Source organism: Taudactylus pleione, unplaced genomic scaffold (genome assembly GCF_031769625.1).
Source record: "Taudactylus pleione unplaced genomic scaffold, aTauple2 ptg001676l, whole genome shotgun sequence".
In the NCBI taxonomy this organism is placed as follows: Eukaryota; Metazoa; Chordata; class Amphibia; order Anura; family Myobatrachidae; genus Taudactylus; species Taudactylus pleione.
The window spans coordinates 45,586-117,674 of record NW_028286073.1 but is presented as its reverse complement, the minus strand read 5'-3'; the positions used below and the strand labels follow the sequence as shown (position 1 = coordinate 117,674).

The window sequence follows — 72,089 nt, the reverse complement described above, 5'->3', positions numbered from 1 at the left end:
AGACCATGTCTGCACTCTGTTACACATACTGAGATGGAGATATGGAGAGTGTGAGGACACAGCAGGATACAGCTAGTATGTCCTGTGTGTGATATAATGTATAGACCATGTCTGCACTCTGTTACACATACTGAGATGGAGATATGGAGAGTGTGAGGACACAGCAGGATACAGCTAGTATGACCTGTGTGTGATATATAATGTATAGACCATGCCTGCACTCTGTTACACATACTGAGATGGAGATATGGAGAGTGTGAGGACACAGCAGGATATAGCTAGTATGACCTGTGTGTGATATAATGTATAGACCATGCCTGCACTCTGTTACACATACTGAGATGGAGATATGGAGAGTGTGAGGACACAGCAGGATACAGCTAGTATGATCTGTGTGTGATCTAATGTATAGACCATGCCTGCACTCTGTTACACATACTGAGATGGAGATATGGAGAGTGTGAGGACACAGCAGGATACAGCTAGTATGTCCTGTGTGTGATATAATGTATAGACCATGCCTGCACTCTGTTACACATACTGAGATGGAGATATGGAGAGTGTGAGGACACAGCAGGGTGCAGCTAGTATGTCCTGTGTGTGATATAATGTATAGACCATGCCTGCACTCTGTTACACATACTGAGATGGAGATACGGAGAGTGTGAGGACACAGCAGGATACAGCTAGTATGTCCTGTGTGTGATATAATGTATAGACCATGTCTGCACTCTGTTACACATACTGAGATGGAGATATGGAGAGTGTGAGGACACAGCAGGATATAGCTAGTATGTCCTGTGGGTGATATAATGTATAGACCATGCCTGCACTCTGTTACACATACTGAGATGGAGATATGGAGAGTGTGAGGACACAGCAGGATACAGCTAGTATGACCTGTGTGTGATATAATGTATAGACCATGTCTGCACTCTGTTACACATACTAAGATGGAGATATGGAGAGTGTGAGGACACAGCAGGGTGCAGCTAGTATGACCTGTGTGTGATATAATGTATAGACCATGCCTGCACTCTGTTACACATACTGAGATGGAGATATGGAGAGTGTGAGGACACAGCAGGATACAGCTAGTATGTCCTGTGTGTGATATAATGTATAGACCATGCCTGCACTCTGTTACACATACTGAGATGGAGATATGGAGAGTGTGAGGACACAGCAGGGTGCAGCTAGTATGTCCTGTGTGTGATATAATGTATAGACCATGCCTGCGCTCTGTTACACATACTGAGATGGAGATATGGAGAGTGTGAGGACACAGCAGGATACAGCTAGTATGACCTGTGTGTGATATATAATGTATAGACCATGCCTGCACTCTGTTACACATACTGAGATGGAGATATGGAGAGTGTGAGGACACAGCAGGATACAGCTAGTATGATCTGTGTGTGATCTAATGTATAGACCATGCCTGCACTCTGTTACACATACTGAGATGGAGATACGGAGAGTGTGAGGACACAGTAGGATACAGCTAGTATGTCCTGTGTGTGATATAATGTATAGACCATGCCTGCGCTCTGTTACACATACTGAGATGGAGATATGGAGAGTGTGAGGACACAGCAGGGTGCAGCTAGTATGTCCTGTGTGTGATATAATGTATAGACCATGCCTGCACTCTGTTACACATACTGAGATGGAGATATGGAGAGTGTGAGGACACAGTAGAATACAGCTAGTATGTCCTGTGTGTGATATAATGTATAGACCATGCCTGCGCTCTGTTACACATACTGAGATGGAGATACGGAGAGTGTGAGGTCACAGCAGGATACAGCTAGTATGTCCTGTGTGTGATATAATGTATAGACCATGCCTGCACTCTGTTACACATACTGAGATGGAGATCCAGAGAGTGTGAGGACACAGCAGGATGCAGCTAGTATGTCCTGTGTGTGATATAGTGTATAGACCATGCCTGCACTCTGTTACACATACTGAGATGGAGATCCAGAGAGTGTGAGGACACAGCAGGATACAGCTAGTATGTCCTGTGTGTGATATAATGTATAGGCCATGCCTGCACTCTATTACACATACTGAGATGGAGATATGGAGAGTGTGAGGACACAGCAGGATACAGCTAGTATGTCCTATGTGTGATATAATGTATAGACCATGCCTGCACTCTGTTACACATACTGAGATGGAGATACGGAGAGTGTGAGGACACAGCAGGATGCAGCTAGTATGACCTGTGTGTGATATAATGTATAGACCATGCCTGCACTCTGTTACACATACTGAGATGGAGATATGGAAAGTGTGAGGACACAGCAGGATGCAGCTAGTATGTCCTGTGTGTGATATCATGTATAGACCATGCCTGCACTCTGTTACACATACTGAGATGGAGATATGGAGAGTGTGAGGACACAGCAGGATACAGCTAGTATTTCCTGTGTGTGATATAATGTATAGACCATACCTGCACTCTGTTACACATACTGAGATGGAGATATGGAGAGTGTGAGGACACAGCAGGGTGCAGCTAGTATGTCCTGTGTGTGATATAATGTATAGACCATACCTGCACTCTGTTACACATACTGAGATGGAGATATGGAGAGTGTGAGGACACAGCAGGATACAGCTAGTATAACCTATGTGTGATATAATGTATAGACCATTCCTGCACTCTGTTACACATACTGAGATGGAGATATGGAGAGTGTGAGGACACAGCAGGATACAGCTAGTATGTCCTGTGTGTGATATAATGTATAGACCATGCCTGCACTCTGTTACACATACTGAGATGGAGATATGGAGAGTGTGAGGACACAGCAGGGTGCAGCTAGTATGACCTGTGTGTGATATAATGTTTAGACCATGCCTGCACTCTGTTACACATACTGAGATGGAGATATGGAGAGTGTGAGGACACAGCAGGGTGCAGCTAGTATGTCCTGTGTGTGATATAATGTATAGACCATGCCTGCACTCTGTTACACATACTGAGATGGAGATCCGGAGAGTGTGAGGACACAGCAGGGTGCAGCTAGTATGTCCTGTGTGTGATATAATGTATAGACCATGCCTGCACTCTGTTACACATACTGAGATGGAGATATGGAGAGTGTGAGGACACAGCAGGATACAGCTAGTATGACCTGTGTGTGATATAATGTATAGACCATGTCTGCACTCTGTTACACATACTGAGATGGAGATATGGAGAGTGTGAGGACACAGCAGGATGCAGCTAGTATGTCCTGTGTGTGATATAATGTATAGACCATGCCTGCACTCTGTTACACATACTCTAATGGAGATATGGAGAGTGTGAGGATACAGCTAGTATGACCTGTGTGTGATATAATGTATAGACCATGTCTGCACTCTGTTACACATACTGAGATGGAGATATGGAGAGTGTGAAGACACAGCAGGGTGCAGCTAGTATGTCCTGTGTGTGATATAATGTATAGACCATGCCTGCACTCTGTTACACATACTGAGATGGAGATATGGAGAGTGTGAGGACACAGCAGGATACAGCTAGTATGTCCTGTGTGTGATATAAGGTATAGACCATGCCTGCACTCTGTTACACATACTGAGATGGAGATATGGAGAGTGTGAGGACACAGCAGGATACAGCTAGTATGACCTGTGTGTGATATAATGTATAGACCATGTCTGCACTCTGTTACACATACTGAGATGGAGATACGGAGAGTGTGAGGACACAGCAGGGTGCAGCTAGTATGACCTGTGTGTGATATAATGTATAGACCATGCCTGCACTCTGTTACACATACTGACATGGAGATACGGAGAGTGTGAGGACACAGCAGGGTGCAGCTAGTATGTCCTGTGTGTGATATAATGTATAGACCATGCCTGCACTCTGTTACACATACTGAGATGGAGATCAGGAGAGTGTGAGGACACAGCAGGGTGCAGCTAGTATGTCCTGTGTGTGATATAATGTAAAGACCATGCCTGCACTCTGTTACACATACTGAGATGGAGATATGGAGAGTGTGAGGACACAGCAGGGTACAGCTAGTATGTCCTGTGTGTGATATAATGTATAGACCATGCCTGCACTATGTTACACATACTGAGATGGAGATATGGAGAGTGTGAGGACACAGCAGGATACAGCTAGTATGACCTGTGTGTGATATAATGTATAGACCATGCCTGCACTCTGTTACACATACTGAGATGGAGATCAGGAGAGTGTGAGGACACAGCAGGGTGCAGCTAGTATGTCCTGTGTGTGATATAATGTATAGAGCATGCATGTGTTATAGTTACACAGTATGGGGATTTTGGGGGTACAGCCGGGCACGTCTTATTATAGTTACACAGTATGGAGATGTTGGGTGTACAGCCGGGCACATCTTATTATAGTTACACAGAATGGAGATGTTGGGGTACAGCCGGGCACGTCTTATTATAGTTACACAGTATGAGATGTTGGGGTACAACCGGGCACATCTTATTATAGTTACACAGTATGGAGATGTTTGGGTACAGCCGGGCACGTCTTATTATAGTTACACAGTATGGAGATATTGGGGTACAGCCGGGCACGTCTTATTATAGTTACACAGTATGGAGATGTTGAGGTACAGCCGGGCACGTCTTATTATAGTTACACAGTATGGAGATGTTTGGGTACAGCCGGGCACGTCTTATTATAGTTACACAGTATGGAGATGTTGGGGTTCAGCCGGGCACGTCTTATTATAGGTACACAGTATGGAGATGTTGGGGTACAGCCGGGCACGTCTTATAGTTACACAGTATGAGATGTTGGGGTACAGCCGGACACGTCTTATAGTTACACAGTATGGAGATGTTGGGGTACAGCTGGGCACGTCTTATTATAGTTACACAGGATGGAGATGTTGGGGTACAGCCGGGCACGTCTTATAGTTACACAGTATGGAGATGTTGGGGTACAGCTGGGCACGTCTTATTATAGTTACACAGGATGGAGATGTTGGGGTACAGCCGGGCACGTCTTATAGTTACACAGGATGGAGATGTTGGGGTACAGCCGGGCACGTCTTATAGTTACACAGTATGGAGGTGTTGGGGTACAGCCGGGCACGTCTTATAGTTACACAGTATGGAGATGTTGGGGTACAGCCGGGCACGTCTTATAGTTACACAGTATGAGATGTAGGGGTACAGTCAGGCACGTCTTATTATAGTTACACAGTATGGAGATTTTGGGGTACAGCCAGGCACATCTTATTATAGTTACACAGTATGAGATGTTGGGGTACAGCCGGGCACGTCTTATTACAGTTACACAGTATGGAGATGTTAGGGTACAGCCGGGCACATCTTATTATAGTTACACACTATGGAGATGTTGGGGTATAGCCGGGCACGTCTTATTATAGTTACACAGTATGGAGATGTTGGTGTACAGCCGGGCACGTCTTATAGTTACACAGTATGGAGATGTTGGGGTACAGCTGGGCACGTCTTATTTATAGTTACACAGTATGGAGATGTTGGGGTACAGCCGGGCACGTCTTATTATAGTTACACAGTATGGAGATGTTGGGGTACAGCCGGGCACGTCTTATTATAGTTACACAGTATGGAGATGTTGGGGTATAGCCGGGCACGTCTTATTATAGTTACACAGTATGGAGATGTTGGTGTACAGCCGGGCACGTCTTATTATAGTTACACAGTATGGAGATGTTGGGGTACAGCCGGGCACGTCTTATAGTTACACAGTATGGAGATGTTGGGGTACAGCCGGGCACGTCTTATTATAGTTACACAGTATGGAGATGTTGGGGTATAGCCGGGCACGTCTTATAGTTACACAGTAGGAGATGTTGGGGTACAGCCGGGCACGTCTTATAGTTACACAGTATGGAGATGTTGGGGTACAGCCGGGCACGTCTTATTATAGTTACACAGTATGGAGATGTAGGAGTACAGCCGGGCACGTATTATAGTTACACAGTATGGAGATGTTGGGGTACAGTCAAGCACGTCTTATTATAGTTACACAGTATGGAGATGTTGGGGTACAGTCAAGCACGTCTTATTATAGTTACACAGTATGGAGATGTTGGTGTACAGCCGGACATGTCTTATTATAGTTACACAGTATGGAGATGTTGGGGTACAGCCGGGCACGTCTTATAGTTACACAGTATGGAGATGTTGGGGTACAGTCAGGCACGTCTTATTATAGTTACACAGTATGGAGATGTTGGGGTACAGCCGGGCACGTCTTATTATAGTTACACAGTATGAGATGTTGGGTACAGCCGGGCACGTCTTATTATAGTTACACAGTATGGAGATGTTGGGGTACAGCCGGGCAAGTCTTATTATAGTTACACAGTATCGACATGTTGGGGTATAGCCTGGCACGTCTTATAGTTACACAGTATGGAGATGTTGGGGTACAGCCGGGCACGTCTTATAGTTACACAGTATGAGATGTAGGGGTACAGCCGGGCACGTCTTATAGTTACACAGTATGGAGATGTTGGGGTACAGCCGGGCACGTCTTATAGTTACACAGTATGGAGATGTTGGGGTACAGCCGGGCACGTCTTATAGTTACACAGTATGGAGATGTTGGGGTACAGCCGGGCACGTCTTATAGTTACACAGTATGGAGATGTTGGGGTACAGCCGGGCACGTCTTATAGTTACACAGTATGGAGATGTTGGGGTACAGCCGGGCACGTCTTATAGTTACACAGTATGGTATAGCTCTGCAGTGATGGTAATTCCCATATAATTATTCTGTTCCCAGCAGATGGACACAGCAGCAGGAATAATTTGAGGAGACGTCTCATATTATCTACAGATTGTGACCTAGACAATAACTTCTCACAGGACTCTCCAGGAGAAAAACCCATTATCCCCAGTATACATCCAGCATCTCACAGTGCTTATCTATCCTCTGATCCCTCTAACCATGAGGAATGTTCTCCTGATAATCCCAGTAGTGTTACACACAGCTCAGATCACACAGGTGATAATCCATTCTCATGTTCTGATTGTGGGAAAAGTTTTACCAAGCAGATCAGTCTTTCTATACATCAGAAGAAAGTTCACGCAGCTGAGAGGCCTTTTCTATGTTCTGAGTGTGGGAAATGTTTTACTCTGAAAAGTTATCTTAGTAGACATACAAAGATTCACACAGGTGAGAGACCATATTCATGTTCTGAGTGTGGGAAATGTTTTCTAGAGCAGGGAGCACTTGATGTACATCAGAGAAGTCACACAGGTGAGAGGCCATTTCCATGTTCTGAGTGTGGGAAATGTTTTACACAGAAATCATCTCTTGTTATACATCAGAGACGTCACACAGGTGAGAGACCATATGCATGTTCTGAGTGTGGAAAATGTTTTAAACAGCAGGGAGCACTTGCTGTACATGAGAGAAGTCATACAGGTGAGAGGCCATTTCCATGTTCTGAGTGTGGGAAATGTTTTACACAGAAATCAGAACTTGTTACACATCAGCGAAGTCACACAGGTGAGAACCCATTTTCATGTTCTGAATGTGGAAAATGTTTTACACACAAATCAGTTCTTGTTAAACATCAGAGAAGTCACACAGGTGAGACACCATTTTCATGTTCTGAATGTGGGATATGTTTTACACACAAATCAGTTCTTGTTATACATCAGAGAATTCACACAGGTGAGAAACCATTTTCATGTTCTGAATGTGGGAAATGTTTTACACACAAATCAGTTCTTGTTTCACATCAGAGACGTCACACAGGTGAGAAACCATTTTCATGTCCTGAGTGTGGGAAATGCTTTAAAGAGAAATCAGATCTTGTTATACATCAGAGACGTCACACAGGTGAGAGGCCATTTCCATGTCCTGAGTGCGGGAAATGTTTTACAGACAAATCACATTTTGTTACACATCAGAAAAGTCACACAGGTGAGAAACCATTTCCATGTCCTGAGTGTGGGAAATGTTTTACAAAGAAATCAGATCTTGTTATACATCAGAGATGTCACACAGGTGAGAGGCCATTTCCATGTCCTGAGTGTGGGAAATGTTTCACAAAGAAATTCACTCTTGTTACACATCAGAGAAGTCACACAGGTGAGAAACCATATTCATGTCCTGAGTGTGGGAAATGTTTTACACAGAAATCACATTTTGTAGTACATCGTAGAAGTCACACAGGTGAGAAACCATTTTCATGTCCTGAGTGTGGGAAATGTTTTACACAGAAATCATATCTAGTTACACATCAGCGACGTCACACAGGAGAAAAACAATGTGTATGAGCGTCTAGAAATATATAGAAATTGCAGCGGTATTTACAGTACTGTAATATTGAGAATTATCAGAACAAGCATAAATACAATGTTAGCCTAGATTGCTGTCCCTGCTTGATGAAGAATAAATTACATTTGCATTATCACACTATGGGTCTGATTCAGCAGCGGAAGCAAATGCAGCTGCAGTCTCTTACAGATCGCAGGTGATAATATATGCTAATGCCGAGGCACAGCCGCCATAACCACGCCCACTGCTGCATTCTCATTATTATCCAATGTCACCCTCCTGTGTAATCATCGGTACCATCGCCGCACATCAAGCAGGCACACAACATTTACATCAGGTCTGACCAGCCACAAACACTGCAGCTCTCCTGACACACAGAGAGGTCTCATGCTGCAGCTGCCATCTCTATGGCTAATTTATACACGCCCATGACATGGCGACCACACGGACAAACACGCCCATGACATGATGATCACACAGACACACGCCCATGACATGGCGATCACACGGACAGACACACCTGTAGAATTCTGTCCACCCCCATTACCTCCCCCAAACGGTCACCCTGCCACTCACTATGTGATGTATTCCTCTTTGCTTCTGTAATCGCAGTGTGATCGCTGTGTGACTTATACGCAGGTGTGATGGCAAACATTCGCTCTATCTGTGTAACTATCGTCATTGTGTCCTCTGGTGAATCAGCCCCTATATACTAATATATTACACTTGATTATATATCCACACGGATGTCACCAACATAGGGCTCCAACAGGTTCCTCATGTAATGGCTTTCACTTTCCTTATTCTATCAGATCAGAGGTTCCCAAACTCCACTATTACAGGCCAGACTTAAAGGAATTTCATGCTTGAGCACAGGTTACTCAATTAGTGCCTCAGTCAGTTTGATTTAACCATATGGATTCAAGCATGGATATCCTTAAACCATGGCCTGTAATGGCGGAATTTGGAAAACTCTCTGTATTAGATTATTATAGTACTATTGGCCTATTTGTGCAATAACAAGACCACATGATGTAATATGGGAACATAACTAATCTGTCATCATGACTATTTACAGATTGTCCTCAGTATGTCCTGCACTGTCACCTCCCACAGTGGTGACACCACCAGTAATGTGTTTCCAGCTCCCGATATCCCCAGCAGAATACAGATGTGATCAGGGTACGTAGTAATGGAGGAATAATACAGGGACATCACAGGATAAGTAGGATCAGTACAGATTGTCCTCAGTATGTCCTGCACTGTCACCTCCCACAGTGGTGACACCACCAGTAATGTGCATCAGGCTCCCGATATCCCCAGCAGAATACAGATGTGAGCAGGGTACGTAGTAATGGAGGAATAATACAGGGACATCACAGGATAAGTAGGATCAGTACAGATTGTCCTCAGTATGTCCTGCACTGTCACCTCCCACAGTGGTGACACCACCAGTAATGTGCATCCAGCTCCCGATATCCCCAGCAGAATACAGATGTGAGCACGGTACGTAGTAATGGGGGAATAATACAGGGACATCACAGGATAAGTAGGATCAGTACAGATTGTCCTCAGTATGTCCTGCACTGTCACCTCCCACAGTGGTGACACCACCAGTAATGTGCATCCAGCTCCTGATATCCCCAGCAGAATACAGATGTGAGCAGGGTACGTAGTAATGGAGGAATAATACAGGGACATCACAGGATAAGTAGGATCAGCACAGATTGTCCTCAGTATGTCCTGCACTGTCTCACCTCCCACAGTGGTGACACCACCAGTAATGTGCATCCAGCTCCTGATATCCCCAGCAGAATACAGATGTGAGCAGGGTACGTAGTAATGGAGGAATAATACAGGGACATCACAGGATAAGTAGGATCAGTACAGATTGTCCTCAGTATGTCCTGCACTGTCACCTCCCACAGTGGTGACACCACCAGTAATGTGCATCCAGCTCCCGATATCCCCAGCAGAATACATATGTGAGCAGGGTACGTAGTAATGGAGGAATAATACAGGGACATCACAGGATAAGTAGGATCAGTACAGATTGTCCTCAGTATGTCCTGCACTGTCTCACCTCCCACAGTGGTGACACCACCAGTAATGTGCATCCAGCTCCCGATATCCCCAGCAGAATACAGATGTGAGCAGGGTATGTAGTAATGGATGAATAATACAGGGACATCACAGGATAAGTAGGATCAGTACAGATTGTCCTCAGTATGTCCTGCACTGTCACCTCCCACAGTGGGTGACACCACCAGTAATGTGCATCCAGCTCCCGATATCCCCAGCAGAATACATATGTGAGCAGGGTACGTAGTAATGGAGGAATAATACAGGGACATCACAGGATAAGTAGGATCAGTACAGATTGTCCTCAGTATGTCCTGCACTGTCTCACCTCCCACAGTGGTGACACCACCAGTAATGTGCATCCAGCTCCCGATATCCCCAGCAGAATACAGATGTGAGCAGGGTACGTAGTAATGGAGGAATAATACAGGGACATCACAGGATAAGTAGGATCAGTACAGATTGTCCTCAGTATGTCCTGCACTGTGACCTCCCACAGTGGTGACACCACCAGTAATGTGCATCCAGCTCCCGATATCCCCAGCAGAATACAGATGTGAGCAGGGTATGTAGTAATGGAGGAATAATACAGGGACATCACAGGATAAGTAGGATCAGTACAGATTGTCCTCAGTATGTCCTGCACTGTCACCTCCCACAGTGGGTGACACCACCAGTAATATGCATCCAGCTCCCGATATCCACAGCAGAATACAGATGTGAGCAGGGTACGTAGTAATGGGGGAATAATACAGGGACATCACAGGATAAGTAGGATCAGTACAGATTGTCCTCAGTATGTCCTGCACTGTCACCTCCCACAGTGGTGACACCACCAGTAATGTGCATCCAGCTCCCGATATCCCCAGCAGAATACAGATGTGAGCAGGGTACGTAGTAATGGGGGAATAATACAGGGACATCACAGGATAAGTAGGATCAGCACAGATTGTCCTCAGTATGTCCTGCACTGTCTCACCTCCCACAGTGGTGACACCACCAGTAATGTGCATCCAGCTCCTGATATCCCCAGCAGAATACAGATGTGAGCAGGGTACGTAGTAATGGAGGAATAATGCAGGGCCATCACAGGATAAGTAGGATCAGTACAGATTGTCCTCAGTATGTCCTGCACTGTCACCTCCCACAGTGGTGACACCACCAGTAATGTGCATCAGGCTCCCGATATCCCCAGCAGAATACAGATGTGAGCAGGGTACGTAGTAATGGAGAAATAATACAGGGCCATCACAGGATAAGTAGGATCAGTACAGATTGTCCTCAGTATGTCCTGCACTGTCACCTCCCACAGTGGTGACACCACCAGTAATGTGCATCCAGCTCCCGATATCCCCAGCAGAATACAGATGTGAGCACGGTACGTAGTAATGGGGGAATAATACAGGGACATCACAGGATAAATAGGATCAGTACAAATTGTCCTCAGTTTGTCCTGCACTGTGACCTCCCACAGTGGTGACACCACCAGTAATGTGCATCAGGCTCCCGATATCCCCAGCAGAATACAGATGTGAGCAGGGTACGTAGTAATGGGGGAATAATACAGGGACATCACAGGATAAATAGGATCAGTACAAATTGTCCTCAGTTTGTCCTGCACTGTGACCTCCCACAGTGGTGACACCACCAGTAATGTGCATCCAGCTCCTGATATCCCCAGCAGAATACAGATGTGAGCAGGGTACGTAGTAATGGAGGAATAATACAGGGACATCACAGGATAAGTAGGATCAGTACAGATTGTCCTCAGTATGTCCTGCACTGTCACCTCCCACAGTGGTGACACCACCAGTAATGTGCATCCAGCTCCCGATATCCCCAGCAGAATACAGATGTGAGCAGGGTACATAGTAATGGAGGAATACAGGGACATCACAGGATAAGTAGGATCAGTACAGATTGTCCTCAGTATGTCCTGCACTGTCACCTCCCACAGTGGGTGACACCACCAGTAATGTGCATCCAGCTCCCGATATCCCCAGCAGAATACAGATGTGAGCAGGGTACGTAGTAATGGGGGAATAATACAGGGACATCACAGGATAAGTAGGAGCAGTACAGATTGTCCTCAGTATGTCCTGCACTGTCTCACCTCCCACAGTGGTGACACCACCAGTAATGTGCATCCAGCTCCCGATATCCCCAGCAGAATACAGATGTGAGCAGGGTACGTAGTAATGGAGGAATAATACAGGGACATCACAGGATAAGTAGGATCAGTACAGATTGTCCTCAGTATGTCCTGTACTGTCACCTCCCACAGTGGTGATACCACCAGTAATGTGCATCCAGCTCCCGATATCCCCAGCAGAATACAGATGTGAGCAGGGTACGTAGTAATGGGGGAATAATACAGGGACATCACAGGATAAGTAGGATCAGTACAGATTGTCCTCAGTATGTCCTGCACTGTCTCCCCTCCCACAGTGGTGACACCACCAGTAATGTGCATCCAGCTCCCGATATCCACAGCAGAATACAGATGTGAGCAGGGTACGTAGTAATGGGGGAATAATACAGGGACATCACAGGATAAGTAGGATCAGTACAGATTTTCCTCAGTATGTCCTGCACTGTCTCACATCCCACAGTGGTGGCACCACCAGTAATGTGCAGGGTCAGGAGATGGAGATTATTTGGTAGTGAGGAAATCACAGAAAGGACCATACAAGCTTTGTTATACACCTACAAATATATGAGATAAAGAGTTTGGTAACAAGTAAGAAAAACGAACGCTGCACAGACCTGTCTGACGTCCATGTGGGGTAACACAGCTGCGTGTGGCGCTTGTTAGTATTTACCACACTTTTTAACCTGAAAGTTTTTGTACATTGTTAGTAAAGCTGGAATAGACTCCAGTTGTCCTCTCGGTGGTGCACATGTTCTGTGATGGCCTAGGTGTAAGATCTAGTGATTTGCTGTAAGACGGGATTTAGTGGAAACTCTGATGTTACCAGAGATGTCACAAGGAGGTATAGAGGTTTCTGCATGAGGGTGAGTTGTGTCTCACGGGCTGGTCACACTAGGCCACAGCTGGCAGGAGAAAATAACAGAGATAGGGACTGGGCAGTCAGCTATAGACCAGGGTATGAGCCGAGGTCAGGGCCACCGAAGAACAAACGTCAGGCATAAGCCGGGTCAGTATTGGTCAGTCAGACATTTACTATGACTCATTCAGAACTGGATATAAACTGACATAAAGCTGTATTACTCTGTCACTTTAGGTACCGGTGATTATAGGTATATATATTGGGGTGATTATAGGTATATATTGGGGCTGCACCAGCTCTTCCTATTCCCAGGTTCTTGTTATGTAGTTTTTATTTTGTGTTTTAGCTTTATCCTAACTTTGCTTTTTGTATCTTTATACTGTGACTGTCTTAGTGTCCATTTCTCATACCCAAACAAGAAAGGTTTTGTCTTACACGTGTGCCCCTCTCTCCTCTTTCCTGTCTCCTGTCACTGTGACACCGCTCTGGTGTTGGGGATTTGCTCTCTGATGGGCACCTGCATGGATGCACTGTCCTGTCCTGTTATTACCTCCTATCATGGTATATATCAGTATTATGTTAGTACATATGTATTAGATAATATGTCATCTCTATTGTATGTGTGTCATGGAGGGAATGACAGCACTGTGCGAGTATCATATCCTGCAGCTTATAATACATGAGTAATACAGAAATGACACATTGTACACAAGCCATGAATAATAACAGGAATTGCTCTGTATGAGTAACTGGACGTTACAGGACTATTATGTGCAGGATGTTACTCTCATCATTAATGTAAGGACCATATTATACCAAAGAGAGAAAGCCAGGACAGCTATTCCTCATGGATGGCTCCTAATATGTACAGACCCCACCTGATGGAAAATGCCAGGATACTGCACATCTCTGAGCATTGGATGTATGATCTGTTATCTATATACAGGTGCACAGCACAGCGTCACTGCACCAGTATGCCGGGAGCCTCACATCATTACTCTGTACTACCTAGCTGTATCCATGTCAGTCTTGTCTGATCATAGCTGTAATGGAGTTATATGAGCTGAATTACTCTGTGCTGCTGTTACCATTCTCTTTTTAGTTACAGATTTCCAGCTCCACCCACCTTATCTGCTGCTTGTGTGTCTGCCCCCAGGTTTGCAGGATACAGCAGCTGCTCATTTTATAATCTGCTCTTCATGCTGCATTCACACAATATTATAGTAATCTGTAGTATTAAATATTCAATAAATAACATTCCAAGTGTTACTACAGGAGGAAACTATATTCTTGTAATCTTGCAATAAAATGACTCTGATGTAGAAAATTCTGCCTCACTGCTGTGTTTAGTTATAACTTGTGTATAAAGGAAAAGGCGGGGTGTGGGGGGAATGAGGTAGAGGGTGATATATAATAATATAATGGTCAGTAATCAATAAATATAATTCATGGGAAAAAAAACTACAAATGTAAGTAAAGTCCATGATTTGGTGTAATGGGTACAAGGACCTGTGTATAATGTGGTGTAATGGGTACGAGGACCTGTGTATAATGTGGTGTCATGGGTACAAGGACCTGTGTATAATGTGGTGTCATGGGTACGAGGACCTGTGTATAATGTGGTGTCATGGGGACGAGGACCCGTGTATAATGTGGTGTCATGGGGACGAGGACCCGTGTATAATGTGGTGTCATGGGGACGAGGACCCGTGTATAATGTGGTGTCATGGGGACGAGGACCCGTGTATAATGTGGTGTCATGGGGACGAGGACCCGTGTATAATGTGGTGTCATGGGGACGAGGACCCGTGTATAATGTGGTGTCATGGGGACGAGGACCCGTGTAAAATGTGGTGTCATGGGGACGAGGACCCGTGTATAATGTGGTGTCATGGGGACGAGGACCCGTGTATAATGTGGTGTCATGGGGACGAGGACCCGTGTATAATGTGGTGTCATGGGTACGCGGACCCGTGTATAATGTGGTGTCATGGGTACGCGGACCCGTGTATAATGTGGTGTCATGGGTGCGAGGACCCGTGTGTAATGTGGTGTCATGGGTACGAGGACCCGTGTGTAATGTGGTGTCATGGGGACGAGGACCCGGGTGTAATGTGGTGTCATGGGGACGAGGACCCGTGTGTAATGTGGTGTAACGGGTACGAGGACCCGTGTGTAGTGGGTACGAGGACCCGTGTGTAATATGGTGTAACGGGTACGAGGACCCGTGTGTAATGTGGTGTAACGGGTACGAGGACCCGTGTGTAATGTGGTGTAACGGGTACGAGGACCCGTGTGTAATGTGGTGTAACGGGTACGAGGACCCGTGTGTAATGTGGTGTAACGGGTACGAGGACCCGTGTGTAATGTGGTGTAACGGGTTCGAGGACCCGTGTGTAATGTGGTGTAACGGGTACGAGGACCCGTGTGTAATGTGGTATCCTTCACAGTGGGGTAGGGGATAATGAGCTGCAGCTGATAAGACCTGCTGTCATGGCCGCCACAGGGAGGCCAATCCTGGGCCATTTTTTCAATCATGGGATCCCCGGCATTGAGTTGGTCAAGTAAAATTTTTTTTTCTTTTGAGCTTTTGCTGGGCCATGAATGTACTTTTATTTTTGTAGTGTTAGGGCTCAGCCAGAGGCCCCCAACACCACAGGTACTATAAAATAAACATTATTCATGGCCCAGCACAGGCCCACAGGAAAAAATAAATCTTTCATGGCCCCTGGCCGGGCCCCAACAGTCAGCAGCAGAAGTATATTGACATATATGGCCAACCCTGTCCCCAGCCTCCGACAGGAATAAATTACTTTCAGCAAAGGTCCCCAGCCCGCCCTTTTCACCATATCACAGCACAGCAGGCGTATGATGAATTTGCAAATATAATGTACATCATCCTCAGAGAGGAGACTCACCTAGGCCAGTAACGCATGTATAACTCTCCAGTCTCCTCCAAATCAGCAGCCAGGCAGCATGGGGTGCTCCAGCAGGCACTGTGTGGGGGTACAGGCTTCCTGGTGATGCAGCAGCAGGGCTCCTTTCCTGGGGGGGTGATGCAGCAGCAGGGCTCCTTTCCTGGGGGGGTGATGCAGCAGCAGGGCTCCTTTCCTGGGGTGGTGATGCAGCAGCAGGGCTCCTTTCCTGGGGTGGGGGTGCAGCAGGGCTCCTTTCCTGGGGTGGGGGTGCAGCAGGGCTCCTTTTCTGGGGTGGGGGTGCAGCAGGGCTCCTTTCCTGGGGTGGGGGTGCAGCAGGGCTCCTTTCCTGGGGCAGTGCAGCAGGACTCCTTTCCTGGGGTGGGGGTGCAGCAGGGCTCCTTTCCTGGGGTGGGGGTGCAGCAGGGCTCCTTTCCTGGGGTGGGGGTGCAGCAGGGCTCCTTCCCTCCTCCTGAATAGTTTGGCCCTGGCACTTTTATTTTTGTGTCAGAGGCTTTTATTTTCACAGGGGCCGGGCTGGCTGCCTGACACCACACTAACCCCCACAGCAATGCCGCTCCATCCTCCTCCACTTAAGATTGCTGCGGGCATGGCTGAAGGAAGACAGGCTGCATTGTGCTGCACTGCGCAATGCTGCGTGACCTCTGACGTCACACCAAGGTGCCGCGCACAGCCGGGCAGCATCTGAGCTGAGTGCTCAGGGCTCAGCACTGCCCGCCAATAAACAAAGACAAAGACCTTTTTTTTTTATATGGTGACTCAGTGCCGCCCTCCAGGGGTCGGTGCTCCGGACGACGGCCCAGTTAGCCAAACCCTAGAACCGTCCCTGGTGGGTTGGTTGGTATGAACAAATATTGTAATGTGCACAATGACACAAGTGGGGCTATCTCTAACATGCAGGATGCAGCAAAACAAGTCAATGTGACAATGTCCAGTATGCACTCATACTCCCTGAGGAAGGCCCGCACTGGGCAGAAACGCGTTGGAGTTGCATCCACATCTTCTATACCAAACACTACACTATACCACAGCTAGCATGAACACCCACACCCACAGCGGGCCGTGCTACCGACCGGTCTGAGCCGATATCAACGCAGAGCACCACCCAGCAGGAATCAACCCGCAAAACCCCAGGATTGGGGAATCATGCCTCATCACACCGTGCCAGGAACGTACCTGGATGTTACAGACAAGAAGGATGGATACACCACGGTCAGGCTACATTTCAACTGCCGGAGGAAGCATCTCCTGAAGGTCCCCATTGTGCAAGATCAACATCACACGGTTACCACACAAGGCCACCCGTGCCCACGTCTCTCTGCTACACATACACAAGTATCCAGGCACTGACCACGCATAACCAGGACGACCAGACAGGTAAGCGGGACGCTGCCCCTAACTCTAAAAAGACCGCAACACTAGGTGGAAATTACACTCTGCTTAACCACGTATTGGACTCTCTGAATACCGGAATAGACCATCCTGGGTGCTGATAATGCCCACTACCACCTTCCACTTTACCACACTACCATTGTTACTGGACATGCCACATTGACTTTTGATTTGCTGCATCCTGCATGTCCGAGATAGCCCCACTTGTGTCATTGTGCACATTATAATATTTGTTCATACCAACCAACCCACATCTATGATTGCTACATCTCTCTGTACATAACCAATATTCTGTGTACTGCTGCTGTCTATTGAGACCAGTAAACTATTACTGTATCTTACAACATTTTGGGTCCATTCTTCTTTTACACATCACCCAATCATTTATAACAATACCACTTAGCAATATGTCTGAGCGCTACACAAACCAATTTTCTAGTATCCCCACTCATGGCAGCAGCACTTACCTTAGTTACACAAACACATACTCTGTGCACAAGGGTATCCATCCTCATCTATATCTTGCCTATTTATTGGACCTACTTCTGTTTTGCTTTATTACACCTCATCTGCTACTAGTGGTGCTCATAATCTATATAGTACATTCCTAATTATCAATATTATCAATACGGGACATGGAGAAATTCGTAATGGTTCCTACCCCAGGAAAAACCCTCAGAAACAAATCGGGTAAACGTGGAGATATTGCTATCCTTGCAGAGCCTTCATCGCTAGTCGTGATGTCCTCTCAGCCTTCTCAGACGTCCTCTATGAGTACCACCAACTTACCACTCTCCACCCTGCCCCAAGCAGATGCTCCCCCTGCATTTCCATTAGTCTATGAAGACATGGTCAGAGCGATTAAGGATACAATGGCCCCAATCATGCAACAGCAGTCTGCTACGTCTGCGGCAGCTCTGAAAGAGGTAAAATCCCAACTTGATTCCACCGGTATCTAACGAACAGAAGATTAGTGAGCATGAACAAGATATCTTCGAATTGAAACAACAGGCAGTGTCCCTGCAAAAATCCAGCTACCAGCTGATCGACAAAGTAGATGACTTGGAAAATCATTCCCGCCAGAATAATTTGCATAAGGTAGGCCTTCCAGAAAGTCTGAGGGGCCCTGACCTCATCAAATTCCTACCCTCTGATCTACCACAGATTTTGGGAGTTGCTGATGTTATACCTGACTTTACTGTTGAAAGGGCGCACAGTTTAGGATCTTTCACCGATTCCTCACGCCCACGCACAATGATACTTTGTTGCTTGTACTCTGGGGGTCATTCAGACCCGCTCACGAGCGGCAGGATGCTCGCAAGCAGGTCGATGTTCCCCACTGCGCATGCGCACGACGGAGGGTGCTCCGTCGTGCGCATGCGTGAGGCCCGACGAGCGACGGGCTTTCCATCGTCCGGGTCTCGCACCAAAGGGGGCGTGCTGTCAATGTTGATTGACAGCATGCCCCCTTTGGCGGGCATGCCGGAGGCGTGCCTGCCAGATGGAGGCGTTCCCATGGGAACGCCTACCGTCTGAAGCCGGCCCCACTGACATCACTAGTGATGTCAGTGGGAGTGATTTTGGCTCTGATAGAGCCAAAATCACTCCAGGGCTTGTGGCAGGGAGACCCTACCGCAGGGTCTCCGTCGCAAGTCCGATGGTCAAGACCATCGCGACCATCTTTTTGGCCGCTCGCATATGCTGTGGGTGGTCACCCACAGCTATGAGAGCGGCCAGGAGGCCGCTCCATTTTCATGGAGGAGGGCCCTGATTCAGAGCGAGCACTCTGGTCAGAGCGTTCAGCTCTGAATCAGGCCCTCTGCTCATAAAATGACTTTATGGTCTGCTGCTCGTAAGATGGACAGGATCATGTGGAATAACCATCGCCTGCTCATTTTTCTAGACTAATCGGCCGAAGTCACTTGGGCCTGCAAGGAGATGAACCCTATCTGCTCAAAGCTTGTCCAGACACAGAGGAAATTCGCTCTTCTTTATCTCGCTAAGCTCAGAATCTTGCAAGGTAAAGATTTTAAAGACTTTACTGTGCCCACCGATGCCCGAGCATACATGGAAGAGGAGGAGGAAGAGCGCATGGCTAATCCTGACTGATAAGATTTCTTTGATATACCTGCTAAATATCATTTTCTGCTTATTGTCAGATTCTTGTACTGGACTCTCAGATACTGCTTTGCTCTAATACAATTAATACTTTGATTCTGTTGTGTGTTTTCCGATGATGGTGTTTCTATATTATTGCACTTTTATGTTGCTGCCCTGGGATATCATTGTTGGAACTTTGCAGCATATTTAAAATTGGTTTAATTCTAACCGATTTTTCTCTTTAGACTTTTGTGCTTTTCATGTTAGAAATATTCCGGCATATTATTATTTGAACATCTGATATTGATATGCCTATGTATAGATTTCTTTCTGATACTCTATATCAGTGGTGTCAAACTCGGGCCCTCCAGCTGCTGTGGGACTATATATCCCAGCATGCCCTGCCACAATTTTAGCAAGTCCTAATAGCAAAACTCTGACAGTGCATGCTGGGATGTGTAGTTCCATTGCAGCTGAAGGGCCCGAGTTTGACACCACTGCTCTATATATTTTTATCAACATTATTACGGGGGGCGCGGCTCTTCCTTGTTCTCGTATGTCTCTAACTGTATTCATACCGTGAATTATTTCTGTTTTATTTACATTTTTTCCTTTTTTTTTTCTCTGGTTCCTTCTTTTCCTTTTTTTTTCTTCTGATTTCCTCTTTTTTTCCAAGATTGGGGAGATGTTCCAACTAATAAAATCGATGTTTTTTTGTTCTATAGCAATGCGATGGTGTGCTTTTTTGGGTGGGATGTCTGCGCTATTTTCTCTAAACTCCCTAAATATTGAATAATATTAGAGTGTGTTCTTGGAACGTCCAAGGCATAAAGGGCCTGATTCAGAGGCGCTCGCTGTTTGCAAGCGCTCGCTCTGAATCAGGGCGGGATTTTTATTTATTTTTTTCTCCTGCCCGCTCGCTAAGCTGTGGGTGCCCACCCACAGCTTGTGAGAGCGGGGCTGGAGATGGTTGCGATTATCACGACCATCGGCATTGCGAGGAGACCCTAAGGTAGGGTCTCAGCACTCTCAATGCCGAGTGGACTTCCTGCTGTAATAGAGCAGGAAGTCCACTACCCGCCTACAAAATGGGGCGAATCCCTACCCGTGGGTAGGGGCAAGCCCCTACCTGCCCACAAAATGGGGCGAGCTGTCGATCAACATCGACAGCTGCCCCATTTTGTTGCGAGCCCCGGAGCGAGTGAAGTTCTCACTCGCTACGGGGCTTGCGCACCGCACGTGTGAACTGGGCCACCATCGACCCGCTTGCGAGCGCTATGCTATGCGCTCGTAAGCGGGTCTAAATCAGGCCCTAATTCCCCTGTGAAATGTCACAAAATAACTTCATATCTCAATTTGAAAAAAGCCGATATATCATTTTTACAGGAAACACACCTGACAGATTCGGAACATGTGAAATTATCTGTGTTGCGACAACGGGTTGTAGCTTTTTCATCGTTTACCTCTAAAGCGCGTGGAGTTGCTATTCTTATACGGAAAGGGCTCCCATTTGTAGTTGAAAAGCAGATATCTGACCTAAATGCCCGATTTGTTATTCCTCAGATTACGCTTTCTGGTGTCCTTTACACTTTATGTGATATTTATGCCCCTACAAATTATGATCGTTCCTTTAATTAGCTTCATGCGTACACATCTGCCCCAAGTATAAAGTCCTCACTACATAAATCTAACTAGCGTCTTTTCCCAAACCCCTCATACTTACACACTGCACACTCACATAAAAGGTTCCATAGCTTCAAAGTGAAATATTCAAGGTTTATTCATTTATTACTAATGTTGTGAAATAAAGACTATTTTATATCTAAGGTTTAGTAAATGATAAGCCATGTTTGGTGTTGTACTGATCTACTCTGTCTCAACAGCTATCCGGTGTCATTGGGGAGAAGATCGCAACATGCGTTCTCAACTTATGGACTGTAGAGAGTTAAAGCACTAAAATGTACTTTGTAATGTTAGCAGCTTAGATTTGCATGCAGCAGGAAAAAGGAGACAAAAGGCTGTCGGAGGCTGACCTGTGTCCATTTGAATCGACCTGTTAAATGTCCTGTAACAGAAGCACCGTGACGGAGAAGCAATGGAATCATGCCAAACTTGCTTATTGTATTGCTTATCCCTGTAAGGGTATAAATGTGCGTACAGACTCCAATCTGGAGTCTTCATGCTGATGCTGTTGACGGAGGTTTCTTGTTGATGCCGGTAACTGGTCTCAGAGCGCGTGCGTATGTATAGCTGTACCTTGGGTCTGTATAATTTCTTTGCCCTAAATTGTCTTTAGATCACAGCATGTATCCTACTGTTTTTATGTTGAATAATATCCTTTGTGCGTTGGAAACACATTTCAAAGTCTGAAGGCATTTATTTACTGTATGCGTACGCAAATAGCGACAATTTTAGAAGGTATAGGCAGGAGCGTATAAAGGTTTAGAAGGTATAGGAAGGATTGTACAAAGGGCTAATTACGTTATAACACACCCTGTGGTTAATGGCAGATTCAGCACTCTCACAGAATGAGATTGCTGTTTGTCACAAAATGGTGGAGCTGCTAATTCACAGAATTGTGTGCTCATTGGAATACACCAGAGCCGTAACTAAACTTTTTGGTACCCTTTGCCAGAGAGAGCATTGGTGCCCTCCCTCCACCATTTTATAAATAGAGACATTAGATAGTGCACCTGAAAAAAGGCCATGACCTCATGGGGAAGGGCCAGGGAAGAGAGTGCTGAATCTCTAGTTAACCACAGGGTGTGATGGCATACCATATCTGTATTATGCAAGGAACACGTCCATTAAGGCGTCAGCCTTAATGATCGTAATTTTATTGCTTTTTGAAGTTTAATGGGACATGTGAAACCGTAAGTTTTTTGTCTATGGAATATTTCTTAACAACCAAATGATAATCGCTTTCTATGCCATTTGTATCTATAGTAAAGTAACAATATAAAGTTTCTTCAATTTCTTTCTCTCTCAATTTTTCCCTTATTTTTATTTGTCCCTCTTTTTTTAATGTTGAAATATTGGTATTTGGACCTTATTTTTATGGTTGCTATGGAGTGTGAGATAGAGGATAATACTAAACCTTCTTTCGATTTTCATCATACGCCACTAATACTCCATATTGTATGATTTGCAATGATTGTTATTACTTTAATTATATACTGGTGTATTTTGTTTATACTACGCTCTGTTTCTAGTAAAAAAATATTCTTTTTTTTTAATGTATATTACCCATTATGTTGACTAATCTCCATGTTTTTTTTTTTCTTTGTATTGTATTTTGGATACCAATAAAAAAAGGTTTAGAAAAAAAAAAAAAAAAACGTGATGGAAACCAAATGAGCCATGAATGGACCTAAAGGCTTTACCTCACCAAATATAGCTGAGTGGCTCTAACACTATGGTCAGCTATATGGTAATGATGGGAGTTGATTGGTTTGTTTTTAGTGGTTAATGGTTTATCCAAAGGTGGTGAGGTTCCGATGTTTCCTCACAATAGTGTTGTTCCGATGTTGGGTCAGTGTAACTCGCTCCCGCGGCCTTTCCCTGCCTAATGCAGAGGATTATCAGTCAGCCATGCAGCACAGGAGCAGGTGTCTTGGGTGGCGGGCAGTCACTCTGAGCCTATCACTGTGTCTATGACGTGATGGTGGTACTCAGCGTATCACTGCCTGCCAGTGACTGAGTGCCCGGCTGATTGGTTATGCTCACAGTCTGTCAGGGCAGTCAGATGGTTGCGGAGCAATATGTGATCACTGCAGAGCATGAAGCACAGCAGCAGCCAGTCCACCACTATTAGTAACAGGAGGAGTCAGCTCAGCCAGCCCTGAGGAGACGATGAGGAGTCTTGTGTGGAAACATCGGAAACCATCGATGTTCCGGGATCAGTACTTAGGCCTAAACAATGTTGTGTGATGAATGCTAATTACACTGACACTATGTTCTCCTTATGTCCAATCCCTACTATAATACAAACATCTGTAACACTAGTTATTAACGTTATCATGTGAGAAAATGTGGAGATTTATCATAGATGGTTCCAGCAATAATGTAACTTCCTCCAGTCCTGTAACTAAAGGTGGGGAATGTGCATAGGGGCAGCTACATGTGTCCATGTATAAGGTGGTATTGTCCTATTATATCAGTATGACTGACAGAGCAGATAGACATTACTGACATAGGGAGATGCTGTGACCCAGACAGGCTCATACACAGGTCCTTGTACCCATTACCCCACATTATACACAGGTCCTTGTACCCATTACACCACACTATACACAGGTCCTCATACCCATTACACCACATTATACACAGGTCCTCGTACCCATTACACCACACTATACACAGGTCCTCGTACCCATTACACCACATTATACACAGGTCCTCGTACCTATTACACCACATTATACACAGGTCCTCGTACCCATTACACCAACTTATATGCAGGTCCTCGTACCCATTACACCACATTATACACAGGTCCTCGTACCTATTACACCACATTATACGCAGGTCCTCGTACCCATTACACCAACTTATACGCAGGTCCTTACCCATTACACCACATTATACACAGGTCCTCACGCATTACACCACATTATACACAGGTCCTCGTACCTATTACACCACATTATACACAGGTCCTCGTACCTATTACACCACATTATACGCAGGTCCTCGTACCCATTACACCACATTATACGCAGGTCCTCGTACCCATTACCCCACATTATACACAGGTCCTCATACCCATTACACCACATTACACACAGGTCCTCATACCCATTACACCACATTACACACAGGTCCTTGTACCCATTACACCACATTACACACAGGTCCTTGTACCCATTACACCACATCATACACAGGTCCTCGTACCCATTACACCACATTATACACAGGTCCTCGTACCCATTACACCGCATTACGCACAGGTCCTTGTACCCATTACACCACATTACACACAGGTCCTCGTACCCATTACCCCGCATTACACACAGGTCCTCGTACCCATTACACCGCATTATACACAGGTCCTCGTACCCATTACACCGCATTATACACAGGTCCTCGTACCCATTACCCCGCATTACACACAGGTCCTCGTACCCGTTACACCACATTATACACAGGTCCTCGTACCCATTACACCGCATTATACACAGGTCCTCGTACCCATTACACCACATTATACACAGGTCCTCCTACCCATTACACCACACTATACACGGGTCCTCCTACCCATTACACCACACTATACACGGGTCCTCGTACCGTTACGCCACGTTATACGCGGGTCCTCGTACCCGTTACCCCACGTTATACACGGGTCCTCGTACCCGTTACACCACGTTATACACAGGTCCTTGTACCCATTACACCACATTATACACAGGTCCTTGTACCCATTACACCAATTTATACACAGGTCCTCGTACCCATTACACCACATTATACACAGGTCCTCGTACCCATTACACCACATTATACACAGGTCCTCCTACCCATTACACCACACTATACACGGGTCCTCCTACCCATTACACCACACTATACACGGGTCCTCGTACCGTTACGCCACGTTATACGCGGGTCCTCGTACCCGTTACCCCACGTTATACACGGGTCCTCGTACCCGTTACACCACGTTATACACAGGTCCTCGTACCCGTTACACCACGTTATACACAGGTCCTTGTACCCGTTACACCACGTTATACACAGGTCCTCGTACCCATTACACCACATTATACACGGGTCCTTGTACCCATTACACCACATTATATGCAGGTCCTCGTACCCATTACACCACATTATACACAGGTCCTTGTACCCATTACACCACATTATACACAGGTCCTCGTACCCGTTACACCACATTATACACAGGTCCTTGTACCCATTACCCCACATTATACACAGGTCCTCGTACCCATTACACCACATTATACACAGGTCCTTGTACCCATTACACCACACTATACACGGGTCCTCCTACCCATTACACCACACTATACACGGGTCCTCGTACCGTTACGCCACGTTATACGCGGGTCCTCGTACCCGTTACCCCACGTTATACACGGGTCCTCGTACCCGTTACCCCACGTTATACACGGGTCCTCGTACCCGTTACACCACGTTATACACAGGTCCTCGTACCCGTTACACCACGTTATACACAGGTCCTTGTACCCGTTACACCACGTTATACACAGGTCCTCGTACCCATTACACCACATTATACGCGGGTCCTTGTACCCATTACACCACATTATACGCAGGTCCTCGTACCCATTACACCACATTATACACAGGTCCTTGTACCCATTACACCACATTATACACAGGTCCTCGTACCCATTACACCACATTATACACAGGTCCTCGTACCCATTACACCACATTATACACAGGTCCTCGTACCCATTACACCACATTATACACAGGTCCTCGTACCCATTACACCACATTATACACAGGTCCTCGTACCCATTACACCACATTATACACAGGTCCTCGTACCCATTACACCACATTATACACAGGTCCTTGTACCCATTACACCACATTATACACAGGTCCTTGTACCCATTACACCACATTATACACAGATCCTTGTACCCATTACACCACATTATACACAGGTCCTCGTACCGTTACGCCACGTTATACGCGGGTCCTCGTACCCGTTACACCACATTATGGGCTTTACTTACATTTGTAGATTTTTTTTTCAATTAATTATATTTCCCGATTACTGACCATTATATTATTATATATCACCTTCTCCCTCGTTTCCCCCACACCCCGCCCTTTCCTTTAAAGGGCCTATCCATTAGCAGATAAATTTGAAAGATGAACAATTTATCGTTCAATTTATCTGCTAATGGATAGTAGGCTCTGAATGATAAAATTGCGCACTCCCGCGGCTGACAAATTTTGTCTTTTGTCTCTCCAATATGTTGGTCAATTATCATTTATCGCTGACAGATATTAGAAATATCTATTGAGGTAAACGACAAACGATTTTTTTAATGTAAATGAATAGAAACATAAAAAAAAAAAATCCACTCCCAGAATGATGTCATGCGATATCGTTCGTCGTTTGCAAAAAATCTGTCATGTACATGTCAGATATCTGTCACAGCAGCCCCAGGAGTTTTCAAAAGATAAATCTTTTGTCTTTAGTCTATCAGAAAGATCTTCTAATGGATAGGCCCCTTTACACCCAAGTTATACTAAACACAGCAGTGAGGCAGAATTTTGTACATCAGAGTCATTTTATTGCAAGATTACAATATAGTTTCCTCCTGTAGTAACACTTGGAAAGTTATTTTATTGAATATTTATTACTTTATTTACTATAATATTGTGTGAATGTTTTGCTGCTAGAATAGTGCAAGAAAAGCAGATTATAAAATGAGCAGCTGCTGTATCCTGCAAACCTGGGGGCAGACACACAAGCAGCATATAATGTGGGTGGTGCTGGAAATCTGTAACTACAAAGAGAATGGTAACAGCAGCACAGAGTATGTCAGCTCATACAACTCCATTACAGCTATGATCAGACAAGACTGACATGGATACAGCTAGGTAACAGTACAGAGTAATGATGTCAGGCTCCCGGCATACTGGTGTAGTGACTCTGTGCTGTGCTCCTGTATATAGATAACAGATCATACATCCAACGCTCAGAGATGTGCAGCATCCTGGCATTTTCCATCAGGTGGGGTCTGTACGTATTAGGAGCCATCCATGAGGAATAGCTGTCCTGGCTTTCTCTCTTTGGTATAATATGGTCCTTACATTAAGGATGAGAGTAACATCCTGCACATAATAGTCCTGTAATGTCCAGTTACTCATACAGAGCAATTCCTGTTATTATTCATGGCTTGTGTACAATATGTCATTTCTGTATTACTCGTGTATTATAAGCTGCAGGATATGATACTCGCACAGTGCTGTCATTCCCTCCATGGCACACATACAATAGAGATGACATATTATCTAATTCATATGTACTAACATAATGCTGATATATACCATGATAGGAGGTAATAACAGGACAGGCCAGTGTATCCATGCAGGTGCCCATCAGAGAGCAAATCCCCAACACCAGAGCGGTGTCACAGTGACAGGAGACAGGAGAGAGGGGCACACGTGTAAGACAAAACCTTCCTTGTTTGGGTATGAGAAATGGACACTAAGACAGTCACAGTATAAAGATACTAAGAGCAAAGTTAGGATAAAGCTAAAACACAAAAGAATAAAAACTGCATTACAAGAACCTGGGAATAGGAAGAGCTGGTGCAGCCCCAATATATACCTATAATCACCCCAATATATATACCTATAATCACCGGTACCTAAAGTGACAGAGTAATACAGCTTTATGTCAGTTTATATCCAGTTCTGAATGAGTCATAGTAAATGTCTGACTGACCAATACTGACCCGGCTTATGCCTGAAGCTTGTTCTCCTGTGGCCCTGACCTCATACCCTGGTCTATAGCTGACTGCCCTGTCCCTATCTCTGTTATTTTCTCCTGCCAGCTGTGGCCTAGTGTGACCAGCCCGTGAGACACAACTCACCCTCATGCAGAAACCTCTATACTTCCTTGTGACATCTCTGGTAACATCAGAGTTTCCACTAAATCCTGTCTTACAGCAAATCACTAGATCTTACACCTAGGCCATCACAGAACATGTGCACCACCGAGAGGACAACTGGAGTCCATTCCAGCTTTACTAACAATGTACAAAAACTTTCAGGTAAAAAAAGTGTGGTAAATACTAACAAGTGCCACACGCAGCTGTGTTACCCCACATGGACGTCAGACAGGTCCGTACAGCGTTCGGTTTTCTTACTTGTTACCAAACTCTTTATCTCATATATTTGTAGGTGTATAACAAAGCTTGTATTGTCCTTTCTGTGAATTCCTCACTACCAAATAATCTCCATCTCCTGACCCTGCACATTACTGGTGGTGTCACCACTGTGGGAGGTGAGACAGTGCAGGACATACTGAGGACAATCTGTACTGATCCTACTTATCCTGTGATGTCCCTGTATTATTCCTCCATTACTACGTACCCTGCTCACATCTGTATTCTGCTGGGGATATCGGGAGCCTGATGCACTTAATGGACATTACTGTTAGTGGTTTATACCAGGACCAGCAGCTTCCTGTGTCCCAACACTAATTACATTATCTAATAATGTATAAATTACATAAGTGATCATGATATTAATGTCCTTATCTTATGGAATAGTGTAAATAGTAGGTTACAGAGAATCTAATTAGGAGGAACCAGACATCAGACTGCTGTAAGGAGATTAGAGATCCATTTACCAGGAAACCCAACCAGAGAATACTGGATCCAGTGAGATAAAATCAGAGGTTACAGATGTCATTATATCACCCATCTCACACCATCACTTACAGCCCAGTCATCACATGATGTCATAGTTTCCCACTTCCCATATTACATCCCCAGGACATTATGATGACAGATTAGTTATGTCCCTATATTACATCATGTGGTCTTGTTACTGCACAAATAGGCCAATAGCACAATAATAATAATCTAATACAGAGATTCCCAAACTCTGCCATTACAGACCAGGGTTTAAGGATATCCATGTTAAATCAAACTGACTGAGGTACTAAGTGACATGTGCTCAAGCATGGATATCCTTAATACCTGGCCTGTAATAGCCAAGTTTGGAAAACTCTGATCTGATGGAATAAGGAAACTGAAAACCATTACATTAGGAAAGCTGTTGGAGAGCTAGGATGGTGACATCCGTGTGGATATATAATAAAAGTAGGGATGTGCAGGCTCGGTTCTACTCGGTTCCGTTCGTTTTTTTTTTCAGAATCTTATTGGGTTTCAGCTGTCACGAGTTTTGGATAGCCAATAAGATTCGGTAAAAAAAAACGAACGGAACCGAGTAGAACCGAGCCTGCACATCCCTAAATAAAAGTGTTATATATTAGTATATAGTGAGATAATGCAAATGTCATTTACCCTTCGCTAAGCAGGGACAGCAATCTAGGCTAACATTGTATTCATGTTTGTTTTGAATATTTTCAATAACAATACAGTACTGCAAATACCGCTGCAAATTCTATATATTTCTAGATGCTCATACACATTGTTTTTTTCCTGTGTGATGTTTCTGATGACTAATAAGAGCGGATTTCTTTATAAAACATTTCCCACACTCAGAGCATGGAAAACGAGAGTTATGGTAAAACTTACCTTACCTGTTAACTCTCTTACTTCGAAGTCCATAGGGTCCACATGTGGTGGTTGAGGACCGGGCACCAAAAAGTTAAAGCTTTGCCCCCAAGATTCAACAGGCCTTCCCCCTATACCCTGCCCCCGAGCCACTTCAGTTTATAACAAGCCTAAGGCCGGAGGAGAGGAGAGAAGACTGGTGCACAGAAGAATCACACTCACACAGACAGAAAACATGTGACCGGGAAACATAGCCCATAGAAGCCAGGTGCATCAGGGCGGGTACCCTGTGGACTTTGAAGAAAGAGTTAACTTTGTTAAGTTTTACCATAACTCTTGTTTTCTTCTTCAGGGTCCATAGGGCTCCACCGGGAGACCTTGGCGATGTCCCAAAGCAGTTATTCAATGGTGGGGACACTCCTGAGAGTTAAATCTGGCGTCCAAATGAAGCATCCTAGAGGCAAGTGTATCGAAGGCATAGAACCTAAGAAAGGTGTGGACAGAGGACCATATGGCACACTTACAAAGCTGTTCAGCTGAGACTCCATGTTGAGCTGCCGAGGGACTCAAAGCAAGTGGAATGGGCAGTGACAGTAGCCGGTACAGGAAGGCCTGTCTGCGTGTAAGCCTGGGAGATAGTCATGCAAAACCATCTGTCCAATGTCTGTTTATTAGCTGGCCATCTCTTCTTGTGAAATCCATAGAGCACAAATAGGGAGTCTGTTTTCCTCAGAGAACTGGTACGGTCTACGTCGATCCTGAGAGCATGGACCACATCGAAGGAGGTCAGGTTAATAAAAGGCCGGGACTAGGATTTCCTCATTAATATGGAAATGAGTAACCACCTTGGATAGGAAGCCAGGTTGAGTTCAAAGAACTACCCTGTCCTGATGGAAGATTAGAAATGGGGAATGGGATGAGGGCACCCCTTAATCAGACACCCTTCGGGTGGACGCCATAGCCAGAAGTAAACGTTTTCGCTCTGAGCCACTTGAGATCCACAGATTCCAAAAGGTTCAAACGGAGTGCCCTGTAGGGCCTGAAGAACCACTGACAAATTCCACAACATCACAGGAGGGACAAAGGGAGGTTGTATGCGGAGGACACCTTGAAGGAAGGTATGGACATCCGGCAGTAAAGCAATTCTATGCTGGAACCAAATGGACAGAACAGAGACGTGCTCCTTCAGCGAGGTAAGGTAGAGTCCAAGGTCCAACTCTGCTTGGAGGAAGGCCAGCACTCTAGAAACCCTAAACACCTGATGGTCATAGTTTTTGGCATCACACCATTGAAAGTATGTATGCCACTCTCTATGGTAAATCCGGGCAGAGGCTGGCTTGCACGCTCAGCCTAGTCTTGACTACAGAGCAAGAACACTCTTTAGACCTCAGGAGGGATCTCTGAAGAGCCACGCCATCAAAGACAGACATTCCAGGTGTGGGTGAAGACAAGGACCCTGAGACAACAGGTATGGCTGCTGAGGTAGCAGGAACAAGGCATCTATGGAGAGGCTCCAAAGATCTGAGTGCCAATGTTGTCTGGGCCAGGCTGGAGCCACCAGCAGAACAGTGCCTCCATCTTGTTTGAACTTCTGAAGAACTCGAGGAAGAGAGACTGGAGGGAATAGATACGCCAGATGGAAGGTCCATTTCACGGACATTTTGTCTAAGAAGGCTGCCTCGGTGTCCCATGTTCTGGACCCATACACTTGCAGTTTGTGATTGTGTCTGGAAGCCATGAGGTCCACCTCTGGTAGGCCCCACTTGTCCACTAGGAGTTGAAAGACTTCTGGGTGGAGACCATTTACCAGTATGCACGTTGTGACGGCTGAGGAAGTCCGCTTCCCAATTTAGAACTCAGAATGAACACTGCGGAGATGGCCAGGAGGTGACCTTCAGCCCATGTGAGAATGCGTACTTAGCCGATGTCCAACGCTCATGGAAGGAGTGGTGACCGGTCACTGCGCTCCAGTTGTAAGGAGACTGGCGTCCGTTGTAAGGAGTACCCATTCCGGGATCCAAAAGGGGCGACCTCTGGTTAAATGGGATGTCTGTAGCCACCAGACGAAACTCTGGAAAAAGAACCATTGTCTGAGCTTTGATCCAAAGGGGCAACCCGTTCCACCTGGATAGGATTAGCTGTTGCAGGGGCATGTAGTGGATCCTAGAACTTGCATTGCTGAGTGGACTGACATTCGGCAACTGCGTAGGAATCTGCGCACACTTATTTTCAGTGTGTAGATCTTGTCTGCTGTCAGGAAGATTCTCTGACCCGGAGAACCTAAAAGAGCTCCAGACAGACCATCCTCTGTGAAGGGTTCGGGGAGGACTTTTTCCAGTTGATTGACCAAGTGTGCCTCTGCAGGAAGGCATGGGTTACCTGAAGGTGGCATTGAGGAACCACTGGGGAGCTTGCCAAGAGCAATAGGTCATCAAGATATGGCAGCAGGCTGATTCCATGACAGCACAGGTTGGTCGCCATGACCGGCATAATTTTGGTAAAGACCCGTGAAAATGTTGCTGTAGCACAACAAACCAGAGATCGCTGATAAGAGGACGCTGTAGGTACGCATCCTGAATATCCAGATACCTTAAAGTCCAGAGGCTCCATATCCAGTACAATAGAGCGCAGAGTTTCCATGCAAAATGTAGGCACCCTGATGAATTTGTTTAGGGATCTGTGGTTGAGGATAGGCCGATAAGACCCATTTGGTTTCTGCACCGAAACAGGGTAGAATAATAACCGTTCCCTCACTGACAGGAAGAACTGGAACTATTACCTCCACTTTAATGGCTTTCTGGATGAGCAGGGCCCTGTTCAGGTCTGATGGAGCGCCTGTGTAGAAAAATTGGTGGGGTGGCCATCTCTGAAATGAGAGGGCATACCTGTGAGAAGTCTCTTATCCACACGTCTGTGGTTGTTCGACGCAATTCCTGGGCAAACTGAAGACGTTGGCCTCCTACTCTGGGGTCCCCCAGGGGGAGGCCCGCCCCATCAGGCTGAAGGCTTGTCCTCGAATTTTGAAGCAGGACGTCTGGTGGCCCAGGTCTGCTTGGTCCTATGCTTTGTGGCCCTAGTGGAAGCCGATTGCTTAGGAAAGGACTGACCTTTAGGTTTGCCTTTGGGATAAAAGGACCTAAAGGACGTTGTCCGAGGCCTTGCAGTAGTTGCTGATGGCAGAAAGGCGGTTTTTGAGGCTGTTAATGTGGCCACAATCTTGTACAAGTCGGGGCCAAACAAGATCTTCCCATTGTAAGGTAATGCTTCTAAGACTCTTAGAATCTGAATCCGCCATCCATGACTGCAGCCACAGAATTCGGAGGGCAGACACCGCCATGGCCAAAGATATAGAAGCTAGGAGACTGGAATCCAAGGATGCTTCTCGAATATATGAAGCTGCATCTCTTATGTGAGCTACATAAGACATCTGATCCCAAGAGGCATCTGAGGGATAAGATTCTTCAAGGGTGCCCAGCTCTCAATTGTTTTAGCCACCCATGCAGTAGCCATGGTTGGGCAAGTAATGGCATTTGAAAGAGAGTACACAGATTTAAGGCCAGTTTCAATCTTTCTATCTATAGGGTCCTTCAGTGAGGAAACTGTAGGGATAGGTAATGTAGCACTTTTAATCAAATGCATAACATGGCAATCAACTGCTGAGGGAGTCTCCCATCTTGTACAATGAGCTGGAGGTAAAGGATAACAAGAGGTCAGGCGTTTTTGGGGCTGAAACCTCTTACTAGGAATCTGCCAAGCTGCTGCCATGTGCTCAACTAGTTGATCCGAGAGCGGAAACTCTGCTGAAGCCACGTTTTATCATTTAAATAGTGGGTGCTTTGATGTGGGGGCGGGCTCATCTTCTCTTTGTAAGATAGATCTAACTGCTCGCACCAAAGCAGGTATATTAATTTTAGACTCTATGCTTCTTCCCCCGAAGGAGACTCCGCAGTAGAGATCAGTATCTTCTGCCTCCTCAGATGACAGCTGCGTGGACTGTGAAGATAACACAGGACGCTTAGTAGACTTAAGCTGGATACACACTATACAGATATATCTGCAGATGATTGTTCATACACACTGAATGGCCATCTGCTTCTAGCCGTGGGTCCCAGCAGCCAAGCGGCGTGTCCCACCCCCCTCCTTGGCGGCTGCCGCTGTGTACGGGCAGTATGCAGACCGCCAGTACACACTTGCTGATGGACAGGTATGTCTGCAGACATATCTATCCATCAGCTGTGCAGCACAGCCAATGCGATATGTCTGAGAACTATGTGGATCACAGACATATCGCAGGTACACACTTGGCGATGGCCAGCAGATATTGGCCAATCAATTGATCGGCCAATATATCAGTCAGTGTGTACCTAGCTTCACTGGGTAGCGGCTTCCCACCTTGGAACATATTTTGAAAGGCTGTAGAGGTAGCCACCAGACTCTGTACTGAGTGTCTACCCATGGAGAATGCATAGGAGGTACCTGTATTGCTTTTACCTGTTGTGGCAACACCATAGCGGCGACCCGCCTTACCTGTCCCCTTAGAATCTGTGTTGCAGTCTAAGTCTGTCCATGGAACTGGCTAGCAATGTCCACGGGATGCCCGCCGAGAGCACAAGGCGGAGCTGACGTTGTGGTGCCCATAGGGGTGTTGGAGCGGCAGCACAGACATCCCACAGTCTGCTGCTGCCCGCTCAGAAGCATAAAAAATAAAGAAAAATGATAAAAGCTTTTGGACTGCATGAAACATCCCAGTTAAAATGGTGACCCGACTCCGGCCAGGCATCAACGAAATTGAAGTGCCTCTGTCTCGGGGCAAGGTATTGGGAAAAGGACCGTTGCATCCTGGGAGCAAAGCTTTAACTGTCTGGTGCTCGGTCCTCAACTACCACCTACATCCCAAGGTCTCCCCTATGGGCCCTGAAGAAATTATTTCTCATCTGTGTGATATCTCTGATGTGTAACAAGATGTGATTTCTGTTTAAAACATTTCCCACACTCAGGACATGGAAATGGTTTTTCACCTGTGTGATTTCTCTGATGTGTAACAAGATGTGATTTCTGTTTAAAACATTTCCCACACTCAGGACATGGAAATGGTTTTTCACCTGTGTGATGTCTCTGATGTGTAACAAGATGTGATTTATTTGAAAAACATTTCTCACACTCAGAGCATGAATATAGCCTCTCACCTGTGTGACTGCTCTGATGTGTAACAAGATGTGATTTCAGTGTAAAACATTTCCCACATTCAGAGCATGGAAATGGTTTCTCACCTGTATGACTTCTCTCATGTGTAAAAAGAGCTATTTTATATGTAAAACATTTCCCACACTCAGAACATGGAAATGGCCTCTCACCTGTGTGACTTCTCTGATGTGTATCAAGAGCTAATTTATAGGTAAAACATTTCCCACACTCAGAACATGGAAATGGTTTCTCACCTGTGTGACTTCTCTGATGTGTAACAAGATATGATTTATGTGTAAAACATTTTCCACATTCAGAGCATGGAAATGGTTTCTCACCTGTGTGAGTTCTCTGATGTGTCACAAGAGCTGATTTACAGGTAAAACATTTCCCACACTCAGAACATGAAAATGGTTTCAAACCTGTATGGACTCGATAATGTGTAACAAGACCCGACTTCTCTATAAAACATTTCCCACATTCAGAACACGGAAATGGTCTCTCACCTGTGTGAGTTCTCTGATGGATACCAAGTTTGCTCTGCTGCGCAAAACATTTCCCACACTCAGAACATGCTAATGTTCTCTCACGTGTATGAAGCTTTATATGTCTAGTAAGATATCTTTTCAGTGTAAAACAGTTCCCACACTCAGAACATAGAAAAGGCCTCTCAGCTGCATGAACTTTCTTCTGATGTACAGAAAGACTGATCTGCTTGGTAAAACTTTTCCCACATTCAGAACATAACAATGGTTTATCAGCTGTGTGATCTGAGCTGTGTGTAACACTACTGGGAGTATCAGGGGAGCATTCCCCATGGTTAGAGGGATCAGATGAGATATCTGCACTGTGAGATGCTGGATGTATACTGGGGGTAATGGGGTTTTCTCCTGGAGAGTCCTGTGACAAGTTATCGGCTAGGTTACAATCTGAAGATAATATGAGATGTCTCCCCGAGTTATTCCTGCTGCTGTGTCCATCTGCTGGGAACAGAAAAATTATATGGGAATTAGCATCACTTCAGAACTATACGATACTGTATAACTATAATAAGACATGCCCGGCTGTACCCCAACATCTCCATACTGTGTAACTATAAGACGTGCCTGGCTGTAGCCCAACATCTACATACTGTGTAACTATTATAAGATGTACCTGGCTCTACCGCAACATCTCATACTGTGTAACTATAAGACAAACCCAGCTGTACCCCAACATCTCCATACTGTGTAACTATAAGACGTGCCCGGCTGTACCCCAAAATCTCATACTGTGTAACTATAAGACATGCCCGGCTGTACCCCAACATCTCATACTGTGTAACTATAAGACATGCCCGGCTGTACCCCAACATCTCCATATTGTGTAACTATAAGACGTGCCCGGCTGTACCCCAACATCCCCATACTGTGTAACTATATGTGCCCGACTGTACCCCATCATCTCTATACTGTGTAACTAAGATGTACCAGGCTGTACCCCAACATCTCCATACTGTGTAACTATAAGACATTCCTGGCTGTACCCCAACATCTCCATATTGTGTAACTATAAGAAGTGCCCGGCTGTACCCCAACATCCCCATACTGTGTAACTACATGTGCCCGACTGTACCCCAACATCTCTATACTGTGTAACTAAGATGTACCAGGCTGTACCCCAACATTTCCATACTGTGTAACTATAAGACGTGCCCGGCTGTACCCCATCTCATACTGTGTAACTAAGATGTACCAGGCTGTACCCCAACATTTCCATACTGTGTAACTATAAGACGTGTCCGGCTGTACCCCAACATCTCATACTGTGTAACTATAAGACATGCCTGGCTGTACCCAAACATCTCCATACTCTGTAACTATAATAAGACGTTCCCAGCTGTATCCCAACATCTCCATACTGTGTAACCATAATAAGACATGCCTGGCTGTACCCCAACATCTCATACAGTCAGTGTTATTTCCAAGTTTCAGTTGTGAATGTAGAAGTCAGATAGCAAATAGGTAACTGTGACCGGATAACCTTGCCTACGCCAACAGCCACAGATATTTTTTTGATCCCACTGGATCTTGGGGGGGGATCCCATTTCAATCTTGGATCTTGTAGGGATTCCCTCTTACCATCAGTAACCACCTGTTACTGACTCTGCCCACTGTGCCATTGGCATGCAACTTTGCTGCCACCACCAAGATCTTGGACTGGCACCTGAAAAGCACTTCTCTCAGGCTCCTACATCGGCACCTGAACTGCCTCTGCTGCATATGCTTAGACTAGCTGCAGCCACACCTCCTGACTGGTGTTGGCTGATACCCACTGGTCCCTCGCAATGGACCAGGCCCAGCAGGGTAGCTGGCAGCGGGTTTGAACTCGGAGACACTGGGCTCAAATTAAAGCAGTCAGAAAATGGAATAGCGCTTGGTGCAATTCTGATGTCGCAGGATACAGATGAAGTCATCTCAAAGTCAAGATGTTTATTGCTCAAATAGTTTTAAAAAAGACATTTCCCCTTGGGAGTATCACAGCATACAGATGATATGGCAGTTCATACCTTCTTGATGTTCAAAAAAATTCAAACGAAACAGGCTCACATGCCTTCTTTTATCTTACTCCAATACACAATACCACAAGGGGTTAGTGCACCCTGTAGTTATTACCTGATCAAGTGCATTTGCCTTGCATGCACAAGGCATGCTCAACTTTAACATTGTCCCTAATGGACAGTGGTGAGTACTTACTCCTCTATGCCTGAGCCCACCTGTCGTCATTTTAGACGCCCAGGTGCCGGCATGTTTGGGATGAGAAAAAACTTCCCTATGATATGTACTTCCAGGATTCTGCTGAGGGGGACTTGGCCACCTTTTCTACCTGAATCTGGGCTCCAGAACAAGGCAGACAAGATCCCCAGCCAGTAGTCTCCTGGTCACTTTGGAGCTCGCTGAAAATAATTAGCTGACTGCACTGGCCAGTTCCCCATGCACCTCTTTCAGGCATGAGGCTGCATGGGGGGGGGGGGGGGACAGTCCATTTTTCTCTGGAAGTGGCTGGGGATCCAGCAGCCCACAGAGAGCTCTACATCCCCCGGACTTCCAGGGAAACACAGGTAAGTGCAATTTATTGAAAATGTATTTAAACATTTTTAACAAATGCATTGCACACACACATACATACATTATTATATATATATATATATATATATATATATATATATACAGATAGCCAAGGTGCGGCACTCGCGGCATAATCTCAATGGATAAACGATACGTGACACACAATTAGTCAACGTTTCAGTTCTTTACTGAACTTTTTTCAAGATCTTGAGTCAGTTCAGCAGTCCTTTGAAGCCCATTTCAGTGGGAAGCCTGGTCTGGCTTCTTTGCGTGCACACCACAGACACTGGTGAGCATAGGCCAATTCGGCAACCTGCATATCTGGTCTCATCAGAGGCGCAGGTGAAAATCTACAATGAGGTGCAGGAGATGTTAGTGCTAGGTGTAACAGTCCCTGGCCTGCCTCCATTGTATTGGTTCCCAAGATGGACCGTACCACGTGGTTTTGTGTAGATATCTGCCGGTTGAATGAGGTAACCAAATCTGATACTTATTCCTTACCCCGCATTGATGTGTTGTTAGACGAGTTGGCAGGAGCAAAATACATCTCCACTTTTGAATTGAGCAAGTGGCATTGGCAGATAGCAATGACCCCCGAGGCTTAAAAGCGATCTGCCTTCATCACCTCATTTGGCTTGTTAAGAGTTCAAGACCATCTGGGATGAAGAATGCGCCAGCCTCCTTCCAGAGCATTGTCGATGACATACTGAAGGGGTACGGAGATTTTGCTTAGGCCTACTTGGATGACCGCCATCTTCAGTGGAACTTGTGAAGATCACCTGAGGCATGTGGGGCTGGTGTTAAAAAGGATTCGGTGGGCAGGTCTGACCATCAGGGCAGACAAGTGCCAAATGGGGATGTACAGTACCTGGGGCACTGTGTGGGAGGTAAGGTGAAGCCTGAACCAGCGAAAGTAGAGACTGGCCCCGCCCACAACCCAGAGATAGGCCCTGGCCTTATTAAAAATGGCAGGGTACTACTGATGCTTTATCCCTGACTTCAGTTCTGTAGCCAAAACCCTTATAGATTTGACTAAGAAGAAGCTCCCCAAGGTAGTTGACTGGACACACTCTTGTGAGCTGGAATTTCAGTCATTTAAAATGTCTCTGGTACAAGAGCTCCAGTACTGCTGGTGCCAGACTACAGTAAGAATTTTGTTGTACAGACTGAATGGTCACAGTACGGACGGAGAAGTACTGAGCCAGAAGGGAGCAGATGGGCAGGAGCATCTTGTGGCCTATTTAAGAAGGAAACTGCTACAGCAGGAGGTTTCAACTTAAATATATTCACAGTTGTGGATGAAACGCATCGCTGTCCGCATCAATTGGTGTCCACATTATCTTCTATAATTTTCCTATGGTGAGCCACGAATTGGGACTATTCTCCTTTATTAACCAAGAAGGACAAGGGTCAGATTATTGCCTGAAATTACACTGGCCCTTGAAGCCGGCGGGTCCTGCAGCCCTCAGCACGCCGCTTAGAGACTGGGAGCCCGAGCGGCTATATTTGTGAAGCCGGTGGGTCCTGCAGCCTAAGCACGCCGCTTAGAGACCGGGAGCCCGGGCAGCTATATTTGTGAAGCCGGTGGGTCCTGCAGCTCGAGCACGCCACTTAGAGACCTGGAGCCCGAGCGGCTATATTTGTCAAGCCGGTGGGTCCTGCAGCTCGAGTACGCAGCTTAAAGACAGGGAGTCTGAGCGGATAGATTTGTGAAGCTGGCGGGTCCTACAACCCAGAGCACGCTGCTTAGAGACCAGGAGCCGGAGCGGCTATATTTGTGAAGCCGGTGGGTCCTGCAGCCCGAGCACGGCGCTTAGAGACCAGGAAGCTATATTTGTGAAGCCGGTGGGTCCTGCAGCTCGAGTATGATGCTTAGAGACCAGGAGCCTGAGCGGCTATATTTGTGAAGCCGGTGGGTCCTGCAGCTCGAGCACGCAGCTTAAAGACAGGGAGTCTGTGCTGATATATTTGTGAAGCCAGTGGGTCCTGCAGCCCGAGCACGCTGCTTAGAGATGGGGAGCCCGAGCGGCTATATTTGTGACAGTTGCCGGCAAAAAAGCTTAGAGGAGGCGGGTCCTGCAGCTCAAGTACGCCGTGATCGGGAACCACAGAGACTAAAAATCTGTGACAGCCGCGGATGTACTACACTGAAGTCCAGACTCAGTGCGGCAACAATATACAGCCATCCAGCGCTTATCTGGTTTTCCTTGTGTCGGCTAAGTAAGGAGTAGGTAACCCATTAAACTTCTTCTGAAATATTAAGAGAGAGATATGGTCACCTTAAGGAAATACATGGGATCATTTCATGACTTTGGACATTGTCTTTTGAATCTCATCTAATTGAGAAACTATTTTTATTATTAATTTTTTATGTGGTTCCTGTGTTGAATTTACTAATCTGATTATCAGTGTAGGATAATCCTTTATGAGATGACTTCATGCCATGTCATTCTTTTAGCAACATTGTAGTTATTTGTGTTTATTTTCTAATCCTCAATATAAGGGGACATTCCAATTAGGTGCTAATTGCGAGTAGCGAGTTTGTTTCATGAAACTCACAGACTTTGCACAAATGCGCGCTCCCGAGAATTCTCCAATCCAATGAAAAATGCCTATTCACGGTGCTCGCAGTGGAGGGGTGCGAACTGACTGCCAAATGCGACGTAAGAGAAGTGCATGAAAAAGTGGGGAGACCATCCTGGACCACCCAAAATTGATAATTTTTTTAGCAGGACCGTATAGGGCTGTTTGTGGGCATAAGGAAAGTACTGAAGGCCTTTAAATGGTGTGAAATGGCTGATTTGTGTTCTTGGTTAAAAAGATGCAAAAAAAATGATAAAAAAGCAAACTTTTTTGTTTAATCTCAAATTAATTAAATGAAAATTGCAAAAAAAGTAGGAAACACGGAGATTTTGGGCTACATTGTGGAAACTAAAAAATTGTAAAAAAAAATGAAGTAAACAATTATTTTTCAATAAAAAAAAAAACTAATTACATTTGGGGTTCCTAAACTAACGAAAAAGTTAATTTTGGGGTAATTTGAGGCCATTTTTTTACCCTCAAAAATGACGTAATTATTGGACTAATTAAGCTAACTTGAAATTTCCAAATGCCTGATTAGTCATTAGGGGGGATGTCCAAGGGGTTCTTAAAATAAAGATTTTCCTTTCCATCTCTCACCCTCAGGGAGGTGCAAATGGAAAAATGCAAATTTACTCTGGTTCAGTGCAAGTTGCTAATTGGATTGCAAAATTAATTAGCTGTGCTAATTCGAAGAGAAAACAGCAAATTGCACCTCGCAATTAACAAATAATTAGATTAACCCCTAAGTATTTATTACAAATAAACTAAAAAATATTTTTCAGAATTGATAAGAGCCTCTGACTGATATGAAATGACCAGAGGAGTTTTTTTTAATTTTCTGTTGCTTTTGTGGGGGTCACAATATAAATGACTGCAGCAGGTGATTTCCCCATTGGTCTGACTCGGGCGCTAGAATAATTTGTGTCTTTCCAGGAGGTGGGGTACGCCACAATTGAAAAGGAATGCTTGAAAATTGCTTGGACTATGAAGAAGCTAAAGCTCCATTTGTATGGCCGGTAATTTACTGTGGTGACTGATCACAACCCTTTAAAGTGTCTACAACACACCACAGGGGAAATTGGCAGACTGTTGCGGTGGAGCCTTGCAGGAGGCTGCTCTTAATTTCAGAGGGATGGCCCTGATTCAGAGCGAGCGCTCTGTCAGGGCGTACGGCACTGAATCAGGGCCAGAGTGCAGGCATGGTCTATACATTATATCACACACAGGTCATACTAGCTGTATCCTGCTGTGTCCTCACACTCTCCATATCTCCATCTCAGTATGTGTAACAGAGTGCAGACATGGTTCTATACATTATATCACACACAGGACATACTAGCTGTATCCTGCTGTGTCCTCACACTCTCCGGATCTCCATCTCAGTATGTGTAACAGAGTGCAGGCATGGTCTATATATTATATCACACACAGGACATACTAGCTGCACCCTGCTGTGTCCTCACACTCTCCATATCTCCATCTCAGTATGTGTAACAGAGTGCAGGCATGGTCTATATATTATATCACACACAGGACATACTAGCTGCACCCTGCTGTGTCCTCACACTCTCCATATCTCCATCTCAGTATGTGTAACAGAGTGCAGGCATGGTCTATACATTATATCACACACAGGACATACTAGCTGTATCCTGCTGTGTCCTCACACTCTCCGGATCTCCATCTCAGTATATGTAACAGAGTGCAGGCATGGTCTATACATTATATCATACACAGGACATACTAGCTGTATCCTCACACTCTCCATATCTCCATCTCAGTATGTGTAACAGAGTGCAGGCATGGTCTATACATTATATCACACACAGGACATACTAGCTGTACCCTGCTGTGTCCTCACACTCTCCATATCTCCATCTCAGTATGTGTAACAGAGTGCAGGCATGGTCTGTACATTATATCACACACAGGTCATACTAGTTGCATCCTGCTGTGTCCTCACACTCTCCGGATCTCTATCTCAGTAAATGTAAAATAACCAGTTTGTATCTCTCTAGGAATTAATATCTTTACTGGAGGTTAGATACGCTCTAGCCTCTAAGGGGATCTACTGGAACATGCACAATGGAACAGAAAAATCCACATTTTTAACAATCGGGATCCACCATTGCTCTCGCTGTGGACCTCCAGGCAGAAAATTTAATACTTTCCTAAAAGATATTTATACAGGTCTGGTTCATATCTCTGGTAAAACAGAATAAAATCAGTACAAGAAATCACATGCAAAGATGTTATTACCATTAGTGATCATTGATCATGTCAGGCAGTAGTGGTCAGGAAGGATCATGGGTAATACCCCATTGAAGGGCATGGGGAGGACCATCGACAAAGGTCATTTTTGTAGTGGACAGTAAAGAACATAAGTAGCTTGTAGCAGACAAAGATATGATGAGTGTGGGGAGGAGACTGGTCAGATCTCTGGGCTGGTAACACACAGTGACATGATGTGAGGGGGAGAGCAGGAGTATAATAGGGGCTAATGGCTCCTGATGTATGAGATACACCAGAGAGTGTGGGGAGGAGACTGGTCAGATCTAAGAGCTGGAAACATACAGTGACATGATGTGAGGAGGAGAGCAGGAGTACAATAGGGACTGATGGCTGCTGATGTATGAGATACACCAGAGAGTGTGGGGAGGAGACTGGTCAGATCTCTGGGCTGGTAACACACAGTGACATGATGTGAGGGGGGACAGCAGGAGTATAATAATGGCAGATGGCTCCTGCTTCCCCCCCTGTGCATATACATTTTACTCATTAGTTTGTACTGACAGAGGAGGGTGTAGGATAATAGATTGCTGTAGTGACTGAACAGAGTATGTGACTCTTTTCTGAGATAAGTGTTTATTACTCACCTGTGTTGATATCTCCAGGGATTTCCTCCTCTTTACACTTCTGATCACCCCTCACATATGTCTCTTCTTCTCCCTCTGTATCTTCTACCTTTATATCAGTCATATACGTCTCTTCTTCTCCCTCTATATCTTCTGTCTTCATATCAGTCACATAGGTCTCTTCTTCTCCCTCTATATATTCTGCCTTCATATCAGTCACATACGTCTCTTCTCCCTCTATAACTTCTACCTTTATATCAGTCACATACGTCTCTTCTTCTCCCTCTGTATCTTCTTCCTTCATATCAGTCACATACGTCTCTTCTTCTCCCTCTATATCTTCTGCCTTCATATCAGACACATACGTCTCTTCTTCTCCCTCTGTATCTTCTACCTTAATATCAGCAAGATCTTCACTCTAAAGGACCCATAAAATAATCAAGTCTAATTTAATTGAGAATAAACAGTAAAATAATCTGTGTATAATACACACACAGATTCTCTATAGATCATATAGTCACAATCACTTTGGTATACTGGTATCTACCTGATGCTCCTGTGGGGTCCTGTGACTCTCCTCTGTACAATCCGGTGAATAAAGATGATGGGGACATCTCTCTGTGGTATTTCTATTACTGGGTCCATCTATAGGAAACACAGTGACTGAGTAAATTGTATATATGTGCTCATCAGGTAATGTGTGTATATAGGGCTCCCATACCTGCTCTACCCTGTACAATAAATGACAGTCACCTCTTACCCAGTGATGTGAGGGGCCGGTGATTCTCCATCATCACGTCCTTGTACAGACCCGTGTTCCTCTATATATACCCTCTCCTGCATGGAGACATAGACAGTGACATCCTGACACCTTATAGGAACCTGACACACACAATGATATAGTCATCACCCAGACACATCCCCTAGTTGTACTGTCATGTATTATTACTAGATATAAGTGATGTCACTGTGACACTCCCATATCCCCTCACCTCCCCAGTCATGTCCCTGTATTATTACTATATATAAGTGATGTCACTGTGACACTCCCAGATCCCCTCACCTCCCCAGTCATGTCCCTGTATTATTACTATAGATATAAGTGATGTCACTGTGACACTCCCATATCCCCTCACCTCCCCAGTCATGTTCCTCTATTATTACTATATATAAGTGATGTCAGAGTGACACTCCCAGATCCCCTCACCTCCCCAGTCATGTCCCTGTATTATTACTATAGATATAAGTGATGTCACAGTGACACTCCCAGATCCCTTGACCTCCCCAGTCATGTCCCTGTATTATTACCAGTGCTATTTTGGTAGAAAAATAGGTGGGTGGAACCATTCTTGGGGGAAGGGGCTGTGGGCAATCTGGGCAGAGCTAAAATTGGAGTGGGGCATCAGCTGGTGTGTAACCAATTTTTTTTTTAAATTTGAAGTTTGGGCTGTGGGTAGGGAGTGCTGGACCAAGCTGGTATGCAGGGCAGGAAGGGCTGGACTAAGAGGAAGTGCAAAACAGGGTGGGCTGGATTTATTGGAGGCACAGGGATGTCTAGACATGGTGCGAGGGTGGCAAATGAAAGGGAAGGTTGGAACTTAATGGGGGACACAGGGCAGGGAAGGCTGGATGGGGGAGCCACATGGTAGGGAATGCTGGACTGGAGGGCACATGGTAGGGAAGGGTGGACCTGGGTGGGCACATTACAGGGAATGCTGTACAAATGGGGGGAGGGCAGGGAACACTGGTCTGTGAGGGAATGCTGGACTGGGGGCAGGGAGCACAGGGCAAGGAACACTGTAACTGACCTCTGGACTGGGGGGTGATAGGTACCAGACCCGCATCCGTCCAGGAATGACAGCCATCAGTGGCGGCTCCGGTTGTTAGCACTCTGCAGGTCAGTATGTGTTTGACAGTGCACTGCGCTCTGTGCAACACTGCCACCCCTTCCCTCCCCCCTCACTTTTCCTTCATCATAAAGCTTCCTCACCAGTGGCTGGGTGGAGGGTGGGGATGTCCTCTGGAGCCAACCACATACAAATCCCATAATTCCCACGATGTATGTGTTACCTAAGGTGCACAAAAGTGTTACGAAATCCCCCGGGAAGACCTATCATAGTGGGGACGGATAGTTTGACTTCCAACCTGTCATCACTCATAGATGGTATTTTACAGCCATTGGTAATTGCTAATCCATCTTAAGAGATACAGGTGACATTTTGGAGGAAAATAATGATTTTGTGTGGGCAGAAGATATCTGGTTGGCTTCGGCCGATGTTACGTCCCTATATACTTGTATATTACATGTAAAAGGCCTAGAGGCGATAAAATGGTCTTTGGAGAAAATGGAGTTATCATCAGAAAGGAAGGATTTTGTGTTGTTAGCCATTAAGTTTATTTTAGAAAATAATTATTTTCTTTTTAATGGCAAATTTTTTCTCCAACGCACAGGGACAGCTATGGGGACTAAGTTTGCCCCAAGCTATGCCAATCTGTTCATGAGGTTCTTTGAAGAGACTCATGTGTACAGTGGCATAGCTTGGGGCACAAACCTCATTAAATGGTACCGTTACATCGATGATGTGATGCTGCTATGGAAAGGTACAGAAGATGATCTCGTCCAATTCTTTTCATACCTGGATGTGAATGATGTAAATGTGCATCTCACTTTGACATACAGTCAATTGGAGATACATTTCTTAGATTTGACTGTTTACATAGAGGAGAATAAGATTCACACAAAAACCTATAAAAAATCCACGGATATCAATTCCTTTATTCCAATAGATAGTCAAAATCACAGGCAGTGGTTAAAAGAAGTACCAAAAAGTCAATTTCTAAGTGTTAAGCGTAATTGCAGCAGAGAGGATATACACAAAGATCAAATTTCTCAGATGAAAAATGACTTTTTAATTAAGGGGTACGAATCAAAAGGTCTGGATAAGGCTATACAAGAGACAATGGAGAAAGAGAGATCAAATTTATATGGTATTAACAGGGTAAAGAAAGATGACAGTAAAAATGATAGGCTTAAATGGGCTATGATTACTGGTTATGATTCACAACATAAACTAGTAGAAAAAATCTTTCGGAAACATTGGCACCTTTTACAAAGGGATCCTGTATTACGAGAAGTAATCCCAGACCATCCTACTTTTATTTATCGTAAATCTAAGAATTTTAAGAACTTCTTGGTAAAAAGCATGTTACCTATACCAACAAGGAACCTTGGCCCTCATTCAGAGCCGTACGCTCTGAGCAGAGCGCACGCTCTGAATGAGGGCCGGGCTCCATGAAAATGGAGCGTCCTCCTGGACGCTCGTATAGCTGTGGGTCACCACCCACAGGCTATACGAGCGTGCATTGTGATGGCCGCGATGGTCGTGACCATCGCGACCATCGAAATTGCGAGCCGGAGCCTGTGGTTGAGGTTTTCAACCGCAAGCTCCGGAGTGATTTTGGCTCTATCAGAGCCAAAATCACTCCCACTGACATCACTAGTGATGTCAGTGGGCCGGCTTCTGACGGGAGGCGTTCCCGTGGGAACGCCCCCGTCAGGGAGGCACGCCCCCGGCACGCCCACCAAAGGGGGCGTGCTGTCAATCAACATTGACAACACGCCCCCTTTGATCGGACACAACGAGCGAAGGACTTTCCTTCGCTCGTCACGTCTGGCGCATGCGCATGACGGAGCTCCCTCCGTCGTGCGCATGCTCAGTCCATAACATCGACCCACTTGCGGGCGGACAGCCGCTCGCGAGTGGGTCTGAATCAGGCCCCTTGTACGGACAAAGGGTTTCCATCGGTGTGGATTGTGTATGGGCTGTAGGCATGTCAAGGATAACAACATGAAACATACAGAAGTACAGATCAATGGTGTAAATTTTAAAATACAAGATTTTATAACATGTAACACATCAAATGTAATTTATCTTGTAGAATGTGTTGTGGATTGGTGTATAATGGACGGACCACAAGACCTTTAAAAGTGCGACTTTCCGAACACCTTAGGAACATCAAAAAAGGACTTACCACACATTCTCGGTCTAATCATTTTAAAATCACACGATTGTTCAGTTTCACATATCAAACGTTTTTTAGGATTGATACATGTGAAAGCGTCCTGGAGGGATAAAAATGTCGAACAAAATCTTGCTAAAACGGAGATGAAGACTATATTTAAACTTAAAACCCTCCATCCAAGAGGACTCAATCAAGATTTTGAGTTAAAATGGTTTTTATGAAGTGTTTCAATTTTTTATTCTTAATCCTAATTATTGCTATTAATATTATTTTTATTAGTAATTATTCACATCCAATTGAGTTTTAATGTGTTAAACTACTATCTGTTCTTAATATGGGATATCACTTTTAAGGTCCAGTTGTATATTGTTAAAGATCTGATTTACCTAATACTAACACTTGATTCTGTCTAATAGATTCATCCAAACTTGTGACCATTCCGTTTTCAAAAAGAGAAACTACATCTCCCAGAATCCACTATGTTTTAAACGGAAGTTACGTTGGAGACTTGTAGAATACTCGGTCTGGGACTGTGTCTAAAAGGAAAAGACTACATCTCCCAGAATCCTTTGGAGTTGGATTACAGCTTCCGGTGGAGACCCGGAGATGGTGTTCTGACGACCCGCGATCATGTGGACTACGCGTGTGCAGTCGGTCCCACTTTGTTATGGGGAGGAAGGCAGCGGGGACTAAGTGGATAAAGGAGGGTCCGCTGTTAACCAGCAGAGAAGAAGGAGGAGTCATTTTCGTGCGGACCGGAAGTAGCGAAGACGCCATCTTTTGGATTCCAGGGAGACTGGTATATAAACTGGAAACTCAGCAATTTACCTTCATGCCTTGATAAAGAGACTCAGTCTCGAAACGCGTTGGATAGAAGGGGACATTCTCACTTGGACTACTGCATGTTGCGAACATACTGGAGGTAGGTGCGGAGAGGTGTTTAGTTATTTGGACATGTGTTTGGGATCCGGACCCAATTACCTCCACACCATATTTATACCTCAGCTGTTCACATTGCAGTTTATATCCCTCTGAGAATGTTTTATATGTTTTAATGCTTTTTGTCATTATAATAAATTTATTTTTATGGAAAAACTTTGCAATACCCATTGTTGATTATGGAGGAATGAAAAGATACCTTTATAAGTGGAGGACAACTTTCAGTTTTATGAGTACTGGTAAGCTTCTCTGCTTTCAAGTATTCTGTTTGAAACTAAAGATACCTTTATATGTTTTGCACCGCTTGATAGGACTGTAAGTTCTAGGTGTGGATACATACCTTGTGATAGATCAAAGATATCATTATAGGAGTGTACCCATCTCTATATTCAGTGAGTTGGGGTACGCCTCATCTTTCTCTTTCTTCAAATTAAGTCTTGAAGAAACAGTATATATTATAAATTTTAAGAACATCTCACACTGACGTCATATATATACCCTTTTTCCCTATATCTGCGGGACCTCTGGTAAAGACAAAGAGAGGACCTTAGGACTGACGTCTATAACTGCATTTATACGGATAAGTATATTTATTCTTTCCACTGTTCACAAAAGTACTATACACAAGCAGCGCCATTTTTCAATATTCTTGAACACCCGACCACATACAGTTCGCACTGCACGAGCTGGTCCTGACAGTCATCTAGATTGAGGTACAGCCTCAGCATTTCAAAAAACTGCCGACTGCGAGCCAATCACAGCTCACAGACCGGCAGCCACTACTGATTGGCTGCTGGTCAATGAGCTATGATTGTCTCATAGCTGGCAGCTTATCTGAAATGCTACGGCTGTCCCTTTCTTCTTGATGATTGCCATTGTAGCATGGCTGCCGGTCCGGGGCCAATTACTCGTTTTTGCAAGTGCCCCTAAAATCCTCTTTGCAGACAGGTTCAGGAACACCGTACCCGATGACGTAAATTTGCTAAAGAGCTTCAGGAAGTGTGTTCCTGACCGTTCCCCCTGAAAAATATCACTGATTATTACTATAGATGTAAGGGATGTCACACTGACACTTCCAGATCCCGTCACCTCCCCAGTCATGTCCCTGTGTTATTACTATAGATATAAGTGATGTCACTGTGACACTCCCAGTCCCTCTCACTTCCCAAGTCATGTCCCTGTATTATTACTATAGATATAAGGGATGTCACACTGACACTTCCAGATCCCCTCACCTCCCCAGTCATGTCCCTGTATTATTACTATAGATATAAGTGATGTCACTGTGACACTCCCAGATCTTCTCACCTCCCCAGTCATGTCCCTGTATTATTACTATAGCTATAAGTGATGTCACTGTGACACTCCCCAGGATTTAGAGTCGATTCAATTAGACATGACAGTCGCATCCACAAGTAAGTACAGTTATATGCCACACTTACGGTGCCACCACACTCATATAAATATACACGGTTGCGGGGTTAGATCGGGCCATGAGCGGAGCAGGTTGCGGGTAAGTTGGTTGCGATTTCATGCCGTCGCAGCGGTAACTCACCCCTTTGCGTCTAATTGAATCAAAGCCATAGTATTCCCAGTCATTTAACTCCTGTCTTTGTCTTTAATATAGCATATACACTAGATAAGCTCACTTATCTAGTGTATACAAAAAACAGGGATCATACTTAAACGTGCACCACCGAAAGATGTACTTTGAAATCTGAGAGCTCTCATGGTAAAGGTTGTTTTAAATTACAAAAAAAGCTCTATTTACTCAGGTAGTTACTGTGAGAGGCAATAGGTGTATGTGTGTGTGTAGGTGGTCGGATGATAAGTGAGGGGTTATATTTTGGAACAAAGGTTAGTTTCTTTTTATCACTCTATATCAGCTCTAAGAAATATGGTGATAGAGAATCAGCCCTTAGTCACATCTCCATCTAACACCACTAGTAATACATGTGTCCTGTTATTCCCTAATAACTACAGGGTTATTACAGCTGATGCTCCATCTACCACTGATCTGTATTATTGTATTACTGAGAATCAGCCCTTAGTCACATCCCCATATAACACCACTAGTAATACATGTGTCCTGTTATTCCCTAATAACTACAGGGGTTATTACATCTGATGCTCCATCTACCACTGATCTGTATTATTATATTACTGAGAATCAGCCCTTAGTCACATCTCCATCTAACACCACTAGTAATACATGTGTCCTGTTATTCCCTAATAACTACAGGGGTATTACATCTGATGCTCCATCTACCACTGATCTGTATTATTATATTACTGAGAATCAGCCCTTAGTCACATCTCCATATAACACCACTAGTAATACATGTGCCCTGTTATTCCCTAATAACTACAGGGTTATTACATCTGATGCTCCATCTACCACTGATCTGTATTATTGTATTACTGAGAATCAGCCCTTAGTCACATCTCCATATAACACCACTAGTAATACATGTGTCCTGTTATTCCCTAATAACTACAGGGTTATTACAGCTAATGCTCCATCTACCACTGATCTGTATTATTGTATTACTGAGAATCAGACCTTAGTCACATCTCCATCTAACACCACTAGTAATACACGTGTCCTGTTATTCCATAATAACTACAGGGTTATTGCAGCTGATGCTCCATCTACCACTGATCTGTATTATTGTATTACTTAGAATCAGCCTTTAGTCACATCTCCATCTAACACCACTAGTAATACATGTGTCCTGTTATTCCCTAATAACTACAGGGTTATTACAGCTGATGCTCCATCTACCACTGATCTGTATTATTGTATTACTGAGCAACAGCCCTTAGTCACATCTCCATCTAACACTACTAGTAATACATGTGCCCTGTTATTCCCTAATAACTACAGGGTTATTACAGCTGATACTCCATCTACCACTGATCTGTATTATTGTATTACTGAGAATCAGCCTTCGTCACATCTCCATCTAACACCACTAGTAATACATGTGTCCTGCAATTCCCTAATAACTACAGGGTTATTACAGCTGATGCTCCATCTACCACTGATCTGTATTATTGTATTACTGAGAATCAGTCCTTAGTCACATCTCCATCTAACACCACTAGTAATACATGTGTCCTGCTATTCCCTAATAACTACAGGGTTATTACATCTGATGCTCCATCTACCACTGATCTGTATTATTGTATTACTGAGAATCATCCCTTAGTCACATCTCCATCTAACACCACTAGTAATACATGTGTCCTGTTATTCCCTAATAACTACATGGATATTACATCTAATGCTACATCTACCACTGATCTGTATTATTGTATTACTGAGAATCAGCCCTTAGTCACATCTCCATCTAACACCACTAGTAATACATGTGTCCTGTTATTCCCTAATAACTACAGGGATATTACATCTGATGCTCCATCTACCACTGATCTGTATTATTGTATTACTGAGAATCAGACCTTAGTCACATTGCCATCTAACCACTAGTAATACATGTGTCCTGTTATTCCCTAATAACTACAGGGTTATTACAGCTGATGCTCCATCTACCACTGATCTGTATTATTATATTACTGAGAATCAGCCCTTAGTCACATCTCCATCTAACACCACTAGTAATACATGTGTCCTGTTATTCCCTAATAACTACAGGGTTATTACATCTGATGCTCCATCTACCACTGATCTGTATTATTGTATTACTGAGAATCAGCCCTTAGGGCTCTATTTATTAACATTATTTTTACTAAAATAAAGTGAAAAAGGGTGTTTTCACACCCTTTTCACATTATTTTAGTTTCACCTGTAGTTATTACAGGGCAATTGGAGTAGAATTAGTAAAATTCTACTCCAACCCCCAGTATCACTTATTTTTAGTAAAGCAGATCGCATTTCCCATAATTGTAATGGGAAATGTGATCTGTGTGCAAGTTACTAAAAATAAATTGTAAAAAAATACCGGGGGAAGCCCTGTGATAATAACGCCACCTGGAGGTGGCGTTATCCAGGGTCTCCCCCGGTTACCGGGCTCCCACTCTGCTCTAACGGGGAGAGCAGAGCCGGGAGCCGGTACCAGTAATCAGCTATGTGGTCTAAGCAGACCGCAAACTGATTGCTGTAAAAAAAAGAAAAAAAAAATGAAACAGTTTCTTTTTTACTTACCTGAATCCAGGGACCGGTGATCGGGCCTCCGGTGATGGCTCCTCTCCGGTCAGCTGGTCTCCCACAGTGCACTGGGGCCCGGTCATCAGGTGATCAGGCCCCAGTGCAGTATGGGAGATCACCTGATCGGGAAGCCCGGAGAAGACCACCGGAGGCCAGGAGGATGCAGGTAAGTGTAATGAAGGGAGGGGGGGTCGCGGGGGGGGAGGGGGGGGTCGCGGGGGGCGGGGCTTAGCGCCGAGGTGTGGGGCTTAGCGTCGGTGGGGGGGTAGTAGCAGTGGTCAGTCGGCGCATGCGCGGGCTCTTAGTCGCGGTATTTTTTCCGACAATACCGCGACTAGAGTGCGGGTGGGATCCACAGGGACAGAGCTTTATCGCAAACTCTGTCCCTGCAAGGGATTTATAGTAAATCCCTGTGATATTGCCTGAATTCGCAATGCAAATTCACTCAGTAATATCACACTACAATCCGCATTCAATATGCAGATTGTAGTAAATAGAGCCCTTAGTCACATCTCCATATAACACCACTAGTAATACATGTGTCCTGTTATTCCCTAATAACTACAGGGATATTACATCTGATGCTCAATCTACCACTGATCTGTATTATTGTATTACTGAGAATCAGACCTTAGTCACATCTCCATCTAACACCACTAGTAATAAATGTGTCCAGTTATTCCCTAATAACTACAGGGATATTACATCTGATGCTCCATCTACCACTGATCTGTATTATTGTATTACTGAGAGTCAGTCCTTAGTCACATCTCCATCTAACACCACTAGTAATACATGTGTCCTGTTATTCCCTAATAACTACAGGGTTATTACATCTGATGCTCCATCTACCACTGATCTGTATTATTGTATTACTGAGAATCAGCCCTTAGTCACATCTCCAACTAACACCACTAGTAATACATGTGTCCTGTTATTCCCCAATAACTACAGGGATATTACAGCTGATGCTCCATCTACCACTGATCTGTATTATTGTATTACTGAGAATCAGCCCTTAGTCACATCTCCATCTAACACCACTAGTAATACACGTGTCCTGTTATTCCCTAATAACTACAGGGTTATTACAGCTGATGCTCCATCTACCACTGATCTGTATTATTGTATTACTGAGAATCAGCCCTTAGTCACATCTCCATCTAACACCACTAGTAATACACGTGTCCTGTTATTCTTTAATAACTACAGGGTTATTACATCTGATGCTCCATCTACCACTGATCTGTATTATTGTATTACTGAGAATCAGGCCTTAGTCACATCTCCATATAACACCACTAGTAATACATGTGTCCTGTTATTCCCTAATAACTACAGGGTTATTAAATCTGATGCTCCAGCTACCACTGATCTGTATTATTGTATTACTGAGAATCAGCCCTTAGTCACATCTCCATCTAACACCACTAGTAATACATGTGTCCTGTTATTCCCTAATAACTACAGGGATATTACAGCTAATGCTCCATCTTCCACTGATCTGTATTATTGTATTACTGAGAATCAGCCCTTAGTCACATCTCCATCTAACACCACTAGTAGTACATGTGTCCTGTTATTCCCTAATAACTACAGGGTTATTACATCTGATGCTCCATCTACCACTGATCTGTATTATTGTATTACTGAGAATCAGCCCTTAGTCACATCTCCATCTAACACCACTAGTAATACATGTGTCCTGTTATTCCCTAATAACTACAGGGTTATTACAGCTGATGCTCCATCTACCACTGATCTGTATTATTGTATTACTGAGAATCAGCCCTTAGTCACATCTCCATCTAACACCACTAGTAATACATGTGTCCTGTTATTCTCTAATAACTACAGGGTTATTACACCTGATGCTCCATCTACCACTGATCTGTATTATTGTATTACTGAGAATCAGCCCTTAGTCACATCTCCATCTAACACCACTAGTAATACAAGTGTCCTGTTATTCCCTAATAACTACAGGGTTATTACAGCTGATGCTCCATCTACCACTGATCTGTATTATTGTATTACTGAGAATCAGACCTTAGTCACATCTCCATCTAACACCACTAGTAATACATGTGTCCTGTTATTCTCTAATAACTACAGGGTTATTACACCTGATGCTCCATCTACCACTGATCTGTATTATTGTATTACTGAGAATCAGGCCTTAGTCACATCTCCATCTAACACCACTAGTAATACATGTGTCCTGTTATTCCCTAATAACTACAGGGTTATTACATCTGATGCTCCATCTACCACTGATCTGTATTATTGTATTACTGAGAATCAGGCCTTAGTCACATCTCCATCTAACACCACTAGTAATACACGTGTCCTTTTATTCCCTAATAACTACAGGGATATTACACCTGATGCTCCATCTACCACTGATCTGTATTATTGTATTACTGAGAATCAGCCCTAAGTCACATCTCCATCTAACACCACTAGTAATACATGTGTCCTGTTATTCCCTAATAACTACAGAGATATTACAGCTGATGCTCCATCTACCACTGATCTGTATTATTGTATTACTGAGAATCAGCCCTTAGTCACATCTCCATCTAACACCACTAGTAATACATGTGTCCTGTTATTCTCTAATAACTACAGGGATATTACATCTGATGCTCCATCTACCACTGATCTGTATTATTGTATTACTGAGAATCAGCCCTTAGTCACATCTCCATCTAACACCACTAGTAGTACATGTGTCCTGTTATTCCCTAATAACTACAGGGTTATTACATCTGATGCTCCATCTACCACTGATCTGTATTATTGTATTACTGAGGATGATATTAGTGGTATTGGCCAACGAAGAGGAAATTGTTACCTACATGTGCATCTAAATTGGCTAAAAATGTATGGGATGTACTAAGGGCCACATCTGTGAGGGAACCTGGCAATCGGGTCCCTTGTTTCATCCTGGTCTACCGTATACCCAGAGGCCAGACTTTGTGAGGGAAAAAAGATCCAGACTAATATATAGTAATGTTCTTTATTGCATTATTTATTAATGTGTGATATTCTGTACAAGGAGACGGCTGGAAGATGGGAATAATTATAAATCACAGGATAGTGACAATCTCACCTGTGGGAATGTTCTTATGTCCACTTTAGGTGTCCGCAATCATCAGAGGCTGGGAGGGGGCACTAGGAAAGAGATAGACTAAAGAGAATTAACACAGGTTGTAACCATAGTATCAGAGCCCCTAACACTAAAGTCGGTTACACACTCACATACTGTGTGTGTGTATGTATGTACAGTCAGGTCCATAAATATTGGGACATTGACAGAATTTTCAGATTTTGGCCTCTATTCACCACCACAATGGTTTTGAAATGAAACAAACAAGATGTGCTTTAACTGCAGACTTTCAGATTTAATTTGAGGGTAATTATATCCAAATCGGGTGAACGGTGTAGGAATTACAACGGTTTCTATATGTGCCTCCCACTTTTTAAGGGGCCAAAAGTAATGGGACTATCAACTCAAAAGCTATTTCATGGACAGGTGTGGGCTATTCCCTCGTTATTTCATTATCAATTAAGCAGGTAAAAGGTCTGGAGTTGATTCTTGGTGTGACATTTGCATTTGGAATCAGTTGCTGTCGACTCTAAATATGAGATCCAAAGAGCTGTCACTATCAGTGAAGCAAGCCATCATTAGGCTGAAAAATCAAAACAAACCCATCAGAGAGAGAGCAAAAATATTAGGTGAGGCCAAATCAACTGTTTGGAACATTCTTAAAAAGAAAGACCGCACCGTAGAGCTCAGCAACACCAAAAGACCCGGAAGACCACGGAAAACAACTGTGGTGGATGACAAAAGAATTATTTCCCTGGTGAAGAAAAACCCCTTCACAACAGTTGGCCAAATCAAGAACACTCTCCAGGAGGTAGATGTATGTGTGTCAAAGTCAACAATCAAGAGAAGACTTCACAAGAGTGAATATAGAGGGTTCACCACAAGATGCAAACCATTGGTGAGCCACAAAAACAGGAAGACCAGATTAGAGTTTGCCAAACAACATCTAAAAAAGCCATTACAGTTCTGGAACAACATCCTATGGACAGATGAGACAAAGATCAACTTGTACCAGAGTGATGGGAAGAGAAGGAAAGGAACTGCTCATGATCCAAAACATACCACCTCATCAGTGAAGCATGGTGGTGGTAGTGTCATGGAGTGGGCATGTATGGCTGCCAATGGAACTGGTTCCCTTGTATTTATTGATGATGTGACTGGTGACAAAAGCAGCAGAATGAATTCTGAAGTGTTTCGGGCAATATTATATGCTCATATTCAGTCAAATGCTTCAGAACTCATTGGCCAGCGCTTCACAGTGCAGATGGACAATGACCCGAAGCATACTGCAAAAGCAACCAAAGAGTTTTTTAAGGCTAAAAAGTGGAATGTTATGCAATGGCCAAGTCAATCCCCTGACCTGAATCCGCTTGAGCATGCATTTCACTTGATGAAGACAAAACTGAAGGGAAAATGCCCCAAGAACAAGCAGGAACTGAAGACATTTGCAGTAGAGGCCTGGCAGAGCATCACCAGGGATGAAACCCAGCATCTGGTGATGTCTATGCGTTCCAGACTTCAGGTTGTAATTGCCTGCAAAGGATTTGCAACAAAGTATTAAAAAGTGAAAGTTAGATTTAGGATTGTTTAGTTTGTCCCATTACTTTTGGCCCCCTAAAAAGTGGGAGGCACATATAGAAACCGTTATAATTCCTACACCGTTCACCTGATTTGGATGTAATTACCCTCAAATTAAATCTGAAAGTCTGCAGTTAAATCACATCTTGTTTGTTTCATTTCAAAACCATTGTGGTGGTGAGTAGAGGACAAAATATGAAAATTCTGTCAATGTCCCAATATTTATGGACCTGACTGTATGTATGTATGTATGTATATATATATATATATATATATATATACAGATAGATATATAGATATATACACACACATATATATATATATATATATACACACACACACATCCACACAACATTGTGGTTTGGCACTAGCCCAATTAGTCCAAATATTAATGGGTGCCTTGTTAAATTCAGCATGTAAACAAAATATTTCCTAGAGAAGCACGTTGTGCCCCCTGTGTTACACTGGTCCTGAAGATAAGGTCCTAGGAGGCCTTGAAACGTCGACTTTTACAGTGTATCATGTAATCTTTTAATACACTTCGTCTTTTTTCATCATGGGAGTGCCGCTTCATTTGTTTCCATAGGGGGCACAAAGTGCTTCTCTAGGAAATACTTTGTTTGTATATATATACACACAGATTCTAAATGTATATATACACCAAGGGTGGGAGCACTGCTGCAAATAACTTAATTACTGGCAATTATATCATGTGATTAAAAACTCAGACACATAAATAGGTTACACTATAATACACAAACCATAAAAAGGCCAAAGGTCCTATTTTGTATCAAAAATCAAATACAGACGCTTCTACTGGTTACCGACACTTTATTATACAGAGGGAATCTACCTCCTTACACTAATAGTGATATATATATATATATATATATATATATATATATATTCCCCATACCTCTGAGCACTGGGTGATGATGTATATGTCTGACCATAAATGATACAGATAATCAGTATATACGTCTCCCATCACACAGCTGGTCAGTGCTGAGGGGTTATTGGCCCTGGTTAGACCAGGCTTTATATCCTCTTTCTGTTACTTTCTGTGTATTTCCTGACTTATTGCGCTATACAGATAACACCTCGGTCATTTCTTACTGACACTATTACAGGTTACGTGTTATTATTAGTAGGGTGAGTGCCCCAAAATATAGAGAGAACTTCCTGCTTCTGTTGTTGTTACCTGTATAATTATGCAGCACCAGAGTCTGCTGAAGCTGTATTACAGTAACAAAGCATCTGCTCCACCTGTAATATACCAACACTGGCGTCTGCTCTACCTGTATATACATATTGCAGCACTAGAGGTTGCTCCAGCTGAACATAACACCAGGGTCTGTTACCCCTGTATTATATATAACACTGGTGTCTGCTCTGCCTGTATGATGAAAGTAATGAGGCACCACAGTCTGCTCCCCCTGTATAATAACAATAAATACCATCACCTGCTGCTTCTTCCTGATGTTAGTGGAATGCGACCCGGAAGCTGCCGACAAAAAAGAAACGCCCCCTGTTGATAACCACGCCCCGCACTACTCACCTCCGTGTAGCTATGGCTACTGTCTGCCCCGCCCCTCTAATCGAAGTAACCGCTCCCCCTCAGTGCGGTGATTGGCAGTAGCGAGTAGCCAATCAGGCAGCCACTGGCAACTGCCGCTAGCAGCTTCATCACTAGATTAACAACAGTATTATCTAATGGTGTCCGCTTGTACGGTGACCGGCGGCCATATTCTTATAGTCTACCAGTCACAGAGCAGAGGGGGCGGGGCCACAGGGGCTTTAGCTGCCATTTTGTCATAGATATTCCTGACAGCCGGAGCTAGGTAACGTGTCCTGTGTATATTATATTATTATTATATAGGGGGAATAACACAGCTCCCAGCACACACTGATATGTGGTATTATTATATAGGGGAGAGGGGACTGTACAGTGATATATGAGGGGGAATAACACAGCTCCCAGCACACACTGATATGTGGTATTATTATTATATAGGGGGAGAGGGGACTGTACAGTGATATATGAGGGGGAATAACGCAGCTCCCAGCACACACTGATATGTGGTATTATTATTATATAGGGGAGAGGGGACTGTACAGTGATATATGAGGGGGAATAACACAGCTCCCAGCACACACTGATATGTGGTATTATTATTATATAGGGGGAGAGGGGACTGTACAGTTATATATGAGGGGGAATAACATAGCTCCCAGCACACACTGATATGTGGTATTATTATTATATAGGGGAGAGGGGACTGTACAGTGATATATGAGGGGGAATAACACAGCTCCCAGCACACACTGATATGTGCTATTATTATTATATAGGGGAGAGGGGACCGTGCAGTGATATATGAGAGGGAATAACACAGCTCCCAGCACACACTGATATGTGGTATTATTATATAGGGGAGAGGGGACTGTACAGTGATATATGAGGGGGAATAACACAGCTCCCAGCACACACTGATATGTGGTATTATTATTATATAGGGGGAGAGGGGACTGTACAGTGATATATGAGGGGGAATAACGCAGCTCCCAGCACACACTGATATGTGGTATTATTATTATATAGGGGAGAGGGGACTGTACAGTGATATATGAGGGGGAATAACACAGCTCCCAGCACACACTGATATGTGGTATTATTATTATATAGGGGGAGAGGGGACTGTACAGTTATATATGAGGGGGAATAACATAGCTCCCAGCACACACTGATATGTGGTATTATTATTATATAGGGGAGAGGGGACTGTACAGTGATATATGAGGGGGAATAACACAGCTCCCAGCACACACTGATATGTGGTATTATTATTATATAGGGGAGAGGGGACCGTACAGTGATATATGAGGGGAAATATTACAGCTTCCAGCACACACTATGTGGTATTATTATTATATAGGAGGAGGGGACAGTACAGTGATATATGAGGAGGAATAACACAGCTCCCAGCACACACTGATATGTGGTATTATTATTATATAGGGAGAGGGGACCATACAGTGATATATGTGGGGGAATAACACAGCTCCCAGCACACACTGATATGTAATATTATTACATAGGGGAGATGGGTCTGTACAGTGATATATGAGGGGGAATAACACAGCTCCCAGCACAACACTATGTAGTATTATTATTATATAGGGAAGAGGGGTCTGTACAGTGATATATGAGGGAGAATAACACAGCTCCAAGCACACACTATGTGGTATTATTATTATATAGGGGAGAGGGGACTACAGTGATATATGAGGGGGAATAACACAGCTCCCAGCACACACTGATATGTGGTATTATTATTATATAGGGAAGAGGGGACTGTACAGTGATATATGAGGGGGAATAACACAGCTCCCAGCACAACACTATGTGGTATTATTATTATATAGGGGGGAGGGGACTGTACAGTGATATATGAGGGGGAATAACACAGCTCCCAGCACACACTGATATGTGGTATTATTATTATATAGGGGGGAGGGGACTGTACAGTGATATATGAGGGGGAATAACACAGCTCCCAGCACAACACTATGTAGTATTATTAGTATATATGGGGGAATGGGACTGTACAGTGATATATGAGGGAGAATAACAGCTTCCAGCACTCACTGATATGTGGTATTATTAGTGTTCATTCTAGGTTCGGCAAGGGGTATGGCACTTGAGCGCTCGCCTGCAAAGGGGGCATGATTCGCCCCCTGTTCATCACTCTTGGGGACCCAGTTAGGCTGCCCCCAAGCTCTCCCTTCTCTGTGAATATTCACCAGTGGTGAGCACTGCACCGCAATTTTTCCCACCCGAGGGGCACTGCAGTCCGCAGGTGGGGTCACCACCCGGCATGTTGTTTTAGGGATTTGCCAACAGGGCGCTGCCAAAGGGGCAGGGTGCATTCTGCCCTTTGAAATCGGGAAGGTCACCCACTAAAACAGCCTAGCCAGAACGCTATATTATTAATATTTAGCGGATAAGGGACTACAGTGATATATAAGGGGGATTAAATCACCTGTTACCACAGACTGATATGTTGTAATAATATAAAGAGAAGAGGGAACTGTTTAGTGATACTTCAGCATGGAAAAATAGATCTCACCACACACTTACAGTCAGGTGCATAAATATTGGGACATTGACAGAATTTTCATATTTTGGCCTCTATTCACCATCACAATGGCTTTGAAATGAAACAAACAAGATGTGCTTTACCTGCAGACTTTCAGATTTAATTTGAGGGTAATTACATCCAAATCAGGTGAACGGTGTAGGAATTACAACGGTCTCTATATGTGCCTCCCACTTTTTAAGGGGCCAAAAGTAATGGGACAAACTAAACAATCCTAAATCTAACTTTCATTTTTTAATACTTTGTTGCAAATCCTTTGCAGGCAATTACAGCCTGAAGTCTGGAACGCATAGACCTCACCAGACGCTGGGTTTCATCCCTGGTGATAGTCTGCCAGGCCTCTACTGCAAATGTCTTCAGTTCCTGCTTGTTCTTGGGGCATTTTCCCTTCAGTTTTGTCTTCATCAAGTGAAATGCATGCTCAATCGGATTCAGGTCAGGGGATTGACTTGGCCATTGCATAACATTCCACTTTTTATCCTTAAAAAACTCTTTGGTTGCTTTTGCAGTATGCTTCTGGTCATTGTCCATCTGCACTGTGAAGCGCCGTCCAATGAGTTCTGAAGCATTTGACTGAATATGAGCATATAATATTGCCCGAAACACTTCAGAATTCATTCTGCTGCTTTTGTCAGCAGTCACATTATCAATAAATACAAGGGAACCAGTTCCATTGGCAGCCATACATCCCCACGCCATGACTCTAACACCAACATGCTTCACTGATGAGGTGGTATGTTTTGGATCATGAGCAGTTCCTTTCCTTCTCCATACTCTTCTCTTTCCATCACTCTGGTACAAGTTGATCTTTGTCTCATCTGTCCATAGGATGTTGTTCCAGAACTGTAATGGCTTTTTTAGATGTTGTTTGGCAAACTTTAATCTGGTCTTCCTGTTTTTGTGGCTTACCAATGGTTTACATCTTGTGGTGAACCCTCTATATTCACTCTTGTGAAGTCTTCTCTTGATTGTTGACTTTGACACATATACACCTACCTCCTGGAGAGTGTTCTTGATATGGCCAACTGTTGTGAAGGGGTTTTTCTTCACCAGGGAAATAATTCTTCTGTCATCCACCACAGTTGTTTTCCGGGTCTTTTGGTGTTGCTGAGCTCTACGGTGCGTTCTTTCTTTTTAAGAATGTTCCAAACAGTTGATTTGGCCACACCTAATGTTTTTGCTATCTATCTGATGGGTTTGTTTTGATTTTTCAGCCTAATGATGGCTTGCTTCACTGATAGTGACAGCTCTTTGGATCTCATATTTAGAGTCGACAGCAACTGATTCCAAATGCAAATGTAACACCTAGAATCAACTCCGGACCTTTTACCTGCTTAATTGATAATGAAATAACAAGGCAATAGCTTTTGAGTTGATAGTCCCATTACTTTTGGCCCCTTAAAAAGTGGGAGGCACATATAGAAACCGTTGTAATTCCTACACCGTTCACCTGATTTGGATGTAATTACCCTCAAATTAAATCTGGAAGTCTGCAGTTAAAGCACATCTTGTTTGTTTAATTTCAAAGCCATTGTGGTGGTGAATAGAGGCCCAAATATTAAAATTCTGTCAATGTCCCAATATTTATGCACCTGACTGTATATGTGGTAGTATTATTATATAAGGGAGAATGGACTTGACGGAAGTTTTTTTTAACTCAAGCGCGAAAAATGCAACCTTGCAGTGTCAAACAGAAGAAGGTAATGGCATCTTACTGTACAGAGGGAGTGGCCTGTGGTGTCCTACACTATATAGGTGGAGCTGCCGGTGGTCTCGTCCTATACAGGGGGAGCAGCCTGTGGTGTCCTACACAGTGGTAGCAGCCTGCATTGTCCTACTGCACAATGGGATTGGCATGTGTTGTCCAACACTATACAGGGGGAGTGGCCTGTGATGTCCTACTATACAGGGACAGCAGCCTGTGGTGTCTTATTATACAGGGGAGCAGTCGGTAGTGTCCTACTATACAGGGGGAGCATCCAGTGGTATCCTACTATACAGGGGAAGCGGCCTGTTGCCCTCTACTATACAGGCGGAGCATCCTGTGTTGTCCTACCATACAGGGGGACCAACCTGTGGTGCCTTCCTATACAGCGGTATCAGCTTGTTGCACTCTTCTATACAGGGGAAGTGGCCTGTGTTTCCCTACTATACTGGTCAAGTGGCCTGCGGTGTCCTTCTTTACATGTGGAGCGTACTGCGGTGTCCTATTATTTAGTTAGAGCAGCCTGCAGTGTGTCCTACTATACAGGAGGAGCAGCCTTCGGTGTCTTATACAGGGAGAGCGCCTGTGGTGTCCTTATATACCAGGGGAGTGACCTGTAGTGTCCTACTATACAGGGGGAGTGGCCTGTGGTGTCCTACTATACTGAACAAGTGGCCTGTGGTGTCCTACTATACAGTGGGAACAGACTGCGGTGTCCTACTGTACAGGGAGAGCAGCCTGTGGTGCCTATTATGGCCTGTTTCTCTTTACTATTCAGGGGGAACATCCTATGTTCTTCTATACAGGGGGAGTGGCCTGAGTTGCCTTATACAGGGGGCGCAGCCCGTGGTGTCCTATTATACAAGGGAGTGGCCTGTACAGCTGTTACACCCTCTGTTGTGTGCTCTGTATTCCTCCGTTAGTTCCCCTCTCCCCATATCTGCACCCCTTCTGCTCTCCTGTGTACTCTCCCCTCACACCCCTGTTACCTGTATGACCTCAGTATAGTCACAGATTCTCTCCCCATATCTGCACCCCTTCTGCTCTCCTGTGTACTCTCCCCTCACACCCCTGTTACCTGTATGACCTCAGTATAGTCACAGATTCTCTCTTTCTGGAATAAATGTAAAACAAAAGTAAAAATTCCCAACATCCCTAATTCATGCGTTTGTAAAAGATACACGTGGAGCAAATTGTACCAAATATGTGTCTGGGAGGAATAAGACCCCCGGCCAGGAGAGGAGCATTGGTGTAACCTTATACAGTACAGCGTTGTGTGATGGCCTCTGAGGAGCCTTATGGGGCTGGGTCACAGGAACCTCTGACAGACACTGACCAGGGCTCTATGGCTGGGGGGGAAAGGGAAGACTTACTGATCACCCAGTGTAACATGTCTGACTGTGTTACATGTGTTCTCTGTGATATTTATTATATTTATTTTATATATTCCTAGACAGTCCTGTTGTGAGCAACCAGAGTCTTTATTACTATTTATTACACATTCTATATTATCTCTGATTCACTGAGGATGGACAAGGACGAGAGTCACAGAACTGAGAGGATCTTACATCTCACCCTGGAGATAATCTACCTGCTTACTGGGGAGGTGAGAGGGTCTGGGAGTGTCACAGTGACATCACTTATATCTATAGTAATAATACAGGGACTTGACTGGGGAGGTGAGAGGGTCTGGGAGTGTCACAGTGACATCACTTATATCTATAGTAATAATACAGAGACATGACTGGGGAGGTGAGAGGATCTGGGAGTGTCACAGTGACATCACTTATATCTATAGTAATAATACAGGGACTTGACTGGGGAGGTGAGAGGGTCTGGGAGTGTCACAGTGACATCACTTATATCTATAGTAATAATACAGGGACATGACTGGGGAGGTGAGAGGATCTGGGGGTGTCACAGTGACATCACTTATATCTATAGTAATAATACAGGGACATGCCTGGGGAGGTGAGGGGATCTGGGGTTGTCACGGTGACATCACTTATATCTATAGTAATAATACAGGGACATGACTGGGGAGGTGAGGGGATCTGGGAGTGTCACAGTGACATCACTTATATCTATAGTAATAATACAGGGACATGACTGGGGAGGTGAGGGGATCTGGGAGTGTCACAGTGACATCACTTATATCTATATTATTAAGCAAGCAGCAGGGAGCTGGTCTCAGATATTAGTATTAGTCCCACAGTCCTCACTGTTGTTTTCTTTCTGTCACTGACACAAAGATGTTGGAGCTGTAGGAGATACTATATACTCTACATTTTCTTGCATATAGGAGATTGTTATACTTGCTTTAGTGAAATAGTCTTCTTGTATATTATGCAAAGTGATCATCTAAATAAACAGCCCCATTTAGGTGGAGTTTAATTGACCTCCTCATTGATGTCTCCCCCAATACACAGGATTACACAGTAGTGAAGAAGACATCCGGTGAGCATGAGACTCCCAGCAGCCATCCCCGTGTGTCAGGAGGACTGATCAGGACCCAGAGCCCCATCACGGTGCCTCCACCTCACTCACTGATACATGAGAGACACAATGACCAGAAGATGCTGGAACTCATCAACAATAACATTCACCTGCTGACTGGAGAGGTGACTGCTGGGAATGGGACATTATACAGTAACACCAGGGGATGTGTCTGGGTGATGACTGGAGAGGTGACTGCTGGGAATGGGACATTATACAGTAACACCAGGGGATGTGTCTGGGTGATGACTGGAGAGGTGACTGCTGGGAATGGGACATTATACAGTAACACCGGGGGATGTGTCTGGGTGATGACTGGAGAGGTGCCTGCTGGGAATGGGACATTATACAGTAACACCGGGGGATGTGTCTGGGTGATGACTGGAGAGGTGACTGCTGAGAATGGGACATTATACAGTAACACCGGGGAATGTGTCTGGGTGATGACTGGAGAGGTGACTGCTGGGAATGGGACATTATACAGTAACACCGGGGGATGTGTCTGGGTGATGACTGGAGAGGTGACTGCTGAGAATGGGACATTATACAGTAACACCGGGGGATGTGTCTATGTGATGACTGGAGAGGTGACTGCTGGGAATGGGACATTATACAGTAACACCGGGGGATGTGTCTGGGTGATGACTGGAGAGGTGACTGCTGAGAATGGGACATTTACCAGTAACACCGGGGGATGTCTGGGTGATGACCGGAGAGGTGACTGCTGGGAATGGGACATTATACAGTAACACCAGGGGATGTGTCTGGGTGATGACCGGAGAGGTGACTGCTGAGAATGGGACATTATACAGTAACACCAGGGGATGTGTCTGGGTGATGACCGGAGAGGTGGCTGCTGGGAATGGGACATTATACAGTAACACCAGGGGATGTGTCTGGGTGATGACCGGAGAGGTGACTGCTGGGATTGGGACATTGTACAGTAACACCAGGGGATGTGTCTGGGTGATGACCGGAGAGGTGACTGCTGGGAATGGGACATTGTACAGTAACACCAGGGGATGTGTCTGGGTGGTGACCGGAGAGGTGACTGCTGAGAATGGGACATTGTACAGTAACACCAGGGGATGTGTCTGGGTGATGACCGGAGAGGTGACTGCTGGGAATGGGACATTGTACAGTAACACCATGGGATGTGTCTGGGTGATGACCGGAGAGGTGACTGCTGGGAATGGGACATTGTACAGTAACACCAGGGGATGTGTCTGGGTGATGACCGGAGAGGTGACTGCTGGGAATGGGACATTGTACAGTAACACCAGTGGGTGTGTCTGGGTGATGACTGGAGAGGTGACTGCTGGGAATGGGCCATTATACAGTAACACCAGGGGATGTGTCTGGGTGATGACTGTATCGTTGTGTGTGTCAGGTTCCTATAAGGTGTCTGGATGTCACTGTCTATGTCTCCATGCAGGAGGTGGAGTATATAGAGGAACACAGGGGTCTGTACAAGGACGTGATGATAGAGAATCACCGGCCCCTCACATGACTGGGTAAGAGGAGACTGTCATTTATTGTACAGGGGAGAGCAGGTGTGAGGGCCCCTATATACACACATCATCTGATAATCACATATATACAATGTACTCAAGGCCTGATTCAGCTTTGGGAATAGAGTGAGAATTAGCACGTAACTGATCATCTTGGTGAAACCATGCTGCACTGCAGGTGGAGCAGATGTATAATGAGCAGAGAGATTTAGAGTTGGGAGGGATGTGTCCAAACTGACATCTAAATTGCAGTGTAAAAATAAAGCTGTGCAGTATGTGTGGGCTACTTGCAAAAGCAGCCAGTATTTACCCTACATGCAAAATAATGTATGTATTTGCACCCCTTGCATTGCAACATGGTTTGTCCTGGTTCACAGTTACATGTTCTTTCTCACTCTATTCCCAAAGCTGAATCAGGCCCTCAGTCACTGTGTGTTTCCTATAGATGGACCCGGTAACAGAAATACCCCAGAGAGATGTCCTCGTCCTCTTTATTCACAGGATTGTACAGAGGAGAATCACAGGATCCCACAGGAGCATCAGGTAGGTGGGATTTAGGGTCTCACCAATATACCAAAGTGTCTTTATATGATCTGTAGGAAGCTGTGTGTGTCTTATTAACCAGAATTCTTCTAATTAATGTAATTTTAATGAAATCTGACATTTCTAAACTGTTATTTTATTGTTTTGTGGGTTACTTAGGGTGAAAGTCTGGCTAATATAAAGGCAGAAGATATAGAGGGAGAAGAAGAGACGTATGTGACTGATATGAAGGCAGAAGATACAGAGGGAGAAGAAGAGACGTATGTGACTGATATGAAGGCAGAAGATACAGAGGGAGAAGAAGAGACATATGTGACTGATATGAAGGCAGAAGATACAGAGGGAGAAGAAGAGACGTATGTGACTGATATGAAGGCAGAAGATACAGAGGGAGAAGAAGAGATGTATGTGAGGGGTGATCAGCAGTGTAAGGAGGAGGAAATCCCTACAGATATCAGCACAGGTGAGTAATAAACACTTACTCAGAAAAGAGTCATATATGATTCTTGCTCAATCACTACAACAGTACAAACTAATGAGGGAAATGTATCTGTCCAGTGGCGGAGTCAGGAGCCATCCTTCCCTATTATACTCCTGCTCTCCCCCTCACATCATGTCACTGTGTATTACCAGCCCAGAGATCTGACCAGTCTCCTCCCCACACTCTCTATACAATGTGCTGGTGTTAGTTACCTGGGTATTGAAACTTAGCTTATTATGTACCCCTATGTAATATTACAATTCATGGATCGCACAGACAGGACATCAGGGAACTATATCTTTATTGTGTGTTATGGTAGTAATACAATACAGTACATCACACTAAGTGGTACCTAAAGCAGTCGCCATGTTCTTTTCCAGTCCCTTAGATCAGATGTTACCCACACAGTGTACCTGGGAGGGGGCAGCGGCCCACATCCCAAGTACTGATGATGTCAGGCACTGCAATCACCTGTATGCCCATCCAGTGACACAACTCTCAGATGCAATGTTCTGCAGAAGTGTGAGGGAATCCCTAGTCCAGCAGCCTATCACCACCAAGTCCGGGACTTCTTCCCAGTGTACCATCTTATAATACTGTCCTGCTGGCAGGAGACAAAGCTCCGTTCTCCAGTATCTCCTTGTAGAAGCCTAAACTCCACACCCCAGAGGACGTTACACAGTACTGAGCCCCAACCCCCTCCTGTCCTGTCCTTGTAATACAGCTCAGTGCCCACAATGTAGGTGTACACCCCTGTGCAGGTAACTCATTAGTGTGTCTCCTGGTATTGGGTATCCCTGCAGGGGGGCATGGTGTGATGTACACTCCCCCTGATTACTAGTTACCCCCTGTGGTGTGAGCACCTTAGTGTCTGAGAGTTACCGGGATAGGACAATGGGACCCAGAGGATTGGTAATGAGGAGGGGGATCTGTAATAATGAGGGGTCCCTCCTCTAGTTATCTCCTCGTAGTCATGTGTGACATCCGCACCCTCCAGCTGTTCTGTGCTCTGCCTCAGAGACAGACAGAGGACACGGCCACAGATAGACTTCCTCTAATACCTTTCATATGTCACCTGGTAATGTTACATATACACAACATGACACCCTAACTGCATACATTACTGCTATACACCCCTTATGTGCTGTCTGTACCCCTCACGCACAGTATATGCTGCACATTACTACTATACACCTCCTTATGTGCTGTCTATACCCCTCACCCACAGTATATGCTGCACATTAATAATATACATCCCCTTATGTGATGTCTATACCCCTCATCCATAGTATATGCTGCACAATACTACTATACACCTCCTTATGTGCTGTCTATACCCCTCACCCACAGTATATGCTGCACATTACTACTATACACCCCTTATGTGCTGTCTATACCCCTCACCCACAGTATATGCTGCACATTACTACTATACACCCCCTTATGTGCTGTCTATACCCCTCACCTACAGTATATGCTGCACATTACTACTATACACCCCCTTATGTGCTGTCTGTACCACTCACCCACAGTATATGCTGCACATTACTACTATACACCCCCTTATGTGCTGTCTATACCCCTCACCCACAGTATATGCTGCACATTACTACTATACACCCCCTTATGTGCTGTCTATACCCCTCACCTACAGTATATGCTGCACATTACTACTATACACCCCCTTATGTGCTGTCTATACCTCTCACCCACAGTATATGCTGCACATTAATAATATACACCCCCTTATGTGCTGTCTATACCCCTCACCCACAGTATATGCTGCACATTACTACTATACACCACCTTATGTGCTGTCTATACCCCTCACCCACAGTATATGCTGCACATTACTACTATACACCCCCTTATGTGCTGTCTATACCCCTCACCCACAGTATATGCTGCACATTACTACTATACACCCCCTTATGTGCTGTCTATACCCCTCACCCACAGTATATGCTGCACATTACTACTATACACCCCCTTATGTGCTGTCTATACCCCTCACCTACAGTGTATGCTGCACATTACTACTATACACCCCCTTATGTGCTGCCTATACCCCTCACCCACAGTGTATGCTGCACATTACTACTATACACCCCTTATGTGCTGTCTATACCCCTCACCCACAGTATATGCTGCACATTACTACTATACACCCCCTTATGTGCTGTCTATACCCCTCACCCACAGTGTATGCTGCACATTACTACTATACACCCCTTATGTGCTGTCTATACCCCTCACCTACAGTATATGCTGCACATTACTATTATACACCCCCTTATGTGCTGTCTATACCCCTCACCTACAGTGTATGCTGCACATTACTACTATACACCCCCTTATGTGCTGTCTATACCCTTCACCTACAGTATATGCTGCACAGTACTACTATACACCCCTTTATGTGCTGTCTATACCTTTCGCCTACAGTATATGCTGCACAGTACTACTATACACCCCTTTATGTGCTGTCTATACCTTTCGCCTACAGTATATGCTGCACATTACTACTATACACCCCTTTATGTGCTGTCTATACCTTTCGCCTACAGTATATGCTGCACATTACTACTATACACCCCTTTATGTGCTGTCTATACCTTTCGCCTACAGTATATGCTGCACATTACTACTATACACCCCTGTATGTGCTGTCTATACCCCTCACTCACAGTATATGCTGCACATTACTACTATACACCCCTTATGTGCTGTCTATACCCCCCACCCACAGTATATTGCTGCACAAACCTACAGTCCATGAAATACCCAATGCCAACTGATGAGGGCTGTCAGAGCTGGGTGATGTGGTTCTCATTATATTTTGAGACCAGGGTCATCTTTGTTATTTTGTAAATGTTCAATTACTTGTAATCTGGCAAAAAGAAACAAAACCACTAAACATTGAGAACTTAGTAATAGTAGGAATTTTATACATATATTTTATTTCCTACAGATGGACGCACAATCAAGACCTCGGAGGGAGATTTAATTTTGAGTCCATATTTTAAAATAGAAGATAACATCAGACAGTTTTCTCCAGGAGACATCTCCTTTACTATAAATTTGCACCCAGTACGTCACAGTGCAAATATATCATCTGGTTTCTCTAATCATAATGAATGTTCCCCTGATACCTCTAATATTGCTACACGCAGTACAGCTCACAGAGGTGATAAAAACTTTCTCTGTTCTGACTGTGGGAAATGTTTCACAAATAAATCAGATCTTGTTAAACATCAGAGACGTCACACAGGTGAGAAACCATTTCCATGTCCTGAGTGTGGGAAATGTTTCACAGAGAAATCCGCTCTTGTTAGACATCAGAGAAGTCACACAGGTGAGAGGCCATTTTCATGTCCTGAATGTGGGAAATGTTTTACACTGAAATCAGATCTTGTTAGACATCAGAGAACTCACACAGGTGAGAAACCATTTTCATGTCCTGAGTGTGGGAAATGTTTTACACTGAAATCACATCTTGTTAAACATCAGAGAAGTCACACAGGTGAGAAACCATTGCCATGCTCTGAGTGTGGGAAAT

The 72,089-nt window shown here is 44.5% G+C and overlaps 3 protein-coding genes across 7 annotated transcripts in view; 2 read left to right on the top strand and 1 right to left on the bottom strand.

Annotated features, from left to right (window-relative positions):
- LOC148439594 (uncharacterized) overlaps window positions 1-9,499 on the top strand; it is a 16,401-nt gene extending 6,902 nt beyond the window's left edge. For 2 of the 3 annotated variants that reach the window (XM_088464532.1, XM_088464531.1), the window contains exon 6: window positions 6,791-9,499. In XM_088464532.1, the coding sequence (XP_088320658.1) occupies window positions 6,791-8,295 (1,505 nt within the window). In that variant the 3' untranslated portion in view covers window positions 8,296-9,499. The remainder of the gene's footprint in view (window positions 1-6,790) is intronic. The other variant, XM_088464533.1, reaches the window with a different exon arrangement.
- Window positions 9,500-34,639: 25,140 nt separating this feature from the next.
- On the bottom strand, window positions 34,640-56,083 carry LOC148439593 (uncharacterized). Of its 3 annotated transcripts, none has more exons than XM_088464535.1 (5): window positions 56,060-56,083; window positions 44,572-44,648; window positions 44,359-44,456; window positions 43,833-44,229; window positions 34,640-36,249 (listed from the first exon to the last, which is right to left on the bottom strand). In XM_088464535.1, exons 2-5 carry the CDS (start codon window positions 44,603-44,605, stop codon window positions 35,006-35,008), a joined length of 1,773 nt encoding a protein of 590 aa, XP_088320661.1. In that variant the 5' UTR covers window positions 44,606-44,648; window positions 56,060-56,083; the 3' UTR covers window positions 34,640-35,005. The 3 variants fall into 3 exon arrangements, with proteins under 3 accessions (XP_088320661.1, XP_088320662.1, XP_088320663.1); XM_088464536.1 differs by having other exon boundaries at window positions 34,640-36,246; XM_088464537.1 differs by lacking the exon at window positions 56,060-56,083 and having other exon boundaries at window positions 44,565-44,641.
- Window positions 56,084-68,418: 12,335 nt separating this feature from the next.
- Window positions 68,419-72,089, top strand: part of LOC148439592 (uncharacterized) — a 3,841-nt gene continuing 170 nt past the window's right edge. The window contains exons 1-2 of the mRNA XM_088464529.1: window positions 68,419-68,512; window positions 71,502-72,089. The exon at window positions 71,502-72,089 is cut by the window's right edge and continues 170 nt beyond it. Coding sequence (XP_088320655.1) covers window positions 68,419-68,512; window positions 71,502-72,089 — 682 coding nt within the window. The remainder of the gene's footprint in view (window positions 68,513-71,501) is intronic.

Coding starts and splice junctions, on each gene's coding strand:
- LOC148439593 (XM_088464535.1), bottom strand. CDS start 44,605: ATGATGGAGAATCACCGGCCCCTCACATCACTGG. Junction 44,230..44,358: donor GGACCCCACAGGAGCATCAG/GTAGATACCAGT, acceptor TGGGTCCTTTAG/AGTGAAGATCTTGCTGATAT. Junction 36,250..43,832: donor CCCTGGAGATATCAACACAG/GTGAGTAATAAA, acceptor TTCTGTTCCCAG/CAGATGGACACAGCAGCAGG.